Here is a 71,247-nt window from a genome sequence, read left to right on the forward strand (position 1 = left end):
GGCTTGCCTTGTTCAATGATTATTCCTGCTTGTCTTACACTGGACACAATGGCCCCTTCCTCTTAGCCTTGCACAGCTATTGACCCAGTGCTAACCAATTGGAACAGAACGAAACGAGCGGGGTAACCAAACCGTTTCATTAAGAACAATAAGAGAAGTGCGATGTGGGAGAGCCACATTCCTGATGTCTGTAATGACTGCGTATATTAGTGGAAATGTGACAGGCTGTTGCCATTCTTATTCACCTCACAGAACTACGCAGTGCTTTAGTGGCTACTTGGCACTGCCACATCATTCAAGCCTGCGACATACTAGATAGTAATGATATAGTAATGATATCTCTGCAATAACTTTAAGGTACTGTGTTAAAGTCCGGGGCACTATTTAGAAATAGATTTACTTTTTATATCCAAGACAGGGATCTAGTAGCTCCCCTATTCATTCATTTATTCAAATTTTCCAGAAATTGAGCATTTGGTTAGTTTAGGTAAACCATAGTGTGAAGCTAAGCAGCAATCCTACCATGTCAGCTGATCTCAGTTCCTGCCCACATCAGCTGAAGGCTCAGCTGATACCCTTCTGTACATATGTCTGGCAAATCTCATAGCAGTTACAGCACCTGTGCAGGCCGCTTTGCAACCCACTTCCAATTCAGCTTTTAATCCTCTACCATTATCATATCTGTTGCCATGGATGCCTCCTCTTTTCTTAGTGGAGGTTATGTTTCCTAAAATAAACTTAAAACCAGTGGTGGACCATTATGTCTTTGTTCTGGATACTGCAGGTCTTCTTCCTCAATTTCACCTTATCCCTAGCATCCTCATCTATCACGCCAACCGTCCACATGTCTTCCTCCACTACATCCCTCAACTTCCTCTGAGGTCTTCCCATTTTCTCTATATTGACTATCCTTTGTCCAGTATATCCACTATCCCTCCTCTGCACATGTCCAAACCATCTCAGCTTTGCCCCTCTACACCATAAAAAAATACACCCTAAAAACAGTAATATTCCAGCAGCTGGGGCACCAAAATAACACCAGAAAATAACAGAAAATAACTTTCCCATGAAAATATGGTTATTTTCAGTAATGACAATACAGTTTGTTGCCCTAATTTTCCATTGGATTTTGCCTTTTTCAAGTGCTTTTAAACATTAAATTAGGAACAATTTAATGTGATTAAACAATGAAATTACCTATAAACAAGGTCAATGAATGCAGCAATATGAATAATAATATGGTACTTAAATGTACAGAAATATACAGTTAACAGTTGGTTTAAATAATAACGGATTGCATTCATATAGCGCTTTATGAGACCCTAAAGGCACTTTACAATTCCCCTCTGGCCATCACCAGTAGGTGGTAGGTGAAGTGTCTTGCCCAAGGACACAACGACCGAGAGTGTCCAAGCCAGGGCTCGAACCAGCAACCTTCTGATTATAAGGCAAACTGCCAACTCTAGCATTACATTTGAATTTAGCAGTTCAATCTTTCAAATAACTGACACATATTTGTGAAATTATGATGCATTTGTGAATGTATTTTAACAATCTACATATGCATATGTACAGACAAATACATTTAAAAAACAAGATAATTATGTTTTATTACATTTACAGTGATTTTACGTTAATTTACATTTGAAATGTAAGATCACAGTCTATTTATGTGAATTTAATGTTATTCTAAAAGAACAGTACAAAACTGTAAAATACACAGTAAACTACTTTTATATTACAATTTTTCTTTACAGTGTAATTTAGTCTCCAAACCACTCAACCCGAGTTGTCCCTCTAATATACCATCTTATAAACCTTCTCTTTCACTCTTGCTGCTATGCTTCTGTCACAAATCACCCCTGATGCTTTACTCCACCCACGCCACCCTGACCACCCTTCACCTCCTTTGTACACAGTCTATTGTTGGCGTAATACTACAAATTTCAGTTTACAATTGCTGGGCAGATCAAATTTAACGGCACAATGACAGAACAGCACTTTACATGTATACACACTTCAGCATTGTTTTTGTTTTTGTTTTGTTTGGCAAACACAAGCACAAATCTTTGCATAAAAAGCAAAATCAGGAAAAAGAAGAGGACGTGGTTAAACAGCTGAGTCACAGATTGGCTGGTTTTCTTTCTTGCAGCTCTGGTGTTCCGCGTTGATTCCAAACTGCAGTTTAATGAAAAGTTTGTATGAACTATTAGAGGGATTTTTTAGTAAGAAGAACAAATATATTAAATAGGTGAATTGAATATGATGATATAGGTCCATCCTTTTATTTATAGCTTTTAAGATTAGTTTGAAAAGGGACTGATGGTATAATTATTGCTTCCATAGCATCCATCCTATATGTAATACACTGATGTTAGTACTGAATTTCTCTAAATTTTATTTTACAAATGTACTATTTTATTTACTGATGAAAAATCAGTGTTAATGGGCTGCACATTGGCTTTGAGGAAAATCATTCCTATTGTCTTGTTAATATTTAAACCAGGACAGAACAGGTCAAGCTGCTATGTTAACCTTTCCATAGCCATTCTCACTGTTGCTTCACAGCTGTTAACTCAACTGTGTAAACCATGTCTGTCTAAGTAGTTTTTGCACTTATGGACAGATGCAGTGAAATAGTTGCTGCACATTTAAAATTTGCGTCAGAGTCTGCAGAAGACAACTGGGTTGGATGTTGGGTGCAAGAACCAATAAGCGGAATCAGTCGGTAAGCAGACTAACAATTCCAAGCAATTGTTTGTTGCTTTAGAACGACAATGCACCACTTACCTATCTAAAGCATCAAAACCAATGTTGGCACATGAAGTCTGGACTCCATTTACAGCTGCTCAGCACTATAGGGGTGTGCTGCAACAAACTAGAGATGCATCCCTAAATCACTTTCTTTAAATTTGCAAGAGTGTGCCCTTGCAGATGACCACGCTCTCTTAACACGCTTTGAGCTTTGCTTTCATTTTGGGGAAGGGACTTGCTGTTCAGAGGCATTTGGTATATGCTACTAGTATATCAGTTACTCTATAAACATGAGTGGAAAAGAAAAGTTTAATAATGCTGCAGCCTACTACAAGGGGATATTGTTACTAGAAATTTGTTATAACTTTCTTCACAGTGTGGATAGAAAGCATCATCGGGTTACAAATGATGTTTGGTTCAGAATGTAGCTGTGTATATGTAATGTAATTCCTCTGATGCAATGTGTGTTACAGTGTCGGTGTTATTGTTATTTTTTTGTCACAGTTCAGTTGTGGAATATTACAACATATAACCTAAATAATAGGGGTCCTAATACAGTTCCTTGAGGAGCACCCACTGATGACTTCATGTCAGCCCACTTAGTGCACGGTTAATTTTAGCACGCTTTTCTATTTTGCTTTTGAACGTTCTCTTCTCTTTCCCCTCCTCCCGTGTGTACTGTGTGAACATCTCATAACAATTCCATGAAAATGAATCCAGTGAGACGTAACCTACACACAGGGGGGAGCACAGGGAGGAGGGGGTGGGTGGTCACATAAACATGGACACGCAGAGCGAGGGGAAGAAAGAGAATTACTAACCATCGGAGAGAGTCTGAGAGGGCATTCAGGGAGAGAGCATTGTCAGAGTGATCGCTAATGAGGTACGTGCATGTCGGTGCACCTATGTGTGAGTGTTTGTTTGTTTGTGTGTGTATGTGAGTGTGTGTGTAATTAGTGACTGTGAGCCCATGAGTGCAGGATAAGAGCAAGTCTTCAGGGCGGCTGGAGGACACATGGCATAGAAGGGGAGGATTGTCCTCTGGAGACGACAGAGACGTGTGTGTGTGTGTGTGTGTGTGTGTGTGTGTGTGTGTGTGTGTGTGTGTGTGTGTGTGTGTGTGTGTGTGTGGACGGTGTTGCACCACTTTGATATTATTTGGCACAAGTATCAACAAGATAATGTTGCATATAACAAAGTCCATTAAGAAACTAATGTCAAACCCAGCCCACAATTTCATGGAAAACATGAAACAAGACACACACACAGACACACGCACGCACATATATGTGCATGACTTGTTGTTTGGAAAACATGAACCAGGTCTGTGACCACTCGCAGTCAGTTGCCACCCTCATCTTGAGTGTATCAAGATGGCAATAAAACAATAATTTGCTATCAGCCTGCTATGAGTTTGCAACTGAATGGGGTCAAGTCGGCAATTATATGCAGTCTGTGATGATACGGCAATAAAATGTGATAAATTGGCAAAGAGCAGGCACAGAAATTTGTATGAACTAACTCATATTCAGAGTCCATTCAGAACCTCATTGATTTGAAGCAGAAATTCAAATATTCACAAGATTAGTGACATCACATAGGTGCTCTGCAACCTAGCTTTTATGTAGAAATGTAACCAAAATGCAACCAGATGGCAACCTATTGCAAAGAGACACGCTGCATATGAGTTGCACTTAGCAGCGTAGGCTGACAGACCGCAGCGTGTTGCCAATCATCAAGCAATCATCAGTTTTTTTCTAGTTGCAAGGAGGTTGCTATCTTATTTTTGCTCTGGTGTGACTGAGCCATAATGGATCCAAGCTTTAAAGAAATGCAAATGAGCTACAGCTATAGTTGCAAATACAGGGAGTGCAGAATTATTAGGCAAGTTGTATTATTGAGGAATAATTTTATTATTGAACAACAACCATGTTCTCAATGAACCCAAAAAAACTCATTAATATCAAAGCTGAATGTTTTTGGAAGTAGTTTGTAGTTTGTTTTTAGTTTTAGCTATTTTAGGGGGATATCTGTGTGTGCAGGTGACTATTACTGTGCATAATTAGTAGGCAACGTAACAAAAAACAAATATATACCCATTTCAATTATTTATTTTTACCAGTGAAACCAATATAACATCTCCACATTCACAAATATACATTTCTGACATTCAAAAACAAAACAAAAACAAATCAGCGACCAATATAGCCACCTTTCTTTGCAAGGACACTCAAAAGCCTGCCATCCATGGTTTCTGTCAGTGTTTTGATCTGTTCACCATCAACATTGCGCGCAGCAGCAACCACAGCCTCCCAGACACTGTTCAGAGAGGTGTACTGTTTTCCCTCCTTGTAAATCTCACATTTGATGATGGACCACAGGTTCTCAATGGGGTTCAGATCAGGTGAACAAGGAGGCCATGTCATTAGTTTTTCTTCTTTTATACCCTTTCTTGCCAGCCACACTGTGGAGTACTTGGACGCGTGTGATGGAGCATTGTCCTGCATGAAAATCATGTTTTTCTCGAAGGATGCAGACTTCTTCCTGTACCACTGTTTGAAGAAGGTGTCTTCCAGAAACTGGCAGTAGGACTGGGAGTTGAGCTTGACTCCATCCTCAACCCGAAAAGGCCCCACAAGCTCATCTTTGATGGTACCAGCCCAAACCAGTACTCCACCTCCACCTTGCTGGCGTCTGAGTCGGACTGGAGCTCTCTGCCCTTTACCAATCCAGCCACGGGCCCATCCATCTGGCCCATCAAGACTCACTCTCATTTCATCAGTCCATAAAACCTTAGAAAAACCAGTCTTGAGATATTTCTTGGCCCAGTCTTGATGTTTCAGCTTGTGTGTCTTGTTCAGTGGTGGTCGTCTTTCAGCCTTTCTTACCTTGGCCATGTCTCTGAGTATTGCACACCTTGTGCTTTTGGGCACTCCAGTGATGTTGCAGCTCTGAAATATGGCCAAACTGGTGGCAAGTGGCATCTTGGCAGCTGCACGCTTGACTTTTCTCAGTTCATGGGCAGTTATTTTGCGCCTTGGTTTTTCCACACGCTTCTTGCGACCCTGTTGACTATCTTGAATGAAACGCTTGATTGTTCGATGATCACGCTTCAGAAGCTTTGCAATTTTGAGACTGCTGCATCCCTCTGCAAGATATCTCACTATTTGACTTTTCTGAGCCTGTCAAGTCCTTCTTTTGACCCATTTTGCCAAAGGAAAGGAAGTTGCCTAATAATTATGCACACCTGATATAGGGTGTTGATGTCATTAGACCACACCCCTTCTCATTACAGAGATGCACATCACCTAATATGCTTAATTGGTAGTAGGCTTTCGAGCCTATACAGCTTGGAGTAAGACAACATGCATGAAGAGGATGATGTGGACAAAATACTCATTTGCCTAATAATTCTGCACTCCCTGTAGACAAGCTGGAACATTAGTACAAAAATGTCACTGTGGATACACATCTTACAGTTTCAGAGAGCAGAGATTGTCTTATAACCTGCACATGCTTGATGTTTGTGAAGCTCGCAGATTAAGCAGCTACTAGATAAAGATTTATAGTGAATACACACACACACACACACACACACACACACTAGAGGGAGAAGGTTTTTCAGCATTAGTCCAGGTGGTGTATGGGACCATGTTGGGGGAGGGTGCTATAACATTACTCTCCATCAGCTCTGACATAGGTGGGATCATCAGCCAGGTGTGTGCAAGCCCTGCGGTACAGGTACACCTCCCCCTTCTCTCTCTCTCTCTCTCTCTCTCTCACTCACACACACACACACACACACATATAAATACAGCCACCCCTCCCTTGCCCACTTAGTAGCCTCCTTCACCTGATGGCCAGGGTGCTGAGTCGGAGGAGTCTGTGTGTATTATTATGTGTTCCAGGCACAATGAAGAGAGAGGGTCTGTCAGTTGCCACCTGTTGGCCAGCTGTCAGGGTCCCATTTCAGGGTCACCTTTCCATCTTTCCACGCAATAGTTACATCTATCTATCTATCTATCTATCTATCTATCTATCTATCTATCTATCTATCTATCTATCTATCTATCTATCTATCTATCTATCTATCTATCTATCAATCATACCTGCAAGTGACATAAGTTTAATTTACTCCTATCAGGCCCGAAAAACCAACCAACCATTACGACACTACACAAGGAGGTGGGGGAAGGTTCAGGGAGCACCGAAGGGGTATCTAAATGTGTCTCGTTTGATGCTGATCAATGGGTCGCAGATACCACCCTCTTCATGTTACATTACCATCTCTATGGGAGCCTTGATGGAGAGTTTCAGGGGTGGGGGTGTGCAAAATGGATGGATGGACTAGAAAAACCAAATGATGAATGAGTGATGGAAAAAGGGAGGCATGAAATGAGCATGAGGAGGAGGTGGACGTGACAGGGGTTGGATTGGAGAAGGGATCAGTGCAGAAGTGTGTGTGCGTGTTTTGGGGGGGGTTGTGAGAAGGGAGAGATAATTTCCTCTGAGGAGTCTGAGTGGTGAGGTTGGGATGGGGAGGTGGGCAGGGTGGTGGTTGTTGTTGGGCGGGGGGGGGGTGTAATGGCTTTGGGTGCTGCCTTAATTACACCAAGCAGCCAGTAGATGACAGAATGAGATTATTTTTCAGGAATTGTACGCAGGGTCATTAACTTGTCACTGTTAGTTGCTCAGCCATACAGCATATACACAACACAGAAAAAGGAGATCATAGGAGACTTCTTATAGTATAAAATCACAAATCACCACAAAGTTTTAGTTTATGAAATTTAAATAAGCCCACAGAGAAAAAGGAGGTTGAACTCGGCGCCTTCTTCGTGTGAGGGAACAGTGTTACCCATTTATCCATCCACTGTGCCACCATGCTGTCCAAAGAGTCCAGACAGTTCCAACTGTAGAAATTGTGCAAACAAAGCAGTGCAGTGATTTTTTTATAGTGCTCAAGTTTTATTTCACTTAAATGCTACGTATAAAAATCTCAACTCGGTTACTGGCAGTCTCGACTTGATCAACGTATAATCAAATTCATTTAAAAAAAACAAAACACAATCTGCTGGTGATTACAAAACAACAAACAAAAAAACAGCCTTTGGAACAAAAGGTTTGGGGTTTGAATCCTGACCATGGCAAACGTCCAGTAAGTGTCCCCTGGCTAGGTCCTTCATGCTACTCAAGCTTACTTTGGGGTATGATTGAGAGACACATAACTGAAGCCATACCGGCTCAGTTGTTGAGGAACCAGGACACCACAGCAGGCAGGTCCCCAGGTACAGGGTGTGCAAAGATACCCCTGAGACAATCCAGCACATAACAGCAGGGAGCAAGAGGCTAGCAGGCAGGGCATACATGGAACACCAGAACCAAGTGGCTGGCATAGTATAGGGGAAAATGGGAGTGGTGGTTGACCATAACCAAGCAAAGATCCTGTGGAACTTCTAGATACAGACGGACAAACCAAGTGATAGTGATAGAAAGTGACAGCAATATCAGGAAGAAGGAACAGGAGAAGCTGGGGAAATAGGGTGGAGGGTGAAGGCAACAGTGGTCCCAGTGGTAATCGCAGCAGTCGGGGCAGAAACCCCAAACTGGGCCAGTGTCTCCAGATCCCAGGAACATCCAAGATCTCGGTCCAGAAGAGCGCAGTCATAGGAACAGTAAAGATACTGCTCAGGGCCCTCAAGCTGTAAGGAGTGGGGAACTTTTCTTTTTTAAATTTATCTGTCTTTCTTTCTTTTTATGCATTCATATATAATTATTATTTGTTTGTTTCTTATAATTACAATTCAATTTAAAGTCCATTTAATTACTGGGGAATTACACCCTTGCACAGGCTGTATTATGAAGCGTTACTGTTTTTTCTTTCATGCTTGCAGAACTGTCTTAAAGCATCTAATCAAGCCGGATTTTGATCAAATATGAGATTTTTAGATTAATTAATTAATTGTCAATTAATTGTTAATCCTGCATTCCTGGCCCAGTTGCATATTAATAATAAAAGAGAGTAGGACAACAATTATCACAACACCAAAGTCAACTCCAGCTAGTCGTACAAAGACGACTTCTGCTCCATTGTGTATGCAGATCAGTGTTGTCCTCTTAGCTCCTCTCTAGCATAAGTGCGCACTTATTTAGAGTCAATTACAGACAAGACTTAATGAATGCCAGAGCAATCACACGTGTGTATGTGCATGCAAACGCCAGCGTGTGCGTGTGTCCGTGCACGCTCAAAGAGAGGAGGAAGAAAGCGCCGGCGTCAACAAACCCATCGGTGCAACACGCGGTGAGCATCAGGGGCCGCAATAAGCGCTCTGCACGCTAATAAACCTTCTGCTTGAATTAATGACATTCAAATCCCCGAAAACACCACAACAGCATTGCTGTAATTTGAGCTTCGCACCCTCAGCGGCGGTCATGTTTCACCCAACCTGTAAGTTATTGGTCTCGGGTTGCCATCTATTGGCCGTTCCCCAAACGCAGCAAGACTTCTATTTGTCCGGCTCTGGGCTCTGACCAGTGTTAAGAAATTAGCCATCAGTATTTAATGGTGTTTATAGTTTCAGTGTAAAAGGGCACTATCATCATTGTCGGCTTACGTTATTGCACTCACGAGGCGTCACATCTGATTTGATTCTTTCTGCGTGCCCAAGAGAGGGTTACTGATTATCTGACAAACCGAAAAGGTCAGTTGATATGCCAATTTCATTATGATATACCATACTCAGAATTTTAAAAAGAATCACTTCTGTTAGCAGTAACGTAAAGTAAAATATCTATATTCACTGAAACAAAAAGTGTACGTGTTTTTGAATTCTGTGTATTATAATGGATTCTCCATTTCAAGGAGTGATTAATGATGTTAATGTATTAAAAACACAACTTCAAAGTTAAGAAATAAATGTGTAAAATGACAGAAAATGATCTGGTAGCTCACTGGCCAGACTGTCCTGTAATTATAAAACAAAGTTTCTGTGTTAACTCACAGAAAATGTCCTTTTTTGTGGATTTGTTGTAAATAAATATACATTTATATAGTCAGTAGTGAAAAAACAGGAACGTTTTTGTTATGTTATTGTTTATCTATTACTTGATTACTGTGGTGCAATATGAGCAGCTGTGGTGGTGGGGATGGGGTGTTGTTATCAGAAAAAGTTGTAAAATGTTTTCAAATAATTTAAAAGTCCAAAAAATGCAGCTTTTCCAAGTCCATTCAGCGGACCAGATTGGAGTCTTTCCCAGGCCAGTTCTGCCCCTGGTTGTCGACCATGGTCTAAAATAGGGGCGGGGAACTCCAGGCTTCAACGGCTGGAGTCCTGCAGGTTTTAGATCGCACCCTGGGTCAACACACCTGAATCAAATGATTAGTTCATAACAGGCCTCTGGAGAACTTCAAGACATGTTGAGGAGGTCATTTAGCCATTTAAATCAGCTGTGTTGGATCAAGGACACATCTAAAAAAAAAGATCTGTGCGAGTCACAGTCATTCATGACAATTCACAAACTCAAAAACCACAGACACAGTGGGCTCCAGTGGTGCAGTCTGGTAGAGAGTACTAACTTATGAAGCAATGCTGAGGTTGTGAGTTTAAGCATCAATCTCTGGCTATCTGAGAACAGACAACACACAGTCACGGATTTTGTCCTCTTGTGTTCATTGCCAGGTAGCTAAAACGCCACCACTTTTAATAAAACACACACACATACACAAATTCACCTTTTAACAGCTTTCTACGATTGAGCGCATGAACCCACCTGTTTTTGTTTTTGTTGTTGTTTTTTGTAAACATATATATATATAAAAAAAAGAGGTGAATATTAAAAAAAACAGAACATCCATTTGTGACTGGAGTGCTTTAAAGGCTGTGGTTTCCAGAGTGGTAAACAAATAAACAAAATGGCATTCCAGCCTCCAAATACTGAAGTAAAAAACATATTTGACATGATTTGTGTCTGAAAGCAGTTTCCACAGACATTAAAGTCAGAGGCTGTGCTGTATCAGTAAGGCACGCTGATGAATTTAGAGCCTTGTGTCCTTAGAGTTCACGGCAGAGCGTCCAGGAAGCTGTGACTGCTGGGTAAAAAGTACCAAATAAAACTTCCATGTGGCCACTAAGGTGTACTGTTACTGGCCAGTGCAAGTGGACATTGAATAGCCCAGGACAAGATCAGTCACACACAGATCAGTTATTAGTCCATTGTTCTCCTTGTTTTCATGCATATTGAAGGCTTTCATGCATGTTGTTTTGTATATTGAAAAAATACATCTGGAATTCACCAGTCCGTACAAAATCTAGAAATACTGATGGTTTTATCAGTCGTAAGTGCTGCCAAGCACCATTTCACACATCCTAATCTTATCAGTGGACATCAGCTTGGACTCCAAGGACTAACAGTCAGAGGAGATGTGCGTTTAGGTCGTACTTCTCGCAGAACTTGTCTGTGATGGGGATGCAGGTGAGGTACTCGCACCAGTCGCACTTCACGGGGTAGATGTAGAAGAGAACGGCCAGAGCGGAGAACAGACCCAGGAAGATCAGCAGGAAGACGCAGATTTGGACTCGCTTTCGGTACATATCGGAACGGCCGAAGCTGGTGGGTGAAAAAACAACAACAACAAAACAACAGTGACATCATTACTTCCCTCAGAGAACGGTCATTGTTTTGCATCAAACCTCTTAAATCATGAAAGTGATGAAGGGAATGAAAACACTGCATATAGACTGAGGAAACGTTCAGTCAAAGGAAAGAATAAAGAATCTAGAGGTAAGTCAAGTGAATGCTAAGCTAAGCTAACTAGCGCCAGCTTAATTTAGCTTTAAATATAAAGTAGTGGCAACAGTTTTCAGTCTCTTCAATTTCCACAACATGTGAACCGTTCCTTTCATTTCTTTATATTTTGCTTCCAAGGAGTCAGACCTTCCTTCAGCAGTAGTCCTCCAGGCTTTCTGAAGGTCTTTCACAGCTTTTCTTTGGACACTTACTGCTTTTTCACTCGTATTCAGAATCTGTTTTAAACTGTATCTTTAGGCACTTTGTTACTAGCAGCCTGTCTTAAAAAACATAGAAAAGATAAAAGAAAAGAGGAAAGGAGAAGTAGTAGAAGCAGATAAACAGTAGATGAAAGTGTTTAAGAGATGCATCTGGCCCTTCAGTTAATCCCTCTACTCCATCAGACAACACTGAGGTATGCTAGATTACACAAGAGCTACACAAGAGCTGGACTGAACACACATAAAAGTGCGGTCACATTTTGACCTACCATGTAATACCATCTAGAAAGCATCTGATTAGCAGCTGCTTCATTTCTTAGCATTAAAATGGCCTCGAATGTACTGCCAATGCAGTAAAGCCTGGATAGAAAAGCACACAGAGCAATAGTCACTTACCTGATGTATGGGAGGAAGGCGAAGGACAGGAAGAATCCGGAAACGAAACCACAGATGTGGGCAAAGTTGTCGATCCAGGGAAGCAAACCGAAAGAGAAGAAGAACACAGAGATGGCCAACAGCTTAGCAAACGCTCGCCACGGTCGCTCGAGGATCTGCCAGCTCTGAAACAGCTCCACAAAAAGACAAGCCAGGATGCCGAACTGGCTGCCAGCAGGACCCACCTGGGAAGAAAAAGACAGGCACCTATAGATCACACACAGATCGACTAAATGAAAACAATGTATAACTATGATATTTTTTGGCAACATCAACATCAGCTTGTACCTCTGCTCTATAGGGCAGGAAGATGGCAGAGGCCAGGTTGCCAGTGATGCCACTGAGCATGTAGATAATAGAGATTCTCAGCCAGCCAGCCAACTTCTCTATATCCCTCAGCACCGTCATCTGGAACAACACCGAAACCAAGCAGTGCAGAATTCTGCAGGGACAAGCAACCAGTTATCCTTAACATTCCACAAATGCATGCACATTTTCACTGAAGTATTCAGGCAACTAAGTTTTTCCCATAATTTAACATCTTCATGGCTGCTTTAAATACTGAAGGGAGAAAGGAAGAGTGCAGTCACCCAGCATGAAGAAACAGGGACAACCAGAGCCGAGAGAACTGATCAGGGACCTCTGGGTTGAGGAAAGGCAGCAAACCACAGACATCGTCCATGCAGGCCACCTGACACAAATGAAAACAACAATACAATCAGTCAGGGTTACGGCTACAACAGTCAGTGATGCTCTGCTGCCACCTTGTGGTGGAACGTGCCAGAGGTGAATGCAGTCCACAGTCCATTCTGTTGCACTGTGTGCTGCAGGCTCCAGTGGCGCAATCGGTCAGCGCGCGGTACTTATACGACAGTAACCTGCAGAGCAATGCCGAGGTTGTGAGTTCGAGCCTCACCTGGAGCAACAATGTTTTAAATCACCAGGCTCTCACTTAAAGGAGCAAATTTACACAGGCCACTGTTTTTAAACATGCAGTTAAAAAAAGGTGTGTGTGTGCTGTTTGTCCTACCTGTGAGCAGAGCGTAGCCTCCTCATGGAAGTAGCCATGCATAAAATCACAGTACTCTCTAGAAGTTATTTCACACCTGCAACACGAATTCAGGTTTTTAAGTAGAGATCAGTGTACTAATCTTTTATTCAAACACATTTATAAAGATACTGTTAATGTTTGACGCTGTTACTGAGCACGTGTTGTAAATAAGTGATCCCGATCCTCACCGTCCTTTGGTTCCGATGCAGCAGGGCCGGCCTGTGATGGTGCAATCAATGTGGGGGAGGTTAGTGTGATTCCCCGAGTTGAACCTTGTGCAAACCTACAAATCAAAACCACAGTGAAAGTTTCTCATCGGATTACAGTTACAACAGTTTAGAAAAAAAAACCCCACACACACACACACACACAAGGAGAACAAGGAGACAACTGTTTGCCTCACATTGACTTGAACCAAACCACTTAAATGCAATATTACATTAGTCTTTAGAGACTCTCTTGCAGTACAGTTGTACTGAGCTACAGTTGTATAATCAGACATCTTAGCCTTTTGGTATATGACTGGCTTAGAAACAGAATCATTGCTATCTGATACTACCTGATCCATGTATCTACTCGTTGATAAATAATAGTATCAGATGAACACTTGGCCCATCTGGAGTTAGGGGTAGGGTTTGGCTTTGGTTACGAATTTTAGCTGTAACACTGAAAAATGCTTAAAGACTTCAGTGGAAATGTATCTCCTAGTTTCCGAACAGTGGCCTGTTTAGCATTTGTTTTAAATAAAACCAAACCCTTAATCTAACCCTGTGGATGTTGTGAGGTTAGACTGATAACATGTTACTGCGCTTACAGGCCAAGAAGTGATGTCATCCGGCCACTCATGCGGTGAAACAGAGGCTGGCTCCAGACAGATTCTGCAAAATCAAAAGTACAAGAAATAAGAGTGAACACTGACGTCTTCCAGCAGGGTAAGTCGGCTCCAACAGCTCAGCCCACACATGGATAAAAACAAAGTCTGTCCGGCAGACTGTTGCTCTTGTCTTAAGTTATGAGTCCTTCATCCAAAATTGTTTTCTATTAAAGCTGAAGAATGATAATCATGTTACCTGGGGTCCTGATGGCAAACGGCACCATGTTGCCGGAGCTCACTGTTCAAAGAAGGAGCACTGGGGTGCTGAGGCCACTTCACCCACACTGCCAGTGTGCTCTGCAGAGCAAAGACATGCCATGTATATTCAGAATGCACTGACACTATACGTCAATGGACTGGTTCTTGTATAGCACTATCTGAGTACTGAAAGTGCTTTACACAACATGCTTCATTCACTGTTTTCTACCTAACATGCATACACACTCCAACAGCATCAGAGAGCAACTTGGGGTTAATATCTTGCCCAAAGATATTTGGCATGCAGACTGGAGCAGACAGGGATCAAACCATCAACCTTCCAATTGGTAGGTGACCTGCCCATCAGTAAGGTATCATTTTCTGAGCACAAGTTTCAATAAAATCATAGTGTGCCTGAAATAAACAGGTCATGGTTGGTGCTGAGACTCTTTCAAATCTAAGCTGGTGTGACTGACCGAACACTCCTCCTGTAGAGTCTGCAGGCAGCCGGAGCGATCATTCCTCACACAGCAGCCCGATTCTCTCTCTAGTGCTCGCTTCTCCTGGATCAGCTTGTGGATCTCTTCATCCTGACGCATGCACGGGGAAAACTTGGCTCCCAGGTGAATCAGCGCTTCCTGTGGCGAAGAAGAGATGACGTGACAATTTGAATAGAAAAATGTCCATGTAGATCCTATGGTAAATGGCCTGTATTTATATAGCGCTTTACTAGTCCCTAAGGACCCCAAAGCGCTTTACATATCCAGTCATCCACCCATTCACGCACACATTCACACACTGGTGATGGCAAGCTACATTGTAGCCACAGCCACCCTGGGGCACACTGACAGAGGCGAGGCTGCCGGACACTGGCGCCACCGGGCCCTCTGACCACCACCAGTAGGCAACGGGTGAAGTGTCTTGCCCAAGGACACAACAACCAAGACTGTCCAAGCCGGGGCTCGAACCGGCAACCTTCCGATTACAAGGCGAACTCCCAACTCTTGAGCCACGATCGCCCTCCTAACACCTCTGTCAAATAAGTCTTTCAAGACACCAGCCACAGGAAACAAACAAATACATTTGCGCATTCATTTCAACTGAAGATTGTGTGATTAATTTAAATATGGAACCTGGTGTGTTTAAATACTACTACAACAGAAAATGTATATTTTAACCATTTATTCCTTTATTTAGTCAAAAATCATACATGCATTTAATTTCGACATGCGTTTGAATCATTTAACTTTAAACTAACACTTAACCATTTTTCCATTGCTTTATTGTACTATTTATACATTATATTTATATGATATTTGTGTGTATTAGTAGCTAATACAACAAGTGTTCATGAATACATGAGCAGATTATACACACTTATGGTTAAAGAGGGCGTACAGCCTCTTTCAATTCTACATCACTTTGTTCTTTAATTATCGCATTCACAAGATTTTTAGAAAACTCGACTTCTGACCTCTGACCTTGAGGCAGAGGTCACTGAGATTCAAACTCGCCTGCGATTTTTAGTAGTGTGAAAGGCGGTGGATAAAAGACTGGAAGTACTTACAGAGCTCGGACCCACCCAGAAGTTTTGCTGTTGCACAAACTTCACGTTTTCATAAACCCCCTTGTTCCTCAGCACCTCAAAAATAAAAAAATAATAAAAAATAAAAATCTCAATATTCAAAAATTTGTAACAAAGCAGCATTAAACCCTTATAAAAGTCGAACACTTTACTTACCGAGTCGACAGTTTCGTGTTGCGAGAAGCCGATAGGGGCAATACCGTAAATGGTGACAGCCAGAATGGTAATGAGCAGGTGGACGCAGGTGATCCAGTAGGTAAAAAAAGGCCTGGAGAGGGAAGCATTTTTAATGCATTGTTTACTTTTTGCATTTAAACATTTCTAAACAGCCACATCCCGTCTCACCTGTGATCATCCATGTCTTCAATCTGCCGCTTGACGTAGCTGTCTATGCGTTTGCGATACGACCGGTTAGTGAGACGTCCGACTATGCCCAGCCCGTATGGCCTCTTCTCTCTGGCAAAAAGCTTCTTAACCGGAACCACGATTCTTTGCCCTCGCTGCTGATGGTTGTTGACGCTCACCACCTCCTGTTTCAGGCGGACTTTGGGTTGGACCGCAGAGCCGGATTTTGCCTTCCGCCACCCTCGCTCTAAAGGCCTGAATCGGGGAGGAGGAAGCATTCTAAGGGATTGCAGCTCCTTTCATTTTTTTGTGTGCATGTGAAGGATACAGTGGAGACCTACATCATGAGATGACTCCTCTCTAGTTCGTTCCTATCCAGAGCGCTTCCCGTGAGCTCGCTCTCATCTAGCTGTTTGAGGGCAGCCTCCGACGGAGTCTCAAAAACCTCGTCAGCATAGCTGGACAACTCATCCTGCAGGCCTTCCTGCAAAGACTCATCTCATAAATACATCGTAGACAGTATTTTTAATTTATTTCACAGAAATAAGCACACGTGTTTTTGCTACATGAAGCCTCTGCGGGCTATCGCATTCAGAAGATTGCAGAACTGAAAATTATGCTGCAGGAAGTTCTTATCCTGAACGAAAAAATGCAAGCTTTATCAATCTGTGAATTTAAATGAATGTCACAGTGACTAAAAGTCGCTTTGAGAGAGTGTGTCCACTGCTCACTCTGGTGAAGAAAGAAGTATCTAGGTCATCGGGGAAATCCGCAGTGTCATCTTCGAAGAAACTAGGAGGCATGAAACTCCGTCTGCGCCGCCGCCCAGCGGTGCTCTCGCCTAACGTCCGGCCCTGAGAAACGATCATAAACAGGACATTTCAAACAAAGATGGAGGAAATTTTCTAAATCACATCGACAAAAGCACCTTAATAATAAAGGTATTACTTTATCATTGCGAAATGAGAGCCACAAGGTGGCTCACTGGGTTCATGGTAATAGTGAAAAAGCTCTAACCTGCTCACCTATGAACCCCTCGGCGTCACACTTAAATGAAATATCTAAGTATCATGTTTTTTGGCCTGTCTGTCACCGTTGCAACCAGAAAAATGCCCAACAGATTTACTTTCCCAAGTGGATCATTATGCCGTTTCCCATACTGGTCTACTTGATTGTCATTGCTTGTTCGATCTGCATTATTTATTTATTTTACTTTTAAGAAAAGAGAAGTTGGGAAGAAGCTCAACAGAAGGAGAGGGAAAGAAAAACAGAGGAGAAGAGAGACAGAGAGAGAAGATACAAAGGATCAGTTTGATCACCTGCTGGAAAAAAAACACAAGCAAAAAGAGAACAACACAGTAGTGAAACTTTTCCTAAATCTTCCCCAAGTAGTTTTTGGTAACTAAACCTAAGCACTGATGCAAAAGAGTGAGACCGCGTATCTTAATGATGCGATGTGGCCTCTGCGGGTTTGCACCTATATGAGCTCAGCTCTTCCAGAGTGCTCTGAAAACAAAGCAGCAGATAACTGAGCATTCACTGGTGTTGTCACGGATCATCTGCTGGTAAAACCCCCAGTAATCCCCCCCCACCACACACACACACACTCTGAACAGCAGCATAATTGCTTTACATATGTGTTCTGTAGCTCGTGGTTCACACAAGGACAGTCACATGCACACTGCTGTAAAGTATAGCGCCTGACTTTAATCCCCAACAGGACACGCAAATCTCCTGTTTTACACAACATGCTTGTGTACAGAAAAAAAACCTGCCAAATCATTATGGTAAGTGTATTTTTTCTGGGACAAATAAGAAATAACTTAATGTAAATCAAAGTCCTTTTATGGGCTATCTTACTAGAATCTGTTGCATGAGCTTTTAATACCAGGAAGGAGGAACATGCATGACTATCTTGACAGGCAGCAGTGTAGAAGAATTCAAAGACAGCAAGACCGTCTTAGGTAGGAATTCTGGAATAAACAACAAATATACACCTTCATTAGCGCCGCCGCCGCCTTGAGACTCATGACGGCGACAGATTCTCGCTTGCGTCGTCGTGGGAGACGATTGAGGGCAGAGCGTGAGCTGGAAAATGAGCAGAGGGAAGCTGTGCCGGGCGTCATGGGAGTTTGCAGGGCGCTCAAGCCATCTACTTCTTCCACATTGCGGAAGGCACGACCCCGAGCCAGGGGGTCTACGATCTGCACACAAACACAACGCGTCGCACAAGTGTGTCGGTTCACCACAACCTTTTTCTTTTAAGCTCGATTGACACGACAGAACAGAAGAGGCAACAGGGATGCACATACACATCGATATTAGGGTTAAATTGATGTAAAAGGGGGTAAGTAGATTTTACTTCACATGTGCTTTATGTTTTACGTCTGATATGATCTTTTATACTAAAATTAAGGGCAAAGTTTCAGATAAATTTGCTAAACCAAGGGCTTTTTAGGCTACTAGCACTTAGCGGGCTACGCTGACATGCTATTAGCTACACAGAATTCACAATGAAAGGAGTACAGAATTATTAGCCCCTCCCCTCCCCCCGCCATGAAAATTTAATTTTTAAGCATTTAACAGAGCAAGGAATTTCAACACAGCTTTTCCAGCATCCTAGATTTATTTTGAATGCTTACATTAGTATTACTGTGTACTGTGTGACTCAATTCATTCAATTCAATTCAATTTTCTTTATATAGCCAAATCACAACAACAGTCGCCTCAATGTGCTTTATATTGTACAGTAGATCGTACAATAATAGATACAGAGAAAAACCCAACAATCATATGACTCCTTATGAGCAAGCACTTTGGCGACAGTGGGAAGGAAAAACTCCCTTTTAACAGGAAGAAACCTCAGACAGAACCAGGCTCAGGGAGGGGCGGGGCCATCTGCCGGGACCAGTTGGGGTGAGAGAAGGAAGACATTTCTTGATGATTTTTCAGTTCTTATAACTTTGAAATGCTGTGATAACTTTCTATATCCACCTCATTCTCTCAATAATTCTTTTTCTCAGCTCTAAAATGACTTCTTTGACTTTTGGGCTGATGCTTTCTAAAGTGACGGCTCAAAGTTTTGCAGTTTTAACTTGGGACTGATGATATTAACCCTGGTAATTTTTATTTTTTTCTGAAATAATTATATTTTTGTGTAACAACAGAAATAATTGATGCTTTCTAAAGACGTCTAATGTGTTTAAAAATGCTACTTGGAAAAACCGTCATCTGTAACTGTATAATTAATATCAGTGCTGCACTCATTATTGTGACTTTCAGTGGCTTGTTGTTTTTGCGGTTAGTCAAACAAATCGTCAATAAAAAGTTCTTTCTCTGTTAAGACCCCATCAATTGAACCCTACGAAAGCGAACAAAGCAAGGCGCTAAAGCGACCCCGATTTTCAAGATGTGACATGAAGAACAGGAGGAGAGAGGTGGGGGAGAAATGTGACGAAAGAAAAGGTGCCCATCTACGTCTCCATCCCTCTAACATGCGCCCCCCCCCCCACATTGGCGCAGGCCTACCCTCTGCATGCCATAGTGGTGATGACTGGGGTGGAGGGGTGGGAGGTAGAGGGGAGGAGGGGTCTCAGTGCTGGCAAGGGAGAGATTGTCTTGGCTGTGAAGCTCCATCTCCCTCATCACCTGCGTCTTCAGACCCCCGTACAGATGACTGCAGTGCTGCAGGCTCTTCCTCCTCCATCGCTGGGTGCTGTCGCTGTCTTTACTCACCCCAAACCAGTCAGCCGTACCCCTGGGGGAGAGGACACAGTCTGCTTAGTGAAAGCATATACTTTTTTTGATGTAGTGGTAGTGTGTCAGAAATGAATCAGGTTCATCTTAGCACAAGAACTTAATAATGAATCAGGATGAAATACGGGCCATGATTTTAAAAAGTCAAGAAAACAACACTTTTATATTATAACATCTAAGATGCTCTTCTTGTACTTTTATCTCTGTCTAATGTGTGCAAGTTTGAACCCAGCTTTGAGAGCCTGGATGAAATACACTGTCTTGTTTCCTTATATAATTTACAGCCCTCTGCTGGCAGAAAAGAAGCAGATGTTGCCTCATATTCCCAGAGTAGATGACACAATATGGGTCTTTGTTTATTACATTTCAGTTCGATAAATGTGCATTCAGGTCCCCCTTTTTCCAAGAACTGTGTCCGCACATCAGGCTGCGTGTTAACCGATCAGTGGGAGGAGGGGGAGGCTGTTTAGAGAGCAGAACGTTTAGTAATAAACACTCAGCCCTCATCATCAAGAAAAACGCCAGCTGGGGAAGCCTTTTAAGGCTGCACAAGGACAGGGTGGGGGTGGCGCAGCCCTGATTACTGTCCCTCCAGAGAGGGATCTCTTAAAAAGAGGAAACAGGTTTGGAACAAAAACAAAACAACGGTAGGATTTAGACTGGATGCCTTGAGCAAGAACGGAGACGTAAACAGCGGGATTAGAGAGAGAGAAATAAGGAGGACAGGAGATCCAGACTTCTCAAAAACTTTTGCACAGTTACAAAATGTTTGTTTCCTTAAATGCAGCTAGCAATCACACAAACCTCATAAACAATATTAAATCCTGGTGGAACAACAAGGCCAAATTTCAGAAATGGGCTCATTTCAGGCTCGGTGACAGTTGTTTGTTTAGAAAAGCAGTTCTTTTTCTTTTTGGGCACACGCACGAGCAAGCGAGCACGTCTTTTTCTTTCTTTTCTTTTTCTTAGTCACCCACACAAAACGCGAACAAAACATTCAGACTGCTTGACGACAGCACGAAACAACCACACATCGCAGAAGATTAAAGCAATTTTAACACGCGTGCATTAGTCTCCACATCCTCCAGGTAAGGCTGGTACACATGAAACAACAGTCGACGTAATTATGGGCTCACACGGCATTTTGGGCATCAGGGAGAAGAAAAGGCAGAAGGGTAAAGCTTTGCACAATCCAAACAAACACTACACAAAAAATCCAGGTAGCTATAAAACAATTAGACTACTGCTGGTTCAGTTTGCACATGCCCAGTCTCATTCATTCATAGCCACATGTGGAGGCAGCAAGTGTGACCACTGATAAAATTACTATTAAAGTCAAAATAGACATTATTTTAAGAACGCATTGTAATTCACGGCAAACTCATTCAAGTTGTTTTCCTATGTACGACTTTATGTTGGTTTACATTTTTCCTATAATTTAATATTTACTTTTCAACTTTTATGTTTTCTAGAAACAATATGAATGAGTTTTTTAATACATAACTACAAAGTACAACATTGTGCTGTGAGGTAGGTAAATGGTTCATCTGCCCTAGTCTGAGAAGTCCAGAGTCTCTCTCATGAGTTACATTTTCTAAAGCCTGAAAAACGTGTGCAGCACTCTAGTTCCCTCTAATACTTGTGAACCACAATATGCTGAAAGGTCATCAGGGATTTATTTGTCCATCCATTGAAAGCTGGTTGTCAACACCATTTTTTAAAAGGCCAGCATGTCACTGACTTTCCAAAGCATCTCATGCTGAGCCAGATGTTTTGCTCTGCTCCAGTTTGCCTCAGCGCACTCACCTGTCCTGAGATCTCCAAGAGGGCTTTAGAGTATGGCTCATTCCTGATTGGGCTGGGGACTCTGGAGCTGAGTGATCTCCATCGCCAGTACTGTCCCCGCTTAGCCCCTGACTCCTAATAAACCTCAATCTGCCAAATACAAACTGATCCTTCACAAATCCCACATATAATGTTCCATAAGGGGATTTCCTGATATCCAGGCCAGCTCTACGTCACCGCTAAGCAAAGAGCGGAGGATCAGCACATGTCTGGAGTCTGCTGAACATCCCTTTCTTCTACTGTGCTCTCCTGGTTAATCAAAGTTTGAGAGAATCCAGTGCTAAACTCCTCAGTCAGACGGGAGGCTGATGTCCACATCATGACGTGAAAAGAAATCCACAGAGAGCTTCCAATTTCATCCAGCTGGACTATATAACACACAATGAGTGGGTGGATCTTTGTTTTCTGAACTTGTGTCACCAGCACACACAGCCTAAATTTCCATACCCGACAAAGAGCGTTAATTTGTCTGGAGACGTCCCTCCTTAAGAGCTCACATGAAAGGATGTGACCTACTGGGCAAAAAAGACAGCGATGCTGGTCCTCGTCAAACTGAACATTTTCCCCACATCAACAGCCCCCAACGATCTCTATCAGTGAGTCCCCTCTCCCTCTGCCGGCCTGTGTCTCTGCCTTGTTTTGCAGGAGTGAATGTAAACACCAGTTCTCCCTCTAACATACCACAGGAAATGGAACGTTAGAAGGAGGGAGAGAAGAAAGATCATCATGGGCATTAGGAGGGAGAAACGATGAAGGGAGTGCACCTTGGACATGCCTGGACATGACACATACACACATACTGTATATACACACACTACCGGAGAGGTTTATTTTCTCATCGCTCCAAGCTAAAACCCCAACGTGCTCTGCAGTTCGGAAACTCGCGTGAGCTTCTTTAAGAAGTCAAACTGAGCGTGTGAACTTGCGGTGAATGGCAAAGTTATCTACCGTTTAATTTTGTGGCCTCCTTAACATGAATAATGACCCATAAAGAGCGCTCCGCTTGTCCTCCAGATAAACAAACATCAGGGTGTCCTCCAAGATACCCCGCGTGCACACAACAAATCACACTCAGAGACGTGCTTTGTTTGAATAGTAAAGATTTAGCATGGATTCGTGAACTCTTGCGGAGGAGGGACCTCAGCTAACCTCCACGAGTCACATACAATCGAACATCAAACGCGTCCTGTGCTTCTTCCACAAATGCAAATAAAAAGCTAATACATTTCTGCAAGATGAAATTAGAACATTAGGACACTCTCTTTTGAAGAGTATCTGTAGGTTTGAGTTGCGGCTCCGTCTTCAAACGTTTACATTAATTTAATTCTGTTTAAGCAGCCGCTTTGAAGTGGTATGACGCACATAAGATAGCCAGAATGAGCGTTTGTGTTATGTTGTCTCCTACAAACCATGTGGTCCTGTGTATGACCTGGACTGACACCAACAAACCCTCGCAGCTGTGGCATGAAGAAAATGTGACCAATGAGTTTGAAAATCTTTTAAACCACCATGTCAACTGAAAACATAACAAAGACAACACATTAAATGCTGAAACTTGTACATCTTAATGTTTTTTGGAAAAGACGTTGGGACAGTAATGTGTTTTTCTTTGTGTTGCATCAAGTGTGAACCAAAGTTAGTTTTGAAAAACACATTTGCACAGTTATTGCTTGACACGCAGTTTCAGCCGCTCAACGCTGTCATATTTAATAATGTATCAGTTACTGCAGGCAGGCCAGTTTAGTACTGTCATACAGTACTGAGCAAAACTCATGAGTCACCCCTCATTTCTTTATGTTTTGCTTCCAAGGAGACTGACTTTTCCTATCACTTTTTAAAGTGTTCTTCTCTGGGCTTTCTCAGGCTCTTTCATTGGCTTCTTTCAGTCCCATCCTTGTATCTGACCATTTTCAGATGAATAATATTTTTGTTTGTAAAGCCACTTAACACTGACCTATGAATCATTCAAGCATAAAACAGGCACGTACCTCAAAGGATGGACCAGTGTTGTTTCTACATGTAACAGACAACTTAGCAGTAACCCATTGTAAACTGTATCTTTGGACACTTACTAACAGCCTTCTAAGTCAGGAACACATAATTTGTTCCAATTTCTTTGGCTGAATCAAAGAAAAATGCCAAAAGTAAAACAGTTTTGACAGACATAAAATAGCATTTTTGCATTCATAAATGATGACTGCCATAATATAATGTAAATATAAATATGACATGAAGCGTTCTGGGTGATAAACATGTCATCATCATAAAATGTATCAAATCTTACACGAACATTTCAAAAGAAAATCATTTTTTAATTTATTTCTATTATTTTCAATATAGCGTGTAAATGCTTCACAAATCAGCTCCATTTTTACTGAGAATTTCAACATGTTTTAAAGATAAAGCACAAACACAACACAGATATGTCACCTTTGGAGTTAAAGGTGTGATCTTACAAGCAAATAGCATCTGTTTTGAAGACTCAGTAGTTATTTGATGTCTGTATGTTAGTCCACCAGCTTTCAGTCTCAGTTTAGCTGTTTTACTCAATGTTAAGGCTGGATTAGACATTAAGCAACAAACATGTTTTTAGCATCACTGGACAAAAAAAATAAACCCATATTAACCTTTCAGCATACTGCAAATCAAGTGGAGTGACAGAGAACTGGAGTCCTTTACTTCCTTTTGGGCTTTGTCTTTGGGATTTAGGAAATCGAACCTGTGCTGAAAGCCCATTTTCAGGTCCTGTTTTAGATCAGGTGAGTAGTTTAAAGGATAGAATTTGTGTTGCAACGGGTTAAGCAGTAGCTTTTCACCTGAAAGTCTGAGTCAAGACTCACATGACAAGATGTTTCAACTAACTAAGTCCATGCTGGCATCCCTGGAGCTTGCTGAAACCCAATAATCTACCACTAGTCAAAAAAAATCAACTAACAGCTTCTACTCGCTGTTATCCTGGCCCCCTACTTCACCTCTCATGTACCTGATGATTTGTTTTGGTATAGATGAACGCCGCCGGGTCAGTATCTTGGGGATACAGGACCGCCTTCGGATGGTTGACACCCTCCTGGGGCTCCTCTGGCCCTTTGGGGGAACGGTGTTGATGCGTTCAAAGTGCACCCTTTTCTCACTACGTTCACATCGGAGTAAGAGGTTTGAAGGGAGACAAAGAGGGAAAGAAAAAAGAAAAAAGCAAGGCCAAAGTAAAAGGGGGGGAAAGAGAAAAAAGAGAGCAGGATTAATTGAAAGGAAGCAAAAGCATCTAATAGTTTAGTTGAGGAATTATTAGAATTATGGATTTTGCTTGCAGAAGCAGAAAGAGGAAATTAGCAGCTGGAGAAAATAGGAAGAGAGGACAGAGGAGTTCTCTTTATACCCCTGTGTGTGTGTGTGTGTGTGTGTGTGTGTGTGTGTGTGTGTGTGTGTGTGTGTCTAACCTTTTAATGGACTGAGTGATGGAGGGCAATCTCTCCGCAGGAGGTCTGAGGTAGTTGTTGGAGGTTTCCAAGGCAGCAATGCAGGTCTGAGGGTTTTCCCCTGGCATGCTGACGCTGCGCAGGCGCCTCACTGGCTGTAACGTAAACACACATAAACACACACACAAATGATACAATCATGCTCTGTACCACTGGGAATGAGTGACTGCATGTCAAGGAACAAGCTAATTCCACACAGAAGAAGCAATCCGCTAGGGTTAGAGTTTTCAGTGCTACGGTCTTCTTCATTTGATGGAATTTACTGAGTTGCCACCAGAGATGGGCAGTAACGTGTTACAAGTAACGCGTTACTGTAATCTGATTACTTTTTTCAAGTAACAAGTAAAGTAAGGGATTACTATTGCAAAAAAACGGTAATTAGATTGCTGTTACTTCCCGTAGGCACGCTGCGTTACTGCGTTACTAAAACCGTGATTTTTTTGCTAGAGTGTCTCATGACAGTGACGTAAGCAAGTGCGACGTTTGTGACAACAGCTGTGTGCAGATCAACAATGGATCATATATCGAGTGCGGAGAGAGTATGAGCGTGCAGCGTTTAAAGCGTGGAAGTACTGACCTTACTTTGAGTTTGATTCCATAAAAAGTGACAAAAACATTAGCGTCCGTTGTGCGTGGGAAGAAAACTTCTTTTTACAGCGAAAAAAACCCCCTAAAAGCAAGCACCGAGTGCTCAACGACGTAATGGGAAATTCACAGAGAAACTCGCGGATTCTTCAACTGACCGCGGCACACCTGCACCAGGGTAAACCTCCACCTACCCCACTCCTGGTTTACAGGTGAAAATAGAGCAACAGGACCGCTAGTCTTTGACTTTATTTATTTTCTGCTGTGTTTTACTTTCATCTACAGTGGGGCAAAAAAGTATTTAGTCAGCCACCAATTGTGCAAGTTCCCCCACCTAAAATGATGACAGAGGTCAGTAATTTGCACCAGAGGTACACTTCAACTGTGAGAGACAGAATGTGAAAAAAAAATCCATGAATCCACATGGTAGGATTTGTAAAGAATTTATTCGTAAATCAGGGTGGAAAATAAGTATTTGGTCAATAACAAAAATACAACTCAATACTTTGTAACATAACCTTTGTTGGCAATAACAGAGGTCAAACGTTTACTATAGGTCTTTACCAGGTTTGCACACACAGTAGCTGGTATTTTGGCCCATTCCTCCATGCAGATCTTCTCGAGAGCAGTGATGTTTTGGGGCTGTCGCCGAGCAACACGGACTTTCAACTCCCGCCACAGATTTTCTATGGGGTTGAGGTCTGGAGACTGGCTAGGCCACTCCAGGACTTTCAAATGCTTCTTACGGAGCCACTCCTTTGTTGCCCGGGCGGTGTGTTTTGGATCATTGTCATTTTGGAAGACCCAGCCTCGTTTCATCTTCAAAGTTCTCACTGATGGAAGGAGGTTTTGGCTCAAAATCTCACGATACGTGGCCCCATTCATTCTGTCCTTAACACGGATCAGTCGTCCTGTCCCCTTGGCAGAAAAACAGCCCCATAGCATGATGTTTCCACCCCCATGCTTCACAGTAGGTATGGTGTTCTTGGGATGCAACTCAGTATTCTTCTTCCTCCAAACACGACGAGTTGAGTTTATACCAAAAAGTTCTACTTTGGTTTCATCTGACCACATGACATTCTCCCAATCCTCTGCTGTATCATCCATGTGCTCTCTGGCAAACTTCAGACGGGCCTGGACATGCACTGGCTTCAGCAGCGGAACACGTCTGGCACTGCGGGATTTGATTCCCTGCCATTGTAGTGTGTTACTGATGGTGACCTTTGTTACTTTGGTCCCTGCTCTCTGCAGGTCATTCACCAGGTCCCCCTGTGTGGTTCTGGGATCTTTGCTCACCGTTCTCATGATCATTTTGACCCCACGGAATGAGATCTTGCGTGGAGCCCCAGATCGAGGGAGATTATCAGTGGTCTTGTATGTCTTCCATTTTCTGATGATTGCTCCCACAGTTGATTTTTTCACACCCAGCTGCTTGCCTATTGTAGATTCACTCTTCCCAGTCTGGTGCAGGTCTACAATACTTTTCCTGGTGTCCTTCGAAAGCTCTTTGGTCTTGGCCATGGTGGAGTTTGGAGTCTGACTGTTTGAGGCTGTGGACAGGTGTCTTTTATACAGATGATGAGTTCAAACAGGTGCCATTCATACAGGTAACGAGTGGGGGACAGAAAAGCTTCTTACAGAAGATGTTACAGGTCTGTGAGAGCCAGAGATTTTCCTTGTTTGAGGTGACCAAATACTTATTTTCCACCCTGATTTACGAATAAATTCTTTACAAATCCTACCATGTGAATTCATGGATTTTTTTTTCACATTCTGTCTCTCACAGTTGAAGTGTACCTCTGGTGCAAATTACTGACCTCTGTCATCATTTTAAGTGGGGGAACTTGCACAATCGGTGGCTGACTAAATACTTTTTTGCCCCACTGTATTTGAAAGACTGAGTGTAAACACAAAAAATATTTTATTTTATGTGCTGGAATGTGCAGAAAATAGTTTTAAATGTTAAACAAATTTCTTCCAGTCAGAGAATGTTGCATATAATTTAATTTTTGCTAAAAGTTAAAAGATTAAAACTAATAAAACAAGTTTTAAAAAAAGAGACTTTTCCATTTGATTACATTTTGTATGATGGATTATGTAGAAAAAGTAGAATTGGGCTGAAAGATCTATCGCTTTATCACCTCTTCAGGTTGTAAATCGTGTTTTTAAAAAGTAACTAAGTAACTAAGTAATTAATTACTTATGAAAATAAGTAATCAGTAAAGTAACGGGATTACTTTTGGGGGGAAGTAATCAGTAATTAGTCACTGATTACTTTTTTCAAGTAACTTGACCAACACTGGTTGCCACCAGGTGAAAGACCGCCAGATGTTGTTGAAAGCGCTCAAAAACATTGATTTTTTTCCAGTATAACATGTGCTTGTAGTCAGAATTTTACACCTCTTATCTTCCTTTTACTCCAGACATGCTTTTGAGTCCTGTGCCTTCACCTGGTTGGGCGCTGGCGTGTCATCCGGTGTCAGCTGGATGGTTGGGATGTCCAGTTTCAGCCATGGTGGCTTCTTCCTCTGCAGGCTGCTGTTCCTGCTGCTCGGCTCATCCATGCTCGCTGCCTCTCCTGACACCTGCCAGCTGGGCAACACAAACAGAGAAGGAAATGGGTTTTTGGAAAAAGTGCTCAGACAAATTACCGAACTGTCACAAGCCAAAAAATCCAAAGTGACCAGCTTGGTCGATTAATCGCAGACAGTAGACAGAGCGTGCTAACAATAAACAGCTGTAATCCACGTGATGTGACCTCGCACAGACACAGTACTGAGGCAAATTCCTGAATAATCCAAATTATGAGCCACTAGTCTGCCAACAACTTGAAGTCTTTTCCTAACAAACTGAATCACAGTGTGGAGTGACACTGAACCACAGTTGAGCAGGTCTACTATATGATCTTCTTTCAGATGATTGTGTCAACTGAATTACTGACTGAAATAAACATGCTGATATTATTAGGAGCAGCGGCCCACTATTTTCTTATTCTGGCCACAAGCAAGCTGCACCGTTCCGCCTCCGGTGTCCTGAAGTTTAACTCCTCAACACTGATAGCTTCAGTTTGCTCCTTTGCTCCAGGTAAGGCTCAAACTCACAAACTTAGCATTACTCTGCTGTTTGCCGTCTTACAAGCAGCACTGCAGCACATTTAGATAACTTAATGAAAACACATGACACATTATTTCAGCTGAGCTTAAACTTTTCCCAAACACCAGTTAATATTTTCTCCATTCCCACAGGATACTCAACATTTATCTGCAAACTAAGATCTACCAGTACTTACTCCTCCCCTGGAGTTTTGGAGGCACGTTGGTGCAGCTATGTTTCACAACCACAAGGTGGCACTAAGCTGCTCACATGGAAGGCTTGTGCTCAGATAAAACACAAGCACGCCACTTGTGTGGAGAGAAATGGATGCTGTTGCACTGCAGGCCGCCCGTTAACAGACAGCATCAGACAGAAAATTTGACCCAAGCTGAGCCACACCAGCAGACGGAAAGATAAAAAAAAGAAAATAAAAGGCCGAAGCTTCCACTGATCTCAGTTGCTCACTGGTTTATGACTTTGAAGGCATTCAGAGAGTGAAAAGGGGTTTTCCTGTTTATCTGTTTCCACAGCAGCTGTATGGGAATTCATGAGACATTTCCTCAGTTTGTGAATGTTTGCTCTGGAACTTTTTAATAATGTGCAGAACCAAAACTGTCATTTGTTTCTCAAAGCTGCTGCTGCTTGATGATGTGTGCACATTTTGTCTGTTTACTGTCTCACTGTTTATTTAGTTACTCTACTCTAAAAACGATCCTGACCTACTGGCATATGTGAATTATCTGATTAATTATCTGTGTTGGTGTAATTGATGTTCTATATGTGATATATTGTGAAAAGTTCTTGCTGTGCTGAAGAGTCAAGCACCGTCTTTAGAGTAATTTTTAAACTACTTTGTGCTCATTGCTTAAAGAATATCAGACAAAGTATTGTGTAGCTATCAAAAGCCAGCAGTGTGTTTGTGGGGTTAAAGTTGTCATCAACTTAGCACTACTCTACCCTCCCACGCACGCACACACACGGTCTGGCTTAAATCTCATAAACCGAAGAGCCTAAAACTTCACTGCTCCAGGTGAGGCTCGAACTCACAACCTCGGCATCGCTCTGCAGGTTACTGTCTTATAAGTACCGCGCGCTGACCGATTGCGCCACTGGAGCCCCTGTAGGATGTCTGCATTTCAGCTCATTTTGAGAAGTCTTTCTCAGATCACAGTTACAGCCTGTGCCAAGTGGAAGTCCTTATGCATGAGTGAAGGGGACTATTACTGCATAATAGGACATCTGCATGGGGCTCGAGTGAGAAGTAATGAGCGACCACCGCCGAGGTTTCTGCTGCGAATTGTTCTGTGATTCGTGGCAGTGAGTGAAATTACAGGCTCTCCTCTTTTGCCATAAAGTCAACAATAATCTCTTCCATCATAGGTGATCCCGGAGCTGATATTCAGACTTCTGGCCAGAAAATCAAAGGCGGCAGCAGGAGTACTTCTTGATGCAAACGAATCCAGACAGGACGGCATGTACTTCCAAAGCCCAAGAACTCCTGCACACAAACCTATAGAGTTGCAGCAAAAACGCGAAGGAATCTCTGTTTTGGATAACTTAGCTTGTCATTTCGAGAGTGTATTTTTCAGTAAAATCCGATTTTCTTGTGTATCTGCTCTCAGGCGAAAAGGCCATGTCTATTTTGATAGTGATCTTTACATGGCAGTGCCTACAGAGCAGGTGTGAACTCGATGTTGTCAGTATAGGGTGGGCGTTTGCACAAATAAAGCGTGATTACTCAGCTGCAGATGGTAGTAGGAGTAGTGACACAACAAGGAGCGTGAGTTGTGCATGTTCTTTGTTGTAGACAGTATGTTTAGCTGTATTATATGCTGGAGCTATTCAGGTTGGTGGAGTCTGGGAGGTTTGGTTTGGCTAAAACAAACTCATTTCTGCTAAGCACAGTTTATTTTGGAGGGGTTGTGACAGATTTAAGTGAAAAGTGGAAGGGTTCACCACAATCATTTGTCTAGGTGGTAAAAACGTCAGTCCTGACAGAATAATCGTACCTTCTGTTAGATTGCTTCAACCTTAACTGTATTGTTCTCTAATACTCAGCCTACACTATAAATATTCATGTTACATATCAACACAAACCGTTAGTGACAGCAGAACATAAGACTGAAGGAGCGGCAGCGTCATCCCTTATCAAATAATGTATCTCAATATTGCATTAGACTGCCAAATATTTTGTGCAGACATTCATGGTTCCCAGGGGATAAGTCTACTGACTTTGACGATCCCCCCGATTGCTCAGCCGCCACCATGAGGTTTATATTTGTGGTTTTGCATGAGCTGTCTAGACTGCCATGAAATTTTGCACAGATGTTTCTCTCTCGAGGCAAATCGTTAGGCTTAATTTTCACCTTATCCAATACTTTGTTTTGCATTTAAAGTCTGCAAAACTAATCACACCCTCATCAGCTTGCTCTTTGCGCTTTGTCTTTAGTCCAGCAAGATTTCTTAATGACCTGTTTAAGATGATTATAAATGCTTTTTAAGACTTATTTCACATCCATATTGGCAGAAGAAAAGGATGAGGGATACGAATGAGAATCACAGAGCCAGAATTAGTCCAGAGCACCACCACTTTAATGTCAGCGTAGCTCCAAGCACTGTCTGGAGTTACAGGAGTGATGCTGCTAATGCAGAGTGGGTTTCACTGGAGTGGGATTTTCGGTACTGCTGTTGGTGTGTTATGGCAACCGATGTTTTTCTGACTTCCTGCGCAACTGTACAGCTTTAACACCTAACATGTTCACTTATGAGTGGGTATGTCGCATTAGCAGACACCTCACACTGCAAAACAAAACACAAGCTGGGTGTTTTATACACGCTGTAGTTTCCATTAGTGGCTACTGGCAACATGTTGGTTTTAATTTATAGTTTTGTTACTGCATGGTCAATAATACCCCGCCCCTTCCAAAAAAAGATAATTAACAAATGTATAAAAAAAAACTTCAGAATGTGGAGGTTTTCAGACACTTTAAGGCCCAAAATTAATGTGACTGGAATTTACACTTTAAAGACCCTGTTATAAATACCTACTAACATGCTAAAACACTAACAAAAATCCATTGTGTGGTTTTCTATCCAGAAATGGAAATTTTTACTGTATTGGCAGCGTGTTTGGGATCATTGTCATACTGGCTAAACATACAACAATACTTCAATCTTTCTGGATCAGTAATTCCATCTATTTTGAGAAGATCTTCAACACTGCTGTCTGAAATGCAGCCTCAACCCATGAAAGAGCCTCCACTGTGTTTTACAGATGGCTGTTATTTGACCTCTTTCCTGACCTAGATGAGAATCCGAAGCAAAAAATTTAGACCTAAAAAAGACCTAAGGCAACTGATTTTAAATCCAGTTCTTGTGTAATTTGGCACATCTCTGTCTTTTCTCCCTGTTTCCTTTCCTTAAGAATAATGGCTTCTTGACAGCCACTCTTCACTGAGACAGACTGATGAACCAAAAGGCCAGATGCATCTCTAAGGTCCTGTGTCAGGTCTTTGTTGGATTATTTCCTATTTCTGTAAGTCATGACTTTCATGTACTGTTCATCTGCTGTAAATAGCATTTAGGCCTGCCACTTCTTCTCTTGTCCTCCACTTGTCTAGTTTCCTCAAACTTTTCAAGGAAACACTGAACAGCATGCTCAGATTAGACCAAGTTTTAGGCTTTTTGTAAAAATGTACGGTTTATTGGTGCAAAAATACTGTTTTACGTCTGTCAAACATTTTTTATAGATTCAACGAAAGAAAACGTGTGTTTTTTCAACTGGCTGCTAGCAAAGTGATTCAGTTTAAAATGGGTTCTTTGCTATGTTGTCTGTTATGTGTAGACACAACACTCTCTCCTCCTTTGAGTTGGGTTCTTTTTCATGATTGAATGATTCGTAGGTCAGTGTTAAGTGGTTTTACAAACAAAACATTCCTCTGAAAAGGTCCGGTACAAGGACTGGACTGAAAATAAGTGCTGATGAAAGACTGAAAGGCCTTTAGAAAGCCTGCAGAACAGTTGCTCAGGACCACTTTTTAAAAATTACAAGAAACTCTGGGACAGTACAGTATACAGTAAACACTAGCGTGCTACTGCCAATTTTCAAGGTGATCAAACAGATGTAATTACAGTGTGGCTTTGAACTCAGATTATCTAATAAAGTATTTTAGAATTCTTCTTTGTAAGTTGAGAATGCACATGTAGATGTAGAGTGCATTCATGCACTGGGCCAACGCAATTTTTGGTCACAAAGTAAAATATCAAACAAAAGTTGGATTCCGTTCTTTTCGCCTCTCAGCTGCCTGTGTCAGTGTTTTGGTGCCTCTGCGGTCACATGAAGGAGTCTGCGCGTTCTTTTATAAACACACCCCTGCAAATAGAAGGCTTCACTAAAATCCTTTGCTTCACCACATCCTTTGCTTATTTTGTAGTGGTGATATTGTGTGTGCACGGCAACATGAACTCAGGCACTCTGATATGCACTTTTCAAGTAAGGTCAAAATTCACTCACATGCATGTACTACACAGCACTCGCCTCAGCCCCCCGCATCAGGTCTTCGTAGGTCTCTGCTAGAAGGTGCAAAGCGGTCCAAAATCAATATCCCCATTTTTCATCTGGTTTTGTAACATTCGCCATTTGTTATTCCATAATCTTGATCTCTCTCCTCTTTTTTTCCCTCTAGTTGGATTTTTCATGACAGGCAGATTAGGTTATGTAATCCCCGTGCTGTATGCCACATGACATCGCCCTGCTGTTCAGCCACAGAAGCTTGTACTGCCCACGATTCGATGGAGGTGATGCTGTGATAGTGTCGTGAGCAGGATGTTGTGTCACTGATATCAGTGAGTCAAATTGAGCAAAAAAGCAAAAGATAGTGTCATCACATAATCCAACTTGCCAGTAAAGAGCCTTCATATTTCAGTTCTGAAAATTATCCTCTCCTTTTGAAAGCATTAAGACTGACTACTTGCTCTGGATGAAGTAGCATACTTTTTATGATAGCAAAAAAGAACGTTTAAAGGCTTTTAAGTTCTTATTTTGGCTTCAATTTGCCATCAAAACTCCAATGTTGTCATGTCAAAGTGTTACCTCAAAGGAAATATGAACTTCTGTGCACAGCCTGCTGTGCTTTCAGGGGACTGCAGCAGAATGGTAGCGTAATTGGATCTGCTTTACATGGAGTGACATTTGCTGACGTGTCGAGACAGAATAAAACAAAGGCATCTCTTTGGCACCGAAGCAGGACTTGTCCTGACACTGCTCCCTGATCCTTTGCCTCTGGGGTGGCTGTAGCTCAGGCGGCAGAGCAGGTCATCTACTGATCGGAAGGTTGGTGGTTCAACTCCTGGCTTCCCCTAGTCTGCATGCCAAATATCACTGGGCGAGATACTAACCCCAGATTAGTCTCTAATGCATCAATCGGAGTGTGAATGCGTGTTATTTCGCTAGAAAGCATCGGGTGAATGCACAAGTTGTGTAAAGTGCTTTGAGTGCTCAGAAGAGTAGAAAAGCGCTATATAAGAACCAGTTCATTTACCATTCTGGTGTTTGAGGCTGCAACCAGTAACTGTACCATGTAAAGCTACCGTGACTGCATGTCAGTAAGCTTTGATATTCAGTGGCTCATCATGTTAAGCAGGCCACAATCTGCTCTCTGCACTGTCTCCCTTTTATTCTCTAAATCTCTTGCCTTCTTTGTTCTTTTTCTTTCTTTTTGGCTCCTCTTTGAGGGTGCAAGACTTTCATTTACTCTGCTTTTTAATATTCAGTGTACTGCCCAAAAATTGTTTGGGTGCTTTGGTAGGATGGCTAAAAAAAATTCTGTATATTGAATATTTAAATCAGAGTGCTGTATTACATCAACTTCTTTCATGCAAAGACCGAGTAACACAGTTAACTTAATCCATGCATCTTTAGAATATTTAGCTTTAAAAACTCTGTGACAATGTGACACTTGGTAAACTAGCGTACCTGCCAGCCCAGCTGCTGCTGCTCCTGCCAGCCAGGCAAAAAACAGTCAATTAAAACACCCAGGCATCAACTGTTTCCTGCTGTCCAGTATAATCTCTGGGCACTGGGTTGGTTTTAGTGTTACTTTTCATTGTTTCCATTGGCAGGATCCATATGAGCTTCTTTTCTATTTTCTCTCCGGTAGCACATTTAGCACCCCTGGCATTTTATCTGTGATTGTACAGAATTTCATTCAGCAAGAAGTCAGAGAAGAGCAAAAAAGGCTTCTAGAGTTCTGGGAAGTAAGCAGGCTTAGCTTAGCTAGATTTCCACGACACAAGACGTCAATGCGTCTCTGTATCAGTGACTCCAGGCACTGTCTTCTACTTTTTGTAACAATTCATGTTCTCAGAGAGAAATGTTTTCTTCATTTTAAAACCCTTGGCTCGCTTTCCCTCAAAGATCAATGATGTCTGGCTAAATTTCTGTGCTTTGGTTTCATTGCTGGAAGCAAATCCACAAATCCCAATGATTCCACTTGATTTAAATACACTTGCATGGTGTGGCCATGCCTTAATACCAGCATAATTTTATTTTTACATATTTTGAATTGTGGAAAACCAATAAAAGTTTTTCAGCTGGCTGAAGCCAGTTTCATTGCAACCTTAATATACTGACTTTTGACAGATTGCCCAGACTAATCTTTTGCATTACTGTTGCCTTTGATAGCAAAGCAATAGCAACTCAAATAACAGTTCGTTACAAACCAAGATGTGCAGAAGAGCATCTTTGAATGCACAGTATACTGAACTTGAAGCAAATGGGCTACAGCAGCAGAAGACCACACTGCGTACCTGTCAGCTAAGAACAGGAAACTGAGGCTACAGTTTGTACCAGCTCACCAACTGCTACCAGTTGGACAAGATTGTAAAAGCATTGCCTGGTTTGATGTGTCTTGATTCCTGCTGCAATATTCTGATGGTGGGTCAAGGATTTGGCGTGAACAACATGAGGACATGGATCCATCCTGCCTTCTAGCTTGCTTCAGGGTGGTGATGTAATGGTGTAAGAGATATGTTTTTGGCAAATGCTGGGCCCCTTAGTACCAACTGAGCACCATTTAAACATCACAGCCTACCAGAGTATTGTTGCTGACCATGCTCATCCCTTTATGACCACATGGTATCCATCAAGATCACATAGTATGTCACATTCCTCAAATCAACTCAAACTGGTTTCTTGAACATAACGATGAGTTCACCGTACCTAAACAGCCTCCACAGTCACCAGCTCTAAATCCAACAGGGCACTTCTGGTATGTGGTGTAATGGGAGATTCATAACCTGAGTGTGCAGCCAGCAAATCTGCAGCAACCGTGTGATGTTATCATGTCAATATGGACCAAAATCACTGATGGATGCCACGAAGGATTAAGGCAGATCTGAGGGCAAAAGCAAGCTGTACCTACTACTGTATCCACTGAGTGTTAGTGAAGTTGTTACTTGGATTTTATTTGTGCAGTTCTTTCTAATAATAATGCCAGACAACTGTTAAATTTCAGGTCATATGTTTATTTTCATTTGAAGGATATATGGTATATTTAGTAAAGAGCCCTGGTGTTTCCTTTGCTCTCCAGCAAGAATGTGTTATAAAACTGACAATTATCAGTGCAGTTCCAAGTTGACTGGCTTGGACTCAGCATAAGATTAAAACTCAGACAGCCCAGGAGGGTTTGAACTTTATTACATTGGCACTGCTCTGTTCTAATAGGCACTACAACCTGCCAAACAGCACCACTGGGCCCATTTCAACTTCAGTGTTAAATTAGTTTTTCTTCGCAGGGCAGCGCTTTTCTGATTTACTGCCATTTCATTGCATTCATCTGTTCCTACAGATCCTTTTGCACACAAAAACCCTTCTCCCAGAGACTTCCCACAACTGTGCATCTCAGTTCTTTTAATTATTTGTTATGGTTATGTAACAATGCATGAAAATTGAATTGCATTGAATTATCTTGCGTGCTTCTATCATCCTACCCTCAATCCCAACCCCCTACAAAGGGACTACATTTGCTCTGGGCTCTCATCTGTGCCAGATGTTAGTCATAACACAGTAGGTCATTTCCTTTCTGTTTGCAGAGTTTGGATGATGAGTGCATGCGTGTGTTTCTCTAATCTGCTACTACCTCTAAACAAACACTAATAAATGATTAAACATCTGCCGCTACAGAAACAGAATTTCGGTCATGTCAGTAAGTAAAAACAAGAAATGATGAATGACAAATAAAAGAGAAGAGCAGTCACGTCTTTCCTTGCCAAAAACATTAATTAAAATTGTATGTTGACTTTTGGACTTCCTGACTTTCTAAATTTGGCAGCATTAAATGCTTCTTTTAGAGGGTTTCTTACTGTAAAAACATAAAAGTACTGTGCTGAATAAAAGATTTACAATAACATGTATAAAAGTAATTTAGATCTTTAGACATCATTAAGAGGAGACTTTAACTTTTGTGTCTATACCCCAACTCCTGGTTATAAGACGCAGCCTTATTTAACATTTTGGCAGCCACTCTGAGGCCGAACGCTGGCCAGAAAAGATTATTCACCACAGAAGTCTAAGTTGAACTCATTGCTAAATCGTGTTCTCAGCTGCATATCCGAAACATGCAATATGTTTGAAAAAGAACAAATAAACGAATAATATGAACATAACAGTTTATATTACCATCAGTCTTTGTGCCATAATCCAAGCAGCCACCTCCTCTCGTTGATACTATTTTTGCTTTTTCTTTCTGCAGCCTGCTTATTAAATGCGCTGGATGACAAAATGATTTTGCCCAGGTTAGTTATAATTAGGCTCAACCCAAATAAATGAGACTCAAATTTGACAAAATAAAAACATTGTAAAACAGAACAAGACTGTAAAGCAGCTCCTCAGAGACATCAGTGTTCAGAGTATTCAGCTGCACTGAACTGAATTATCTGGACTCACGATCAGATGAATTCAGCTATTTATCAATTATAAAATTCTATGTCCCAGACACAGGAAGGAAAGTGAGGATGTCGACTGATATTCATACCATTATTTGGTGATTTAAAAAAAAAGATTCCCGATATATCGGCCAACATATCTTTTTTCTTTCAGATACATGAAACATAAACAGATTTCCTAACATTTGTCATATGTAGTTATTTGTTTACTTATTTACAGTATCCCTCCGATGTCTATCTTTTAAATGTTCATTCATTGGCCAATATAAATTCCAATACTAATAGATTGGTAAAAAGCTAACAGACTGGTAAATTGGTAAGTTTCTATGCATTCTTACAAGAAAGCCCACCACTGATTGCCTGTTTAACATCAATCTGTAGATTGTTCACTTACAAGTTTGATTGTGCTGCAAAACGCGCTGACAGACTCACAGTGGGGGGTCTTAATGAGTTCAAACCATCTGTCTAAACACTGCTTTGATTGTCCTGCGGCGTCTGTCTTTTATCTTCTTACCGAAGATTACACGACAGTGAGCAATTCGTTAGTTAATCAGCCGCTGTGCAGATCAGCGCACAGGGGTGCGGGAACATATCCCACCCACTTAGACACACACACACAAAACCACCAAAAAGAAACCCACACACAAGTGACGCTGCTACTTAAGGCTACTGTATGTGTGTACATAAACACATCCCACTGTCAAACACAACACACTGGAATAATTTATAAAAGAGACAGGCTGATTAAGACCACACTGTAGTCTAAACCTGTCACAAAGACGTCTTTGACACCTTGCATCCCATTCCTTAGTGATGCTTGGTTTTCTCATTCACAGAAGATGAAAGTTTTTCAAGCAATTTTTCCATCTGCTTTTGAATCTTTGCACCATCTGCCACGACAAAAACTCTCAAGAGCTCCTCATCTATTTTAGAAGAAAACCACAGCCCTCACCTTCCTCTATAAGCAACCTCCCTCTGTGCCATAAAACTGCTTTAGTCAAACGTGATCTGGTTGCACACTTTGTAAAACAATTTTGAATTATTAAATGAAGCTGCAAGGCTTCTTATTGACAGAATCGCTTGTTTACAGCAGTTTGATGTTTCAAATGTCACAAAAAAGAATAAAATGTCAATTGATTTTATAAACTTTTGAAACTTTGCCTTGAGGACACTGGTACAATCAGAAGCAGAATTAAAATAAACAGAAATGTGCCGTGTTCATCCTGTCTGCCTTTCACAGCTACACTGTAGGCTAGGAAATGCCTCACATTCCTGGAAAGTACCTTGCAGCCTACTTCTACTCTAATTTGTCAGCTGCAGTATGATAAGTGTGAGAACCGTGACCGATCAACATCAGACTAGATATACGATGATCAACTTTTCCAAGGAATGTGTTACTAAAAAGCAGATTTTTATTCTTGTGAAACTGAAAAGCTGACAGGGAATAATATTGACTACAAGAGATGCGAAATCTTTAAAAAATTCAATTTGATATTGTGGTTTGACACATATTAATAAATGTAATAGGGGCAAGTTTTATTATCTCTAGTAAAGCTTTATTGCTCTCCCTTAACAATGGGTTAGAGGTACTATCACCCAGTAAAGGCTAAAAAAAAAAAGACACTTTTTATTCAGTTTTATTTACAGACCACCAGTTTGCAACAAAAGCCTTTTATGCTGTAAGGAAAAAAACTTACATATATGGAGAGTAACCCATGAGTCTCCTGTAGGCAAGCAGAGAAATGTTCCCTTTTACTCCAAGAACCAGATTTTATCATTACTTTCTAATAATTTATACACTCTAAAATCTAAATGCAAAGTTTATCTGCTTACAAATATGCTTGCCAGAATTGCTAGAATGTCCTTTTGTATGGGCTCAAAATGTGGTCATAAATATTTTGTACTTGTAAAAAAGATTTGTGTGTGTGTAAAAAAGATTTGTATGCGTAAAAAAGATTTGTGTGTGCGTAAAAAAGATTTGTATGTGTAAAAAAGATTTGTGTGTGCGTAAAAAAGATTTGTGTGTGGACTTAGAAAAAAAACCCCTGCAAGTTACAAGTACGGATTTTTGACCCTATTTTTCTTCCCTTCATCTGATTGGTCAATGTCATGTCAATCACAAATGTAACAATCCAATCAGAGAACAGATGGGTTTGGCTGTCGGAGGGGCGCTTTTTTGAACTGCAGGTCCTTGAAGGGTGATACCGTTTGAAGCTGGAGGATCGCTATATAAATATCCGATAGCAGCTAGGTCCCCTAACTTTCAGTAGCTGTTGAAAGGAAAAAGTTGTGGTATATCAGTGGTTAGAAATAACATTATTACTTTAGGATTAGTTTAAAAAAAAGTCAGGGCTGACCCAGGACCATTGCTGTGAGTCACAGTGCACAGCATAAAAGTCCTTTCACATCGGATGCAGGATGTGCTGCTAATGCTAACTGCTAACTAAAAGCAAAGGATCCAGAATTTGTTACGCTGGCTGCTGGGCTCTATGGGTTTTTGCAGCAGCTCTACCTGTACTAGATGCACCTGCTCCTTGCCTTTTCTATCTCTGACTTTATGTCCTCTACAAGAGTTTGTTTTTTTTGCTAGTTCTTCAAATGTTCAATAAAAACATGTATGCTAATTCATAACGAAGAAAGCTTTGTAATAAAGACTGTCATTTCCAAAACACTGCCCGCCCCCACCCCGCAGTCCGCTGCGCTGTTGAAAAGGCTGTGGAAGTCCCTGTATTAAACACGTAGACCTGTGACACAAAAATCACCGAACTCGGACGACCACAGACTGTTCCTTCGTGGTGATGAAGGAAAACGCTGGGTTGGCATGTAAAAGGGCATTTATTCCCTTCAAAGACCTGCAGTTCAAAAAAAGCGCCCCTCGACAGCCAAACCCATCTGTTCTCTGATTGGATTGTTACATTTGTGATTGACATGACATTGACCAATCAGATGAAGGGAAGAAAAATAGGGTCAAAAATCCGTACTTGTAACTTGCAGGGTTTTTTTTTCTAAGTCCACACACAAATCTTTTTTACACATACAAATCTTTTTTACGCACACACAAATTCTTTTTACACATACAAATATTTTTTACACATACAAATCTTTTTTACGCACACACAAATTCTTTTTACACATACAAATCTTTTTTACGCACACACAAATTCTTTTTACACATACAAATCTTTTTTACGCACACACAAATTCTTTTTACACATACAAATATTTTTTACACACACAAAACTTTTTTACACATACAAATCTTTTTTACAAGTACAAAATATTTATGACCACATTTTGAGCCCATACTTTTGCCTTAATGCAGAGGGCAACGGCATAAAAAAGCTGCTTAGCTATACAAAGATAAACAGAAGCCCAAACAATGAGAGCAGGTCAGAGGTCAAATCTGCCTCTTAGTACAATCATGTCTCTCAACTAGTGAGCTATCGAAGCAGGATGGATTTAATTGGGGCAGAAGCGGGAAGTAAAAAATCGACACCTACACTTCCTGCACTCTTAGTTTTGCATAATCCAAAAGTCTCAGATGTGTTTCACAAAGGAAAAAAAATGTCTCCTATGAATGTCATTAAGAGATTAAAGGATTGGCACAGACTAACGGCATCAAGTGTTTCCACACTGTAGATTGACACGTGGCCCGTGGGGAAGCAGTTTCAGACTGACAAGCAGGAAAGACGTGCGTGCATTCAAAATCCGACCCGCTGCACTTTAATTCACACCCACACAATTCTGATGAAGCAGTCTGCATAGGAAGACAAGCCTTTTTATCTGTGCAGAGCTAGCGATCGCGTCGAACCTCAAGGTAACCATTGCTGGGAAGCAAACAGTTCATAACACATCAAACTGTGACAGTGATGCCAGTAAAAAAAAGTGGCAAAAGTTGCAAGGATGCATTCATTAAGGCTGGGAAAAGTTCTCCAAGGACGTTATAACGTAATAATGGGACGCGACCTCACGCTGCCTCTTGACTTGAGATGACCTGGAATGCATCAAGGCAGAGAGGAGAGGAAAAACAGAAAAACAGATGGAGAGAAAATGGTTTTTATGTCATGTTGGGAGAAGATGAAAGATGGGTAAGAAAAAAAAAAAGACATGCTGCACCAAGTCAAAGAGCATAAAAAACCCAAAGGAAATCCAGTGCAAAGCAGAGAACAAACAGTGTGATACTGTGTGGAGAGGAGATGGACACAGAACACACAAAATATCCCTCTGAAACGAAAACAGTCATCTGCATGTCCAAACAACACAAACAAGCTGTTTGTTGTGTATGTGTATGCATCCATGTACACGTCTGTCTGTCTGCTATGCCAAACATCTGCATCCGTTTACCTGTTTCTGCCTTTTAGTTACAGAGTTTCGTTTCGGTGCATGAAATCCTTGACATGTTCATCTTGTCAGAGCATTGAGAAGCCTGTAACTGAATTTCCTGAGCAATGCAGATACGATCAAGCTTTGAATTACACTGCACTATTAGGACGTTATTTACACATTAAGCAAATGAAGCATTCGTGTGGCAATCGCCATCTTTGTGTACTGAAACTGGATGTGACAAGCGGATATGGATCACACTGTCAGACAACACATCAGTCGGCATTTGACTCGTCAGTCTCAAGTCCGAGGCCCACTTGTCCTGTAAACTTTCCACAGACTTGTAACCACAGCTATCGTCCCCCTGGTGGCTATCAAAAACATTGCAAGCTTAAAGGCTAAAAGCACTTCTCTTCATTTCGCTCAAAGCACTGAATCCATCTTTTATAGTTTTACGTATAATCTTTTCGGATTAATTGATGGTATCATTATTAGTTTAAACAGTAGGTAATTATTGGCAACTGCAGATAATTCAACACAAAAGACTCGATGGAAAACCTCTCTGTAAGAATTAGCCTGCAGCATTGCCATTCATCACTTTAAATGTTCCAACACCTCATAGCTTCATAGCATATATCGCTGCCAAAAATGCAGCTGGAGAGAGCGCAGCAGTTTACAGCCCCTGTGCCTGGTATGGGACTTGAGATGATGGTGCAGAGTTTTGCCAGCAAGAACGGAAGACTGGTTCCCCCGCCTACCATCCTGGTCTGTTATAAGGTGGCAACACCAGACTGAACAATAACGTGAGGGAAGAAGAGACAAAAAGAAAGGAAGAAAATACTGAACAAAAAGTCAGTGACAGAGGGTAAGAGAGACAGAAGCCAAAACAGAGTGAAAGAGACTACACAGTAACAGCCCCGGGAGAGCAGACTGAGACTGACGATGGGTTTTATGTTTCATGGCATCTTAGAATCAGTGATCATTAGATCCTCAATAATAAATAAAAGGAGCACTTTATAAGGTTGATTCTGGGCGCTTTTAGGACTTCCCTTTCAGCTAAAAACAGGACTAGCCGACCAATCACCATGCCCTCTTCTGGGGCGGGCAAGGGGAATTCATGTAAAACCAAAGACTGACTTACGCCAAATAACTCTGAGTCTGATGGTTAACCTGGGTTAGAGCACTGCGTTCTAGCTGAAATAGCCAGAAAACACAAGATTTAACCCTCATTTAATGTCAAAGGCAAAGATAAGAGTTATACATAACCAGAGATGGGAAGTAACGCATTACAAGTAACGCGTTACTGTAATCCGTTTACTTTTTCAAGTAATGAGTAAAGTAAGGGATTACTATTGCAAAAAAAGTAATTAGATTACTGTTACTTTCCCGTAAGCACACTGCGTTACTGCTTTACTAAACTGTGATTTTGTGAGAGTGTCTCATGACACATGCGACGTCTGTGGCGTGTGATCAACAATAGATAATATGGAGTGCGGGAGAGAGTACGACCGTGCAGCGTTTAAAGCTTGGAGGTACTGACATTACTTTGAGTTTGATTGGTTAAAAAGTGATAAAAACATTAGCATCTGCTGTACAATCTGCGTGGGAGGAAAACTTCTTCCTAAAGCGAAAAATTAAACTTCAAATCTGAGCAAGCACCTAGCACGCTGCCACGGGAATGTGAGATTCATAGAGAAACCCCCGGCACCGGGCAAACCTCCACTGGCTCCACTCCAGCTCAACAGCTGAAAATAGACTTAAGGGCAACAGGACTTAGTGCTGCTGAATCTTTGATTTTATTTGTTTTTTGCTGTGTTTTACTTTCATCTATTTGAAAGACACAAAACATTTTATTTCATATGCTGGAATATGTAGACAATAGGTTTAAATGTTAAACAAATTTCTTCCAGGTCAAGCCAGTCGCATATAATATAATCTTTGCTTGATGCAATGTGCATGAAGTTAAAAGATTAAAACAAATAAAACAAGTTTTAAAAAGAGATTTTTTTTTCATTTCATTCAATTTTACATGATGGATTATGCAGAAAAAATAGAATTGGGCTGAAAGGTTTGGTGCTTTATTCAGGTTGTGTTTTAAGTTTTTAAAAAGTAACTAAGTAACCTGCCGCTAACCAGTGAAGTAACAAGATTTTTTTCTTGGAGAAGTAATTAGTAACTAATCACTATTTTCATGTAACAAACTAAACAAAGCATTAAAAAATGACTGCTCAGGGAAGAAAAAACGAATTTCCACAATAAATTTTTACCACCATTGATTGCAAACACTCACATCAAGATAACAATTTAAATGTTTCTTTAAATGTGGTGTTGATGGCCAGTCTGAGCCTTGCACAGGTGCAGACTAATCGAACAGCAAAATCTGTCTAAAACAAATGAACCCTTGAACTCAAGCCAAAAGGACTTTAGAAGAACACTCATATACTGTAAGTCAGTGACCTTAACTGGCTAATACTGTCACACTTGCGATAAATAAGTTACTAATTAATTAAATAATAATATAATACAATAACTGTTAAAAGGGGCTTTAAACCAGCCAAACACTGGGGCATTGAGAGAATGTAATAACTAGGAAAAGAAATATTAATAACGACTAAAAACGAGACCAAGGGAAGGGTTGACTCGCAGGGAAGGGGACAAACAGCACATGCGCCTCATATGAAGCTGTTTTGTGTTAGCTGCATGGTGACAGGAAGGTCACCACTACAATAAGTGTCTAGTCAAGTGTGGGCTCGCCTGGAGACATGAATAGGCCTCCTCAGCAGCCGTCTAACCCTCCTACTATTCCTCCTTCCTGCCGTCTCTCTACGTTGCCAGCAAATCCATGCTGTGAGCGCCAATACAACAGCTTCCTCTGTTGGCTGGCCTTGTATGAAAAGTTAATGGTAATTGCCCACAGATGCCACATTAGAGTAAGATACCGAGGGGGATAGAGAATTGGCTCTGAAAAGAATATGAAGGAAAAATGGTGGTCATAATTGTGGTTTCAAAGAAACACAGAGGAGTTATTCAGGATTTTCATAAAGCAGTCTGGCCGGGGGAAAGCATTGTCATCAAACAGACACTGAAGAAGTGTTTGGAGGCCACATAATGGCCAGATTAAAATTCTTTTTTGACAGGCAGCTTTCTATTCATCCGGACTTTTATTTTTTAAATTTCGAGATAAAGATGATCTTTTCTCACTGATTTTCTTTTCATGCTGAGTGAAAGTATTCTCGCCAAAGTCACAAAGAGGCCGGAGTGATTTGATGTTCCAGCAATCCTCTACGCTTTATGATATTACCACCTGCAACAAGTCATTTAGCAAGTATGTCTCCAGTTAGAGTGCAGTAGCTGTGGAGCAATAATTAGCCAACAATGATGGATAAACAGATAAAATATTTGTCTTAAAGTTAGGATTAAATAGTAAAATACACTGGATACACAGCTGAAACATGCTAGGAATACTAATACTGCCTAAGAATTCTGGATAACTAGGTAAGATTAATATTGTAATACTATATTTTCCCAGCTGGCCATTACAAAGAACACAGGTTTAATTTTGGTACCAACTGAAAGACCTCCATAGTGGGTACACTGCTAGCTGTTCATTTTAATCCATGTAGAAGCAAGTCTCACCATTAGGCAACCATTCTGGTAGCACCTCTGAGCAATTATTATCTAAATGAATGGAGAGAAAGTCTTAACTTTTCCAATAAAACTGCTTGAGTAGAATTACAAAGGATTATTACTGGGAAAAAAACAAAGCTTGTTCCATAGTGTTGACATGAACAACACCCCTGGTGCATTCCAGAGCTCTTGAGCAAATGCCGTGGTAATTCAGATTTTAGATTTAGTAAGCCAAGAAAAACAATAAGTAGACTTACCTGCATTTATGCTAACAAGCACATGTGCCTCACGTCCTTCCCTGTTTGTCTGTTTATTGCTTCTTTGGAGGCAGAGGCGAGGCAACCGCAGCCTTTGTCATTCCAGAACTCTCCTAAAAATTTGATTCAGGATACTTGGAGCGCCATCTCTTTCACTTTTAATATTGAAGTAAGGTATTGTCCCTCCAGTATCACTGCACACCCACTGCAAGTCTACTCTTCAAAGACTCAACATACACTCGGGAAATCTGTTCATGCAGCTCCTACCCAACTCATCCTGAAACAAATGTTTCACAGTAACTGCAAGACTGCACATCTGCCCATCGGTCATCACCCCATCACACACTTATCACACTGATCCACTCATGACTGTTCCGTGACCTGCATGTCCGCACTTACACTGTATAAATAAGTGAACCCACAACAATCTGTTGCACGGTACTTCATCGAATTTATGGAGTCTGATTTTTATTTTTACGCGAGACTTGAACGATCGAGGAAACTTTAGAGAATATTAAAATCAAACTAAAAATGCATACTTATGTCAGAGTGCAGAGGTTTCTCTCTATTTATTGCTTACAGTAAATAAAAATAACACACATATGAATGTGAACACCTTTTTTTTTATTATCTGTCACTACTTGCATGGTGCACTGAAAGCACCTGTCTGATCTTATCTGAGGAAAAAAAATGAAAGCGCAAGCACCATGTAGTGACAGGAAAAAAAGAAAAAAGAGGAAGAGACACAATAATGGAGAGAGAGGATTAGAGAAATCCCCGTCCAGATCTGTGCAGATCAGCTCAAATCTTGATCATTTGTTTCTTGGGGGGTGGGGGGTGGATGCAGGGTAAAACAAGCTGCACATACTCAACTATTTAACCATTACCTGTTAGTGCACATTTAGGAAAGTCATGTCATCGTACTGTTAATCATTCATGCTGCAGCTGAAGGTCTGAATTTGTTGCCAGCCATGAAAGGCAGCCGCGGTCTGCTGCCCCTCTGCACACTCTGACTGTAAAAACAAACTTTTTTATGCAGCCAGCACCAGACAGTTACCAAACAATCAGACAACTCCTCTGTGTACACTATCTACCCAAAAGTATGGGTTAACTCATGTTGGACTTGTTAAAGATGGCTAGAGGATTCACACCTTTTACCTGGCTTCACTACAGAATTTGAGCTAATCTGCTGATGCCTCAGACTTTCCTCTTCCAGAAAAACACATAGGTAATTTGTGTGGTACACGTGCATGTAAATCATGTGCTGTGCTGTTGTCATTTTTAGATGTAACAGCATCCTGGAAGGGCAGGAAAGGCAATGGAGGCAAGTGTTAGTGCCAGTATGCAATTGCATGTGCACGTGCAGGCACACAAACGGAAGTGCACAAGAATAACAGAGATCGTCAGCTGCCCCGGCACAGAGAGAGGAGACTTTAAGTCTACCTTTTTAAAGTAAACCTTGTTCTGCTCTGCAGCTAACATGAGCCTGACGTAGCAGCACACACTCAAGGTTCTCCCTAAAAGGGCCTTCCATCTGTTAGCTGATCTCCATGACAGTGGAGTAAAGATACTGCATCAACACAAAAGAGCTTCTGGAGAAGCAGCTGAACAATATGAAGAACTACCACAACAGCAGCCAAGTCAAAAATGACAGAAAAGGCACGGAGAAGCTGGTTAGCAGCAACTCAACTTTCAAAATAAGAGTCAGGGGATGACACAATATTCAATATTAGTACAACAATTGTGATTGGATAAAGAATATCTAAAAAGCACTGCAGAGTGCACTTGTGATTCTATGTGCAAAGCTGAGAAAGCTTAACTATTTAAAAAATCTAAATATTGTGACAGTACGATTCAAAAGCTTTTTGAGTTTTCTCAACTCGTGATAGTTTTTGTTGATTTTACAAATATACACACATTTAGACAAGAGTTCTGACAACTTGAACTTTCTTGTTCACATAATTGCACTATACTGATGGGCTTAACAATAAAATTTAATGTTAAAAAGCTAGTATTAGAAACATAAAATTTGCAACAGCCGGCCAGCTGGTTGTATTCTGGTTATATTCCTGTAGAACGGGAAGTTTGCTGTGTGAAAATGTGAATGTCTGTCTACGTAAACAGCAACAGATGTGCGATTTTTGACAGTTTATCCCAGTTAATTACTGTATTATCAGAAACAGACTGCATGTAACTACCAAACTTGACCTTATTCAATTGCAGATATCTGATAACACACTGACTCCAGCATGTGGCAACATTTACGTCAGGTTTTAGTGACAGTGTTGGAATACTTAATCACCTCATTTTGGAGAAAAAAAATAACAGATGTGACATAACTTTATCTCATTGGATAAAACAGACAGCTGGGATAGGCTCCAGCCCTACGATACTCTGAATTGGAGAGTAGAAGAAAATGGATGAATCACTAGATGGAACAGATATTCCAAAACTCAGCATATTGCAAAATGTTAAAAATCTCAATAATATTGTATCGTGAGTGAGGCATTGTGACAATACTGCATCATATATTGTCAGCAACTAGGAGCAAACACAAACCCAAAGGTCAAAGCCTAGTGCACTCCCACTGCCAATCATAAGTCTGGAAAAACAAGAATGGATTAACCTCACGGGAATATTTTAAGTAGATGAACAAGAAAATTCAAGCTGCCAAAACTCAAAAACGTATTGATTCAATTTTTGTTGATATTTTGCTTTTTCTCAGCTTTTTCTTTTTTATGTTGTGTGGAAAAAACTGCATGTAGTTAACCCAAACTGGGGGTTTTCCTGAACTATAACCAAATAGGTTTTGTGCCAAACCCTAACCAAACCACAAGTGAAAGCAAAACATAAAAGCAGCCAAGACAAAGCTTGAACTCCACTGTCAAAGGAGCTTGCAAAGAAAAGCGTCTGGACTTCTTTAAGTTGCTTGAAGACGTTTCACCTCTCATCCGAGAAGCTTCTTCAGTTCTAAGGTCAAATGGTGGAGAGTCCCAGATATAAACCTAGTGGGAGTAACCCCCCACAGAGGGACAAAAGGACCCCCTGATGATCCTCTAATCGCCTGAGCCAAGGTGTGAAACTGGGTGTGGGTCCCCATCAGCCAGAACTCCACTGTTGATCAGAAGTCAAGAGTTTGTGTGTGTCTGCCACTTAGACTGCAGACTGGCCAGGGATGCCTGCAGCAGCCAGCTGAAATGACAGGCACAAATCGCCAACACAACCATTTAGTTGGAGGGTTTCTTGAGATGTTTAGGAGTCATCAAAGATTACACTTTCACTGAGTTAGTTTAGCATCAGTATACCATTGTTTAAATACTTCTAAACTGAAATTGCCACTAAGGCTGGGGAGAATGTTGCTTCTTTTGCAGTTATTTGATCAATTTGACCTCCTTTTGTAAAAACACGCCTTTAGAAAAAATGCCTTTTAAAAAACGGACGACCAAAGGAACCACGACACCTCCCATTCAAATTTGCGCAAACCTATTTACCGACATATCCTACATGAATGAACTAGTTGCCCGATAACAAGTAGTTGCATAAATCACATGAAAAATGTAGAGTATGGCTTGTAGGCACTAGAGATGATCCACTCCTGGGCAAGCTGCCATGAAAAATGAGTTGTAGAAAATGCTTGAGGGCTCCTGTAAAACCAACGCAGTTTTCCACCCTGGTGCACCCAGCGGAGAGGGCTCAGTATAAACATGAAGGTGCATTTCACTTGTGAGAGCAGCGGCCCAGAAATAAACCTGCTATTGTCACCGTCGCTTTTATGTCTAACTTGTTCAAACAAGCTCGATGCGGCAACCTCAGTGCGCCCAGGCAAGAGACAAAGACACACCTGCGAAATGTCTTCATGCTTTACAGATGCCTACCGTTTTACATCTAGGTTATGCTGTTGGCTTCCTGTTTAGCGCCGTGGGTGCATGTGTGCTGTCGTACTTTTGTCATCAGGTTATATTAGGCGCTTTCAGTTCTAATTTAGGGCCACCATCATAATCAGGACTTCACAGCAGAGGTGATTTATGACACCATGAGCTGCTTTTCCACGTGTATTTATAACAGAGTTGTAGAGTGATGAAAGGATCTGTAATAACAGCAATTTAAAGCAAAGTTTAAAATCACCCACATATATTTCCTTTAACGTGAGAAATTGAATGTTTTTCGCTTTAGAAATGTTAGTTTGTTTTGATTATTATATTTTAAAGATCAAATGATATGTACAATCTCCAACCACTCTCTTTGGTATGCCTGTTCAACTCAAACATCCAAGCAGCCAATCACAAGCCACCATCTCAGTGCATTAACGCGTACTTGGTCAAGACGACCAGCTGAAGTTCAAACTGAACATCAGAATTGAGAAGGAAGGGTAGTTAGTTGGCTTTAGTGCCAGACGGTCTGAGTATTTCAGAAACTGCTGATCTTTCGGGGGTTTTCCTGCACAACCATCGAACCAATGATGGCCTGAAAAAGTGAAAATATCCAGTGAGCAGCCTTGTTGATGTCAGAGGTCAGAGCTCACAGGAAGACAGCAGGAAGTCAGATAACCACTCTTTTAACCTGAGGCATGCAGAAGAGCATCTCTGAACACGCAAAATACTGAACCTTAAAGTAGATGGGCTACAGCAGCGGAAGACCACACCAGATGTCACTCCTGTCAGCTAAGAATGGAAAACTGAGGATAAGATTCACAATAATTGGGCAAGTTATGCCTGAAAAAACGTTGGTTGGTCTGATAAGTCACGATTTCTGCTGCAGCACTTGGATGGTAGTGTCAGAGTTTGGTGTAAACAACACAGCAGCATCGATCCAGCCTGCCTTGTATCAACAGTTCAGAAAATCATAGAAAACAGCAGGTTTACTTGTTTAGAAGTGGTATAAATCTAGACATTTTTCATAAAATACTTCATTGTATGTCCAAATTCACTGCCAGATCCATTTCCCTCCTAAATAAAGAGCATCCTGCATCCTGTCTTATTAGTAACATCAGGTACTACTAACATACAACACAACACAGTTACAGCTGAAAGAACAGAATCTTAACGAAACATGTGTTTGTGACAGCTGAGCAATGAATTTGTTTTTGCCACACTCCATTAAGTCATCACTGAGATCGCAGGTTTTAACCCTGACCAAAACTGCTGTGTCCCTCAGTAGGGAGTTTTTTACAGCTGCGCCAGGTGATGTGTGTGTGTGTGTGTGTGTGTGTGTGTGTGTGTGTGTGTGTGTGTGTGTGTGTGTGTGTGCGCACGCTTTACAAGTGTGTGTGCAAGTGTATGCTCCTGCCATCTGGCCCAAAAATTCAGCTCCCTACCACGTTTCCGAACAGGAAGGCAAAACAAATCCTTGATGACACGGGTCAGTGGTTTAATTGTCTCTGTGGGATTCCTGCGCAGCCAGCAACTCTAGCAGTCCCCTTCATCTCAGCAACAGACGAGCCTGCAGCACTCTGAAATCAATTCATCACTCTTAAAAACCTGCAAGTGCCCTAGCGTGTGTGTCTGTTTGTGTGTGTGAATCATCCAACCCTGCCTTGACTTACTATATCATTTAAGAGTAGACAACATACAGAGATATTTTGCCAGTGGGTAACAAGGTCTGCCTTATTCTGACTTTCCCTTCCTCTCTTTCATACCTCATTAGACCCGCTAATGGTCCTTATGTCTTGGACTTCCACCCATTTGACAGACCAAGGTATGTGTCACACACATTTGCTACACAACAGCGTGGCGTTTTAATTCACAAGGCTTAAACTCCCTTAGTACACACACACACACAACAAGCATGAACGCACAGTGCCACCAATGGGTGTTTGGTGTGAGCCTCGGGAGACCCCACCCAGAGAGCCCGTGTGCTGCAAAGCAGTTAAAACACAGCGTACCTGCACCACGAGTGAGATGCTGACAGCTCAGCTCCCGCCTTATAAATACTACACGGTGTGTATTCATTGAGCAGCGACGATGTCCGCTATGACAGGCGACGTTATTCCCACCTACCTTCAAGATGAGGCCGGTTCCTTCTGCCGAGTACAGCACAGAGGGGTCCCCGCCAGTGAAACGCTCACTGCCCTACATAAGTTCTACCTGCCTCATCACGCGGCCAAAAGGAAGAGTGGTCTCCCTGTTAAGCGCGAGCTCCAGATGTTAGTGAGGGCGGTACCGTGTTCACGTGCCATAAAAATGTGAAACAGCTGCCAGCTGAAGCCTCCGTACTATAGCGCGTACACCGGATTCTCCGTCAGCCACTGAGCTGCTCATGTGTAGTCTCTCACCCGGTCCGCCTACTTTGCCGCTGCTGCCGCCACCGCTGGATGGACGCCGACCGACAGACCGACCTAAGGGCGACTGGAGGGCGCGTCTATCGGCGATAACGAGCAACTACAGGCTAGGCGATAAAACAGGCTAAGAGTAATCTACATAGTTGTAATTGTAAGGTTTTTAGGCCAGGGAAGATTAGAAATACCATCTGGTCTCACAGTTATTTAAGCCGGGTTTTTTTTTTCAGTTTAAATTAAAAGTTGTACATCTATGTGAGAATTACCTACTTGAATAATAAAGGTTGTTTGCTTTAACACTATTTACTTTCATTTATTTTTCCTTGAACTTTTTAGATTGTGAGCACAGTCAGCCAAAACTAAAAATTATAAAACAGTATCTGAGAGTGTATTGTTGTTTCTTTTCCTATGAGTTTGACCTTATCCCAATACAGTATACAGAAATCACTGTAAATGTCATATGCAGTATTTTAACCTAGTTGCCATAGGGCAAGAGGCAGGGTTCTGGGACAGGTTACCAGGCTAACACATGGAGACAGATAACTATTTACACTTATGGGCAGTTTAGAATCACCAGTTAACCTAACCCCACTAACTGCATGTTTTTGGACTGTAGGAGGAAGCCGGAGAACCCATGCAGACACAGGAGAGAAGAGCCAAACTCCACACAGAAAGGCAGGATAATGGATTTGACCCCAGGACCTTCTTGCTGTAGGGTAGCAGTGCTAACCAACATGCCACTGTCCTACCCCTCATTCCATCAGTTACAGCATGAGCAAGGTCGATATAGCAGAAATCCAAATTTCTGCTAATTTGGATCTGGAAGCAAAGTGATGTATGAAAAAGTACTTTCCTCAACATTCCTTTATAAAGCACCTTGAACACTAATTGAGAAGGATATATAAAACTCCTACAATTTCTTAAAGCCTATAAAAATGTCACAGCAGTAAAAGTATGTGTATGATCAGGAAATGCCCTTAAAGCATTACAAGGAATAATAATTCAATTCAATTCAATTTTATTTATATAGCGCCAAATCACAACATAAGTCGCCTCAAGGCGCTTCATAGATACAGAGAAAAACCCAACAATCATATGACCCCCTATGAGCAAGCACTTTGGCAACAGTGGGAAGGAAAAACTCCCTTTTAACAGGAAGAAACCTCCGGCAGAACCAGGCTCAGGGAGGGGCGGCCATCTGCTGCGACCGGTTGGGGTGAGAGAAGGAAGATAAGAAAAAAGACATGCTGTGGAAGAGAGACAGAGGTTAATAACAGATATGATTCAATGCAGAGAGGTCTGTTAATACATAGTGAGTGAGAAAGGTGACTGGAAAGGAAAAACTCAATGCATCATGGGAATCCCCTGCAGCCTATGTCTATTGCAGCATAACTAAGGGAGGATTCAGGGTCACCTGGTCCAGCCCTAACTATATGCTTTAGCAAAAAGGAAAGTTTTAAGCCTAATCTTAAAAGTAGAGATAGTGTCTGTCTCCCGAATCCAAACTGGAAGCTGGTTCCACAGAAGAGGGGCCTGAAAACTGAAGGCTCTGCCTCCCATTCTACTTTTAAATACTCTAGGAACAACAAGTAGGCCTGCAGAGCGAGAGCGAAGTGCTCTAATAGGGTGATATGGTACTACAAGGTCATTAAGATAAGATGGGGCCTGATTATTTAAGACCTTGTATGTGAGGAGCAGGGTTTTGAATTCAATTCTGGATTTAACAGGAAGCCAATGAAGGGAAGCCAAAACAGGAGAAATATGCTCTCTCTTTCTAGTCCCTGTCAGGACTCTTGCTGCAGCATTTTGGATTAGCTGAAGGCTTTTCAGCGAGTTTTTTGGACATCCTGATAATAATGAATTACAGTAGTCCAGCCTGGAAGTAATAAATGCATGAACTAGTTTTTCAGCGTCACTCTGAGACAGGATATTTCTAATTTTAGAGATGTTGCGCAAATGGAAGAACGCAGTCTTACATATTTGTTTAATATGTGCATTGAAGGACATGTCCTGGTCAAAAATGACTCCAAGGTTCCTCACAGTGTTACTGGAGGCCAAGGTAATGCCATCCAGAGTAAGAATCTGGTTAGACACCATATTTCTAAGCGTTTCAGGGCCGAGTACAATAACCTGAGTTTTATCTGAATTAAGAAGCAGAAAGTTAGCGGCCATCCAGGTCTTTATGTCTTTAAGACATTCCTGCAGTTTAACTAATTGGTGTGTGTTATCTGGCTTCATGGACAGATAGAGCTGGGTGTCATCTGCATAGCAGTGAAAATGTATGCTATGTCTTCTAATGATGCTGCCTAAGGGAAGCATGTATAATGTAAACAGAATTGGTCCTAGCACTGAACCCTGTGGAACTCCATAATTAACCTCAGTGTGTGAAGAGGACTCTCCATTTACATGCACAAACTGGAGTCTATTAGATAGATATGATACAAACCACTGCAGTGCAGTACCTGTAATACCTACAGCATGTTCTAATCGCTCTAATAGGATATTATGGTCGACAGTATCGAATGAGTCCACTGTCAGAGGCCATAAGAAGATCATTTGTAACCTTCACTAAAGCTGTTTCTGTGCTGTGATGAGCTCTGAAACCTGACTGAAACTCTTCAAATAAACCATTCCTCTGCAGATGATCAGTTAGCTGTTTGACAACTACTCTTTCAAGGATTTTTGATATGAAAGGAAGGTTGGAGATTGGCCTATAATTAGCTAAGACTGCTGGGTCTAGAGATGGCTTTTTGAGTAAAGGTTTAACTACAGCTAGCTTGAAGGCCTGTGGTACATAGCCGATCATTAGAGATAGGTTGATCATATTTAAGATCGAAGAATTAATTAATGGCAGGACTTCTTTGAGCAGTTTTGTAGGAATGGGGTCTAAAAGACACGTTGATGGCTTGGAGGAAGTAATTATTGAAGTTAACTCAGAAAGATCAATTAGAGAAAAAGAGTCTAACTTAACATCAATGGTACTAAGAGTAGCTGTAGAAAAATAAGAAAAATGCTCACAATTACAAATGCCGCCAGTGTCCCAGTAATTCAAATCATTCCAAGAGCAAATTGTACTCATATTGTAGGATTTAGAAGTGTTAAAAGAGACAAAACATTGTTAACTAAGAAAGCATATTTAACAACTGGACATATCCCTCATTATTAGGGTCTAAGTGAAGAAATAAAGTTTATTATGTTCCAGAAGCACTAAACATGCATGAAATCTATATTTAAGATCCCGCTAGACCCCAGGAATATTTGTGTACTGTTAAGCTAGTGAAACCTAATGTAATGACTGAAGAGCAGAATTGTCACGATCAGAAATACATAACCGATATGTTATTGCATTAGTTCAACAAGGTTTTGGAGAGATGAAGATAATGGCTTTGGCTTTTTTGTTTGCCACCAGGTAAAGAAGTGAAAATACCTTAAATCTATTTTGCATATATTTTGGCTCAATGATTCAGTCAACATATATGCAAAGACTTGAAACCGACAACAACAACACAATTAAATGCAAAAATAAAATACAATAATTTGGGTAACTTCAAGGTTAAATATTACAAAAACATATGCATAAAAAATAAAAAACAAATCAAAGCATGAAAAAACAGGTCAAATTAAAAAGAGGGAATCAATACAGACTAACCAAATGCAAAAAAACGAAATAAAATTATAAGTTTATCACATTTCATAAATGAAATAATGTCTGCATGAATTTTATTACTATTGCTGATGCATTAAATGGCATTTTCTTTATTTATCTTAGATATTGGCGTTTTAAACATCCATATTTCTCTGTATGTCAAGGATAAATCTATCCAAGGGTCCTACATATATGCTGGAACAAACATGTCATATATATATATAGTAAAGTAATTTTATCTTCTTGGTCAGAGATCTCTTCCAGCACAGGTACTGCAGTAGTGATTTATTCGCCCTAAAACAGACTCCCCTTCAGGGTCAGTGTCTTGGTCTCCTGGATCTTCTTACCATCCTCTTCTATACAAAGCCATCTAAAGTCTTTAATAGGTTCATCTGACCACTGTCTCTCATCATAACCCCCACAACATTTAGTTCACACGGCGATGTGATTGTTGTAAGCGAAACAATATTGCCCACAGGTCATAGCCTAGAAAACGGATCATATTTGCGGTCACAGGTTGTGCAAGCCTGGCCAGGTGTTCCTGGGTGTGTCAGGGATAAATTTTCACTTCAGTAGAAATGGAGGTTACATGAAAAAATAAAGAATGCAAGGCAGTTATTTAAACCTGCAGAAATGGTATAATGACTAGAAATATGCATACACAAAAAATCAAAGCAAGAAGCCATTGAACCTTTGGAAATTTGAGGGATTACAATGTCCAAAAGTAACTTAAAGAACTATTCAAGGATGGATGGAAAGGAAAGAAGCTAATGTAGAATATATTGTATTTTCAAGTTGCTTTTAAAATTAGGTTACATCTAGTTATACACAAGAAAATGTAAGATGTTAAAATGAATTGGGAACCAGTTGCTAAATAAAGTGTTTCAATTATGCTTAAATAAACATGCTTACAAATTTGCACACTAAACACCGGTCTCCTTGAAAAAAAGAACCATTGCCAAAACTGTTTAGCTTTGCTGAGGTTTGAAAAGGGATGTTGTGTGGTAAACAGCTGTGTGCAGTTTGTCTTTTCTGAGTATTGGAGAGCAGGTTTCCTCCTGCTGCCTGTTTAGTTGTGAGTTGCTTGGCTGCATGCAGCACTTCAAAGGCCACTTCCTTCTACTGCTGGAGGCCAGAACAGGAAACATCATTTGCCAAGTTCTTTTTTCTCAGCACTATACTGAGAGGGACAGAACCTCCGCGATCGTAAATGCTGTATCGACCATCCAAATCCTGGTTTAAGCTCATTTACAGACACTCAGGTAACAGCACAAATACAAGAAGCCATAAACATGTGCACACATGTCACTTAAAGCTATTTCCAGTTTGTTGTGTGGCACATCACGTGGGAGTACAAAGAACCGCTTCTGTCTGTAAAAACTGCTTGTGTTGAGGAGCTGCACCAAACTAGCTTTGAGGATAATTACCTTGGGTAATCAGAACAGACTCGTGCTGTGCTTTTAGGAGACTTTTATCAGTGTTAGAGGGAAATATGTTAACTTTTTTGAGTATTATTTTAAAGGTTGAGATTTAAAAAAAACATTAGAGTACAATTTAACACAGGATGAGTGAAAGATAAGTAGCTAATGTAAAACAATCATAACTGTATGGTTGTATTTATTTTACTGCTGACATGCAGTTTCTAAACATTCAAATCACACAGTCTGGAAACATGTTGGAATGATTGTGCTTCTTGTGGCTGGATTGAAAACTGCTGTGTTGCCAAGACCTGATTATTCATAAATGCAGATGTTGTACAACCTGGAATTGTACAATCACACCAGTGAGTTAGTGGTTACTAATTTATATAAGGCAAACAAATGTAAATCAACAAATAAAGTCAACAGCATACAGGTTTGTTTGGGTTTTTTTGCCTCATATTGTTGGACTTCATTGAACTGTCATTAGATGGATCCCACAGCTTATTCGGTTTATTTGGTTTTGAAGGCAGCAAACTTATTTATTATTAATATTATTTCTCTAACAAATAAAGGGCTCTCTGTGTGTTGTACTGCTCACTGAAACATGTACTCCTGCTGATGCTGGCTTTTTTTTGTTACAGCAGGTAGAGAAATCATTTTATTCGTAAATAAAGGAATCTCTGTATGTGTGTTCATCTTTCTTTCATCCTAGTCTAAGTGAGTGAGTTTGAAGTCATTTAGGTAAGCGGTGGTCTTTTGGGGCGGTCTTTTATTGTTTTGTGAAATAAACAAATAATTTATTACACATAAACCTCCAGCAGAACTAGGCTCAGGAAACGGCAGCCATGTGCCATTAAAAGCCAGCAAAACTATTTGGTTGGTTTAATCAACAGTTATCAAAAATTAATAATTGATTTAATCTTTATATTGCAACTCAGCTCCAGTGGTGCAGCTAGTCAGCGTGCAGTGTTTCTAGGGCAGTAATGTATGAAGAAATACTAAGGTTGAGGGTTCAAGCCTCACCTGGACTCTTCAGTGTGGAAATTATGTTACATGACCATAAATAGCAATTTAATCTGTGTTAGTCTCACTACTTGATTTAAGTAAACGTTCATAAAAATCATTCAAAATCTTCCATTTTCATTTAAAAGAGCTTAACAGAATTTCAACACCATTAAGGAAATCTTCAGTCACAGTCTGGTGCTCCAGTGGGGCAATCAGTTAGTGCACAGTACCAATGACTTAATATACTGGAAAGCAGTTCTGAGTTCAAGCCTCATCTGGAGCAGGCAGCTTTAATCAATAGCAAATATGGTGAACAACAAAGAGCACATTCTAGAAAACCTAACAGTCCACCTATGGACATAATGGTACCATTCATTTCTTAAGCACTACAGGACACATACTCTACATTAAAAGGCTTTTTAAATCCTCATGGCCAGTCAGTTTGAAGCAATAACTGGAATATATGTCTCTAACAAAAAAACTGCATACTTGTTTTAAGAATACAAGCTTGGTCTTTGTAGGTGTGGACAGATTCACACTTGGCACCTGAAGACTCAGAAGACTGTTGGTGCTTGTTTGAAATCATATATCTTGCTCTATGGTGGTGTCATTTTAATGTATTTACTTTTATTTTAATTATCTGTGCATGTTCTCATTTTTGTGAATTTGTGATATTATTTATAGTGTGGCTACAAACAGTGGTAGGGCTTACCTACTGACAGGAGACCATTATCAAAACTATGTTCCTATAGATGTTCAGTGTATGTAGGCGAGTAATTGTTTGGAGTTGTTTCTTTCAAACTGAACGATTCTGGCTTTTTTAATCTCATCTCTTTGTTTTTCTATTCAGCTCAATTCGTGCGTTAACTTACTTTGGCACAGTATATGTGTAACACTAAATTCAAGTCGACAATCATAATAAAAAGGTTATTTCTAATTTACCATGTTAAGCTTTGGTAATAATTTTGAGCCACATAAGAGGTTTTATGTGACTTTTGACATGAGAAGGGTTTTTTTTTTTATAGCTTATTATTCTTCCAATTATTATTGATGTAATGTTATTTAATCACTATAAATATTAAAGGGCCACTTGAGTAACTGTGACTCTTCAGCATTAAACATCACTTTTAATGTATATTTACCCAAACAAAAAGACACTCTTGCTGAGTTTTTTTGGTTCACCATATAAAACTGCTATGGACAGCTAGAGTCAATCAGGAGAATTAGGAGTGGCTTAAAAGGAGAGGAGCTAAAAATAAAAAATAGCTTGTTTCAGTGGATGATCTGACGAGCTGTTAAAAAAAAACAAAAAACGTGGATCTGGAAATGAGCAAAACAGCTCCCCAGTAAGTTTACCATTGCTAGAAATCCAAAGTTTACAACTCTGAATTTTGGTATCCAGAAGAAACGTTTAGTTTCTTTATTTGTTGTTTCTTTATTTGTTTAAACTTCACTCAAGCTTCAAATTGGAAACAGAAACAAGTCCAATAAACAATATTAGCTTACATACAAGGCTCACTGAGTCCAGTGAGGTAGTTTTACACTGGCTCATTTTCACGTCTTGTGTTAAGATCAGCAGAGGCATTAAAACTTGGCTTATATGTATGTGATCTCTATGTGCACTGCAGTGTGGTTCATAACGTTATGTGCTGGGCTCACACCCACTGTTCTGTAACCGGCAACTTGTGGACCTGCAGATAAGAGCAGCTGAGACAAAAAAGATTATCATCCAAATTACACTAGTATTGACTCATTTTCTTTATTTTAATGTTGCTAACAGAAGCACTAAATTCTGTTTTAATAGTTGCTAAGGTTTAGAGAACATATTCATTAAAATAAACTTATGATTCAGTCTTAGTTTTTTAAAATGTTACTTTTTAGTGTGCGTGTGTGTCTTTGTTCATTACATGGGAGCAAAAAGCCCTGAAGCAGATACAGCAACTAATCTGCTGAAATGCCTATAAATTAAAAACTATTAACAATAGGCTGAAGAAAAAGAATTCTACCATCAATGAAGGGGGGGGGCTCAACTACAGCTGCACCTTGAGCTCTACCCCACCAATGATATGGTAAATATGCAGTGTGACGCACATACGGTAGCAGATAGTGTGGTGGTGTGTCGCCCGCACCCTGCCCTGGCTGCGGTCTGATAACACAGAGGCAGAGAGAGACAACACATCTGCTGAGAGGTCAACCAGTACAAGCTGTTTTCTTCAGACAGTAGGAACTATTACTTTTGCTCTTTCACTCATCCTTCTTTTTTAGCATTTAGGTTAACAGGTTAATGCAGCGCAAAAAATGGTTGATTAGTTTCTTGTTTGTTTTTTTGGCTGTAAAGACCTAACACTTTGCATATTTGGCTACAGTGGTTCTGTGTATGATAGGCCACAATGTTGTCCAAGAAGGAAAAAGACTTAATTAAGGAAATATGGGAAAGACTGACTCCTGTGGCAGCAGAGATTGGAGCAGATGCACTCCTTAGGTAGGTTGAGACTTACCTGTGTAACCTTCATACTTTACTGCATTGTCTTTAAATGGTTTTGCATGAAGATTTAGGCTCCTACACACAAAGTAACATCTCCAGTAAGAGTGTGTGTTGTGATAAATAGATTCCTCTACCAATAAGCTTTCATTTCAGTTTGCAGATGTTAATATTAGATTTTAGTATTGTTACAGGATTTCCTAGCCATTACTAAAGTAAGTAGTTACTGCAAACAAATCCCGCAAGAGAATGTAACGCTTATCTAGTGCTCACTGCTGGGTAATTCCTGAAATCTCTAATAGGGATTTCAAGGTGTTGGCCATGATCCGAGATCATTTTAGAAACTTGTGGGCCTCGAGTTCACACAAATGATAGTTGGTGACCAAAGACAGTCAACATGTAGCACTTACTCTGTTGCTCCTATCATATCAGCATGGAAATAATTTCACTTTTCCCTTCTTAAGGATGTTTGCCTCTTATCCGGGCACCAAGACATATTTTTCCCATCTAGACATCAGTCCTAACTCCTCCCACCTGCTTTCTCACGGGAAGAAGATAGTCCTGGCTATAGCTGAGGGGGCCCAAGACATCAGTCAGCTAACTGTCACCCTGGCTCCCCTGCAGACTCTGCACGCCTACCAGCTTCGGGTAGACCCCGGAAACTTTAAGGTGCCTAAACACCTCAGACCTATTTACAGCCCTTCCATCCCCTTCTTGCATTGGATTTTTTTTTTATTTACTTTTAATCTTTTAATCAGAGATAATCAGTTTTTTGTTATTCAGATTTTCCTATTAAGTATATCTACTAATCCAGTAAAGCCTGAACCACAAAATAATTGCCAGAAACTCATGTATCAAATATGATGCACTTGCTACAGGGTTAATATATATACTTGTGCAATTTCTTTGTTGTATGCTATAAGGCGTACAGGTGACTGCAATGTATGAAATTGTATTTATTTGTGCATTTTAATTCTGCATGCAAAAGATAATCCTATTAGTATGTAGGGATTTTTTCAGTAATTCTATAATAGAGTTTAACTGAACTAAAAAGAAAACAACAGATTTACTAACTGTAAGTCTGCTGTTGTTTTGTTTTTCCAGCCTGTTCAGATGACAAATCAACTAGTTTGTTTTATGGAGGAGGAAAAAAAATGGGAAAATGTTTTTTTTAATCTTTTGACAGCACTAATTAAAATAAATAATACATTTGATTAAATGGGTTCCTCCAGGAATATTGAAATGGGGTGCAAAAAGGCAGTATGTGAACCAGTCGGGAAATCTGAAAAATGGTTAAAAAAAAATTATAAGTGAACAAAATGACAATGTGTATAAGTATACGGTATTGTATTATACATATATGACAATTGTGGATGTTTGGGGAATTACAAGCTGTGAAACTAGCCGTTGTGAGGCGAGAGGGTGAGGAGGAGACGATATTTTTAATGCATTGTTTGGCACTTAAAATTATCAGACATGCTTTCTGTGCAAATTACACAATACTACATCACTATATTAACAATAACACACTGAGGACGACAAATGGCAGTGTGTGGGTTCATGATTTTCAGAAAACTGACACATACTATAAATTATGTAAGTATGTTGTTCACTTTTTACCAATCTTTTGTGTTTCTCCTGCAGCTGCTGTCGCACAGTATGCTCGTCAGCCTTGCCTGTTACTTGGGGGATGAATTCACACCGGTGGCTCACGCCGCCATGGACAAGTACCTGTCAGCGTTTGCTGCTGTTCTTGCTGAGAAATACAGATGAGACTCAAGCACTGGGTTTCCAGAAAGCATACGAGGCATTTATGATGCTATGTAAAATATTTTTGTTTTTCTCTGTATGTGTCTCTGTCATTACTTTGTTACATTTTTAATGGTAAAAAATGTGCAATTCGTGTGTTAGTTTTTGTGCTGTTATATTATCAAATAAAAACAAATCGAATCTGTGGTGTTTCACGCATTATCATATCACGTTCAAAATGCATTGTGTTGATCATTTTCAAGGAATTCATCATTTGACTGAGTTAAGTTTTTTTAGTTGCTCACCGTCATGTCAGCTGATAATTTACATTATTTTACTTAAGCAAGCTTTCCTACTGTAAAATATTTTCATAATAAATAATACATTTACAACTACAAAGGCACATTTAATATTAAATCTAATCTGTTTTTTGTTTTATTGTTTTATTTTTCTAGTATTACAGAAACAAAGGATTCAGGTTTTAACACCAGTGAATTGGGAGGACTCTCCAGGTTTATCTATGGACCTCAAATAAAGTATTTACGGTACACAGAGCAACAGTGCCCCCATTTGGTAAACTGGTGGTAATACAGACGCATGCGGATGCAATATTCAAAGCAGCTCATAGACAAGATGTTAAATGTCAGTTTTTTAGATATTTAAGTGAAATAACTTCTGTAATTTACAGACATCTTTGTTGTGAGGTTGATTACACAAAAATTAACTTTTTTTAGGATTGCCAAAACGTGCTAATACTCTTTTTTACTTAATGGGAGTGTAAATGTTTTTAATATCATGACAGCAGAATGAACTGCATTCATTTCTTCATCCTTGCTTTTACCTTTGCTGGGTTTTTGTTGTTGTTGTTGTTGTTGTTGTTGTTGTTTTTAACATTTTGAGTTGATTGTAGCAGTCATCTCATGTGAAGAGCATGAGAGATAATTTATGCCTTCTGTTTGTATCTGCGCACAGTTACGCACGGTTGTAATTTTACAATCTACATTTTACAGGCTACATAGTCCAAATAATGCCAAATTACTCATAATTTAGGAGCTGTACTACGCTTAAGTTAAAATCCTCAAACTTCTTTCCCAGTAAAGTAAAAATGCACAGGCTTGATAGTTCCTGTGAACCCTAAACTTGCAGAGACTGGTGTTCTCACCTTTGGTTCTTATCTGTAGCTTCGCGTACGTGAAAATCCATGAGTCAGACAAGGTTGAAATATTTTTAATGAGAGGGAAAAAAGACAAAACATCAGAGACACAGATGAAATTTTTATACACCTGACATCTGTGAGGACCGTGCCCTGTTGGCCTGAAGTAAGAGTCTGCTTGAAGCAATCTTAGCATTAAAATAACTGTATGTAAGGAAGCAGTTACAGTTAGAGCACATGCTGAAGAGTAGGTGGGGTGTGGGTGTAGATGAGATTGGTAGAGGAAGGGCAGGTGATTGGGGGGATTTGAGAAGATGAGAGTTGGAGATAGGGAGGGTGAAGGGAGCTACTGTTGTTCAAACGTTGAGCAATCAGCAGTCTTCTCCACCTTTCGGCTGCTGTATTGAAATGTAGTACTGTGGGACACCCTAAAACGTACATTTTTCTTCATAACTCACTAATAAATAATACATTTTCTATCATTTTAATAATAATAATATTACAGTAATATTACATTTAATGTAAGATGTCAGAATATCTAATTATGTGAGGGTTTTTAAAAAAAATTTAATTTTTATATAGTTAAAAACCAGGTGTAGATGTCAGGTACGCAGTGGGGGGAATAATTATTTGATCCTGGGGTAAATTTGTACGTTTGTAATTTGCAGGTTTACTGTACAGTGACTGTACAGAATATCAAACAAAAATCTAGAAAAACACATGAGACAAACATTATAAATTCATTTTCAGGTCACTGAGGAAATGATTATTTGATCCCTACAGTCCAGCCAGAATTCTGTTTGTGCTCATTTCTTTGGAAGTGAGAAAAATACAAATTCACCAGAGAATAAAACAATTATTTCCTCATCTGTACCATCAGACTTCTGTTCTAACGTCATGAAATGTGACGTCCTTGCAAGTAAAAGTGACCCTAGGTAATTTTGAAGAGTCTAATTCAATCGTTAGTATCATAGACATGTTCACAATTTCTCTTAAGAATATTGTTTGAATACATGAATTAGATACTTTTTAAAAAACCCAAATAGCCTGTGTTTAATAAGGAGCTGTGATTTAGCTCTTCAATACACCATTTTTCAATGTCGTTTGGTGAAAAATATTTTTTTATTGACAGAAAAGTTTATTCTCATGGAAAGATAAGGTCCTTTTGTTGGGCCTGATTTTACAGCTATGACTCCAGATGTACATTTACAAAAGTTACTAAAGTGGAAGAAAATAAAAACTGTAACTGGTGATCTCTCTCTGGGCATTTGTTCTCGGTAGGTTATGAAGATATTCTTCGATCGTTATGTGTTTGTAGTTTTACTTTTTCAGGGTTGAGTTAGCACGTTTATTGTGTAATGTATTTTCTGAAATGATACGTTTTTGTTTTCCATTATTTCATCAAATGTGAAAAGCATAAATATCTACTTCTATCTTGTTGATAATGTTTAAAAACACAGAAGGAGCCCGTTTAATCTTTCGTATTAAAAATGAAGCTGCTGTGAGGACGTTGAACACGGCGCTGTCTCTGGTGCTGAAATTAGTTTGATTCCACTGCACTTAGCTATAATTTTGTATTTTCTAATTAGTTGTTTTTGTATTCAATGTCCTTTTTTCATTCATTTTTTTAAGTGTAGTGTAGGTTTTTTTCTGTTAATTCAGATTTTTTTTCCACACCTCATTTTATTTTGTAGCTTAGCTTCGGTTAACTACATTAACTCTTCTATAAATAAACACAAATATCTTTATGCCCAGTTTGTGGTGTATAAATAGCTCTATTGTAAAGATGTGTAGAGGTGAAGGGCTAATTGATCAAGTAGTGGGGCGGTCACGTGCCCGCCCAAGTCCATGGGTTCACTGTTGAGTTCTCATTAATTTCTGGGGCTATTCCGCCACATTTGATAGTTTGCGTTATTCAGCTATAACTAAATAAACTAATCAAATGACCGAGTGACGTAAAGTCATCCGCATGACCATTTTTATCACTGCCAATTCTATCACAGCACCCTGCTGCTTTTCTGTTTCTTTCCCCGTAGGATTGTCTCCCACTTCTTTAATGTCATTTCTCTCCCTTACCTATCCTCTTGTGAATTATGAATTCCGCCGCTTTTCACAGGCTTAATGTCAGAGTTACAGATATATGGGGCAGCTCAGGAACTGCACTGTATCACAAAGTCTTCCACCGTGTAAACCTGAAATCAGTGTTGCAGCTGACCTGTTCCGCTGTGGAGAAGAACAGCTATTGAACGGCTTAGGTTTAAGACATTAATCTTAGACACTTCCACCCTTTGAGTCCCGTCAAAACTTTCAGTTTTGTTTGTTACAGATTAGAGGGAAGAAGGAAACAATAGTCTAACGCGAAACTTACCGCTGTGGGGAAAGGGGGGGAGACGCGTCATTTCGGTTGTAAGATATGCGATAGTTGATGTGTGTTCATTTAATGGAAGCGAGTGCGTAATTGTGACTGGTGGGTGGCCCAAAGCTGTGAGCGGAATGCTAAATCTTTGGCTCTGTCCTCTAACTTGGTCCTTCCTGCTGCAGTGGGCAGACAGAGATTTTAATGTTGCATTAATGTATTTTCTATCATTAAAAAGGGGTAGGTGTCAATGTGACTGTGTTAGTGCGCAATCTGCAGAAAAAATAAAAAACATGGGCAGTGTGAGCATTTACGCATGAGACACATTAGCTATGTCTTCATTGCTAAATAGAGGGGTCGGGATCTGACGGTAAATGATGTTTGGTGTTCTTCTCGGTATAGCACAGGTCAGCTATACACATGGATGTCAGGTTTATGATGGAATAGTTTATAATAGTGTAGCTCTCCTCTGGATAAATCTTGCGCTCCACCTCAGTCTTGTTCCCCTGGAACACACTCATTCGCGGTGCTTTCTAACAAAATACTTCAACCTTACAGAAAACCATGCTGGTTCTTCTTCCGCCTCCTCTCATTTATCTTAACAGCAGAGACAAACACCTGCAAATCTCTCATTTGCACTCCCTGGTATGGTGTGTACACTTTTGAGCAACTAATCTGCGCTGGACATTGGCAGGCAATTATGGATTACTGATTCCATCTTTGCAATTAAATTAGCCCAATATTATATAACCCAAAGAGCGTTCCACTCATCATTCTGACAGCTCTGATAGCTATAGTTCAATTAAACTATTGACCTAACTAACTGCAGTTATTTAGTGTCACTCCGATGCCCTCAAGTAGCACCACACCTTTACCTATATAGCTTCATAGATTATGAATGAATAATTGTGGGAAAAGGTACAGTTGATACAGATTTCAGTGCTTTCATTTTTTTCTCTCTTTTCTAAACATAATACAGCGTTCCTGCGGGAAAGTAACAGTAATCTAATTTTTCTGCTCTTGCTCTTGATGAAGGCGGTCGCACTTTTCTCCTCTCCTCCTCTCCCTTAGCTTCCCTGCTTAGCCTCTTATGTCCTTGTCTAGTGTCATGTTTTTTGTATTACTTTTCCCTGGAACACTCTCTCACAGTCTGTTCTCTAAAACCTAAAAGAGGAATTATGGATTGGATCAACTGGTCCCTAGATGCAATTGACACCCCTTTCTCAACGAGAAGTTTGGGCTTGGGTGGGCCTGAGTGCTGAAGATATCTACCTATTCGGAATCATGGTAACAGGGTTCTGGCTAATCGGAGCTGGCTTGGCCCTGACTTATCGAAGAATTAAGAAAGCAGAACCGGCTGTTCAAACCCCCACAAGGCTGCCCGCTGGGATTGGAACGATGGGAGAGGCGTGAGTTTCTCAAAATGGGCTCATTGAGTGCAGCACGGATAAGATCTTGGAGATGCTACGGCTGCTAGCTCGGAATAACATCTCTGGGCGCAAATTGGATGACATCTCGGGGAGGCACGCTGCCGTGAGTTCTCAGAAATCGGCTCCTTGAGCACAAGAAATGACAACATCACAGAACCCAAGTATGGCGAAGCTCGCGGCTCTCCAACGGGAGATTGAGAGACCAGTGTTGGACTGTAGAACTGCTTTGAAATTCATATGAGCTGTTCGCACTAAAGTAAAAACACCATCACTTATGCGGATACCCGTTTGGCGCCAGCTGCAAGGCTGGGGCTGAACAACAAGGACACCTGGGTTGGCTGGAAGACTGTTTACTTAGCCTAGCAGGGCAAAGGACACTGTCTCAGCTGAACTCTGGACACGCACACACATACATATACACTGATATGCACACACTCATCCCCTCTCCCTTTCCAAACGCCTTCGACGCTTATTCCCTTCCGATGCTGACGGTGGATCAAGGAGACCAGCGCACGCAGGCCCGGATGCACTGTCTAAATCGGCTGTCTCTCACCCTTTACCCACCCCTGTTGCTTGTCATGTGTTTCTTTGGTGTATTTAGAGTTTTTTCATGTGCAGAGGTGTTTTTTTCTGTTCTCAAACTGGTCTCCCTGTTGGAGCTCAGTCTGGGAGGAGTTATTTTTTTCTCCTTATCTTTCCTCATGTGGTGCATTTTCCATTGTTATACCTCTCTGACCTGTCTTCCCCATGTGATGTTTGTGTAATGTATGTGTGGTCAGAGGGTAAGATGGCGCCTCCATTACGTGCAATAGGTCGGCAGCCTTAGGAAATTTCCCCTTGTGGGACCAATAAACGTTTATCAAATCAAATCAAATTACCATTTTTGCAATAGTAATCCCTTACTTTACTCGCTACTAGAAAAAAGTAATCGGATTACAGTAACGCGTTACAAGTAACTGCCCATCTCTGATTGAGAGTGAGGAGAGCGGCATAAACAGTGAAATAGAAAGTGCAAGCAAGATAAATAAAGTACATTTAAAAAATATAATCTTAAAATTAAATGCATGTATGTTTGTTTGTTCCAGTTGTAATTTACAACAAATCCCCAGCTGTGCACGCAATTCATCGCCCAACAGAAAATGAAATAAACAAAGTAGTATCTAGTATAGTGAAAAACAATAGGGTACTCTCGTTAGAATGAAGAACAGCCTGTTACTGGTCATTTTGCGGTTATGGTTGTTTTTACTTACAAATCCTATAAAATATATGGTTTCTATTTTGAAGTTGTTATTATTTATTAGTTTAGTTTTTATTATAACCTTTGCAAGAGTGAAATCCGCTCTCATATTTCGCCATGTTACAGTCTAAAAACCTAAAAGTACAAACGAGATCCTTTATTTGCCCTCTACTCGGCATCCAGCCCCCCAGTGTGATATAAGATATAACTTATAAGCATGTGTAAAATTTAAAAAAAAAAAAATACAAAGGGAAAACGTAAACTTTGCTTCAGTGGGCCTTTATTTCTCTTTTGAGGTGATCCATAACATATTGAAACGGGCGTTAGATCTCCTTCTGGCTTCCAGATGCAGACGGATCTACATTTTAGTGGTACTGCTTTCCGAGAGCGGACACCACCACGGCCAAGAACTTCTGGAAGGTAGCCTGAACCTCTGGGGTGAAAGCGGAACCCAGTTTTCCAGCAACAACAATGGTCAGGCAGTCAGAAAGCAGCTGCATGGAGAAAGAAAAAAAGGTATAAGAAAATGTCGTGTTTGCATTAAAAAGAAGAAGAAGAAAGGCGGGTTCTGAGGTTTACCTTGAAGTTGTCGGGGTCGACATGCAGCTTCTCTGAGTGCAGGACGCTCAGCTCGGCGTAGGTGGCTTTAATGCTGTCCATGTTCTTCAGAGCGCGGTCCAGACCGTGGAGCACTTTGATTCCGTGGGCAGCGACTTTCGGGTTGGTGCTGATGGCTTCGGCGTTGTAGAGGTTACCGAAGGAGGTGAAATACCTCTGAGTCCAGGGGTAAACGATCAGACACCTGCAAGGGAGAAACACACGTGAGTTTGGCCACAGGGCACGTCATAGGAAGGATTGTCCTCTTGCAGAGGTGTTCCTTACCTGACCAGAGCCTTGGGCCCAATGTCGTTATAGTCCAGGTTGGAAAAGATGTTGGAGATGATGCTGCGTTCGTTTTCGCTCCACTCAACCATGGTGGCGTTTGATTATGATTTTTTTCTTCAGGCTTGAAGGAAAAGGCTGAATAGTGCTTCACTAGACACCCTGCATCTATTTAAATGCGTCGAAGCTCCCCCACCCCAAATGAGAAGTCTGCTGTGATAGGCTGGAGATGGTGCGCGTGAGATAAACTGCAGACTTCACCAGAAGTTTCTGGATTTGTTGATACGGTTTTGTTATTCGTGTCCTGCGCAATTTAAGCAAAGCCAAAAACAAAATTTCAATTAGCGCAGTTATCGTGCGGCCAAAGATCCCAAAGCCCAATATTTTATGCGCAAAATATTCCCAACATATTCTATTACAGTTATTTCAAATGCAGTCCTCAAGTCTCTGATAATTCTTATTATTATTTTTATTTTATTTATTTTTATTTATTTTTATTTATTCAGCTGTTATTAGCTGAATCCTGAGTTGCTGTTGAGTTTTTTATTTTATTTTATTTATTTATTTATTTATTTATTTATTTATTTTACTTTTAAACAAATCACACAGAGGATAAAATTCATAAAATGCGAAAAAGGCCTTTTGAAAATTATCTGTCAACATTGATTAAAGTGCGTCCCCCACTTTTTAAAATCTAAATAAAGTGTGTATATATTTTAAATGTGAATTCAGATTTTTTTTTAAAATATGGAAATGCATAATTCGTCTGTATCTGCCTGATATTATACAAATAAAGGTTCAACAACTTCACATCTTCACAAAAATATCAACATTATATAGAAATATAAGTAAAAAGGCTAAACATTTATGCGGAGAAAAATGAAAGAATTTATTTATTTATTTAGTCTTTATTTTAAATGTGAGGAATGGTTGCCAGAGTGTTTGACGCTCTTTAAGTTATATCTCGTAAACCACACCGGTGTTATCTGCAGCAGCGAACCCCCCTCCACCCAAACCCCCCTGTGTCCACAGATGCATGTGTTTTGATTAAGAACACTTGAGCTGGCTGATAAAGGCCGTCTGCTCTATTTTCTACCACTGATAGGAACTTATTTTATGAACCGAGCCAAAAAAGAAAAAAATGCTGAATTAAAAAATTAAATCTGATAAATCTGAGAAAGCTTTAAACAGCTTCAATTTGATAAGAAGAGCTGTTTTTTAATCTTGTATTTTTAGTATATCCTAGATCCACCGAGTGTACTTGCATATATTATAGAATTTTGCGCTCTTTTCTGTAAGTGCGTAATGTGCATGCACGCATTTTTGTAACTCCCACCTGCATCCATAAATGACCCACATTCTTTGCGATCACGAAATCTGTTTTTTTTAATAGATCATTTTCTTATACTTATATTGTACTTCATTGGTAAAATTGTTTAAATGATGATCACATCACG

General features: G+C 40.6%; 3 protein-coding genes and 2 non-coding genes across 7 annotated transcripts; 2 read left to right on the top strand and 3 right to left on the bottom strand.

Moving 5' to 3' along the window:
• Positions 1 to 10,309: 10,309 nt before the first annotated feature.
• rhbdf1b (rhomboid 5 homolog 1b (Drosophila)) lies at positions 10,310 to 52,422 on the bottom strand. Of its 3 annotated transcripts, XM_085465711.1 has the most exons (20): positions 52,152 to 52,422; positions 28,363 to 28,504; positions 25,289 to 25,422; positions 24,835 to 24,981; positions 19,779 to 20,007; positions 18,248 to 18,454; positions 16,982 to 17,104; positions 16,592 to 16,734; positions 16,251 to 16,505; positions 16,062 to 16,173; positions 15,888 to 15,962; positions 14,797 to 14,958; positions 14,319 to 14,419; positions 14,063 to 14,126; positions 13,437 to 13,531; positions 13,228 to 13,303; positions 12,788 to 12,888; positions 12,486 to 12,639; positions 12,159 to 12,382; positions 10,310 to 11,361 (listed from the first exon to the last, which is right to left on the bottom strand). In XM_085465711.1, exons 2-20 carry the CDS (start codon positions 28,474 to 28,476, stop codon positions 11,166 to 11,168), a joined length of 2,712 nt encoding a protein of 903 aa, XP_085321837.1. In that variant the 5' UTR covers positions 28,477 to 28,504; positions 52,152 to 52,422; the 3' UTR covers positions 10,310 to 11,165. The 3 variants fall into 3 exon arrangements, with proteins under 3 accessions (XP_085321837.1, XP_085321838.1, XP_085321839.1); XM_085465712.1 differs by lacking the exon at positions 24,835 to 24,981 and having other exon boundaries at positions 10,311 to 11,361; XM_085465713.1 differs by lacking the exons at positions 24,835 to 24,981; positions 25,289 to 25,422; positions 28,363 to 28,504; positions 52,152 to 52,422 and adding an exon at positions 21,813 to 22,549 and having other exon boundaries at positions 10,312 to 11,361.
• trnai-uau (transfer RNA isoleucine (anticodon UAU)) lies at positions 13,028 to 13,121 on the top strand. The gene is made up of 2 exons: positions 13,028 to 13,065; positions 13,086 to 13,121. It is a non-coding gene; the product is annotated as a tRNA-Ile (tRNA).
• On the bottom strand, positions 30,028 to 30,121 carry trnai-uau (transfer RNA isoleucine (anticodon UAU)). Its single transcript has 2 exons — positions 30,084 to 30,121; positions 30,028 to 30,063 (listed from the first exon to the last, which is right to left on the bottom strand). It is a non-coding gene; the product is annotated as a tRNA-Ile (tRNA).
• An 8,198-nt stretch (positions 52,423 to 60,620) lies between the features above and the next one.
• Positions 60,621 to 62,937, top strand: LOC146702740 (hemoglobin subunit alpha-D-like). The gene is made up of 4 exons (XM_085467204.1): positions 60,621 to 60,721; positions 60,868 to 60,983; positions 61,448 to 61,652; positions 62,628 to 62,937. The coding sequence occupies exons 2-4, from the start codon at positions 60,892 to 60,894 to the stop codon at positions 62,754 to 62,756; spliced, it is 426 nt and encodes a 141-aa protein (XP_085323330.1). The 5' UTR covers positions 60,621 to 60,721; positions 60,868 to 60,891; the 3' UTR covers positions 62,757 to 62,937.
• Positions 62,938 to 69,171: 6,234 nt separating this feature from the next.
• On the bottom strand, positions 69,172 to 69,946 carry LOC146702741 (hemoglobin subunit beta-1-like). The gene is made up of 3 exons (XM_085465714.1): positions 69,791 to 69,946; positions 69,488 to 69,710; positions 69,172 to 69,402 (listed from the first exon to the last, which is right to left on the bottom strand). The coding sequence occupies exons 1-3, from the start codon at positions 69,880 to 69,882 to the stop codon at positions 69,274 to 69,276; spliced, it is 444 nt and encodes a 147-aa protein (XP_085321840.1). The 5' UTR covers positions 69,883 to 69,946; the 3' UTR covers positions 69,172 to 69,273.
• Positions 69,947 to 71,247: the final 1,301 nt, after the last annotated feature.

The sequence above is a fragment of the Copadichromis virginalis genome, linkage group LG8, assembly GCF_057382275.1.
Source record: "Copadichromis virginalis isolate Kocher_CV1m ecotype Utaka linkage group LG8, C_Virginalis_male_GT1.1, whole genome shotgun sequence".
Taxonomy (NCBI): domain Eukaryota; kingdom Metazoa; phylum Chordata; class Actinopteri; order Cichliformes; family Cichlidae; genus Copadichromis; species Copadichromis virginalis.

What these genes read in the sequence shown, in the direction of transcription:
- rhbdf1b (XM_085465711.1), bottom strand. Translation starts at nt 28,476, where the DNA reads ATGGATGAGCCGAGCAGCAGGAACAGCAGCCTGCAGAGGAAGAAGCCA. An exon ending in ATACTTCTTTCTTCACCAGA is followed by an intron (nt 16,735 to 16,981) that starts GTGAGCAGTGGA and finishes GAGTCTTTGCAG; the next exon opens with GAAGGCCTGCAGGATGAGTT. An exon ending in AACACGAAACTGTCGACTCG is followed by an intron (nt 15,963 to 16,061) that starts GTAAGTAAAGTG and finishes TTTATTTTTGAG; the next exon opens with GTGCTGAGGAACAAGGGGGT.
- LOC146702740 (XM_085467204.1), top strand. Translation starts at nt 60,892, where the DNA reads ATGTTGTCCAAGAAGGAAAAAGACTTAATTAAGGAAATATGGGAAAGA. An exon ending in GGAGCAGATGCACTCCTTAG is followed by an intron (nt 60,984 to 61,447) that starts GTAGGTTGAGAC and finishes TCCCTTCTTAAG; the next exon opens with GATGTTTGCCTCTTATCCGG. An exon ending in TAGACCCCGGAAACTTTAAG is followed by an intron (nt 61,653 to 62,627) that starts GTGCCTAAACAC and finishes TTTCTCCTGCAG; the next exon opens with CTGCTGTCGCACAGTATGCT.
- LOC146702741 (XM_085465714.1), bottom strand. Translation starts at nt 69,882, where the DNA reads ATGGTTGAGTGGAGCGAAAACGAACGCAGCATCATCTCCAACATCTTT. An exon ending in GGGCCCAAGGCTCTGGTCAG is followed by an intron (nt 69,711 to 69,790) that starts GTAAGGAACACC and finishes TCTCCCTTGCAG; the next exon opens with GTGTCTGATCGTTTACCCCT. An exon ending in TCGACCCCGACAACTTCAAG is followed by an intron (nt 69,403 to 69,487) that starts GTAAACCTCAGA and finishes TTCTCCATGCAG; the next exon opens with CTGCTTTCTGACTGCCTGAC.